The 70,860-nt window shown below is 54.4% G+C and overlaps 2 protein-coding genes across 2 annotated transcripts; both read left to right on the top strand.

The window, feature by feature from the left end:
• The first annotated feature begins 11,864 nt into the window (after nucleotides 1–11,864).
• LOC112589130 (uncharacterized) lies at nucleotides 11,865–16,284 on the top strand. Its single transcript, XM_025301247.1, has 4 exons — nucleotides 11,865–11,956; nucleotides 12,200–12,350; nucleotides 12,482–12,974; nucleotides 16,214–16,284. Exons 1-4 carry the CDS (start codon nucleotides 11,865–11,867, stop codon nucleotides 16,282–16,284), a joined length of 807 nt encoding a protein of 268 aa, XP_025157032.1.
• Nucleotides 16,285–37,776: 21,492 nt separating this feature from the next.
• Nucleotides 37,777–40,028, top strand: LOC112589131 (uncharacterized). Its single transcript, XM_025301252.1, has 4 exons — nucleotides 37,777–37,958; nucleotides 38,091–39,255; nucleotides 39,487–39,695; nucleotides 39,917–40,028. The coding sequence occupies exons 1-4, from the start codon at nucleotides 37,777–37,779 to the stop codon at nucleotides 40,026–40,028; spliced, it is 1,668 nt and encodes a 555-aa protein (XP_025157037.1).
• The last annotated feature ends 30,832 nt before the right edge of the window (nucleotides 40,029–70,860 follow it).

Here is a 70,860-nt window from a genome sequence, read left to right on the forward strand (position 1 = left end):
ATTAATAGAAAAAGAGTGAAAACAAATAAAGAAAATTAATAACTGTTATAAATGAAATTAATTAAGGTTAATAAAGGTTAATAAGGGTTAATAAAAGTTAATAGAGGTTAATAGAAATATTCCCCCCTCCCTCACACGAAGGGGGCTAAGCCCCCCTTTCACGGAGGAGAGAGCGGGTCCCAACCCAACGTCATGTGTATATGCGGGGGTAGGGAATTTGTATTCCCTCCCCTGCACTGTTAAATACATATGGGGGACCTGCTCTCACGAAAGGGTAGTGGGAATGGGAGTTACCGGAGGGATCTCCCATTTCAAGGCGATGCAGGGCGGGATGGGTGGGATTCAAACCCCCCCGCTCTGCCCAAGAGAAAGAGTTCCCGAGGGAGTGAGACGGGCCTACATCAAGGACCGTCTCCATAAATTCCTCGGGAGGGGGATGAGGTGTCCGGGCGGGGGCCCGGCCCTCATTTCGACCCCTTTGGGTGGGAGGTGGCGTGCCGGTGGGGTGGTTCCCCAACGCGCCACAGTTAATTAGATGAAGGGGCACCACGTAAGATGGGGCACCGTGGCAGAGTGCGTCCCCCCACATGCCCACGCAGACGGGGGGGCGCGCTCTTAAAGGTCAGGGTTAGGAAACCAGTGGAGGTTTAGTGGGTAAACCCCCCGGACGATTAGTACCGGGGGGGAGTCCCACATAACCCGTCACTCCCCCGGGGTGGCGGGTATGCGTAACGCATTACTCCACTTAAAAAAAAAAAAGTTAATAGAAATCCCTCTCTGGGTGTCGCCTTGTCGTGGCGAGGGGGCTTGACGGTCGGGGATCCTTCCCCGGGTCATCTGGACTTTGGTCGCTCGGATGTTCCGGTGAGGGTGACCCGGCTGGACTAAGTACACCCATAGATGATGGATGGCCCGATGAGCTGTGGGGCTGTCCACTTAGCTGGAGATCTCGATCTCCGGTGAAGAGGACTCCCTAGCGAGGGCCATCCATCATAGGACGCTCTCGGAGGGAACAACATCCGTCGGCGGGCGGAGGTGGGATGGGAGCCTGTCCCCTGGGTTCAGGGGCGGGCTCTGTGGGGGGTGTGGAGGTCCCTCTCTTGGGGCCAAGTCCGTGTTGTAAAGTGAGTCCTCCGAAAGAAGTGAAGTGAAACCGTAGTGCGGACGCTCGGGAGCGCTAGAGGGTACAGTGGTTAAAACAGGGTTATGGAGATCTCCTGGCTGCGGTATAGTACACGGGCCCGGGCCGGCTCAACCAGCCTGACCTAGCTGCCCGACCATGTCGCGAAAATCCCGATGATGTAGTGCCGATTGGTGATCGGATGGGAACATGCAGCATCTAACAGGAGGCACCGCCGGGGCCACTGGCAATCTCTGGGCAGCTGCAGGCTTCGGTGGAACGACACTTCGGAAGGTGGACTCGCACCCGGCACGGGCGACTTTTTCTCTCCCGCTTTCTTCTTCCGTTTCATACTACCCTTCTTCTGTTCTTTCTTCTTTTTTCTCTTCTTTTATTCTTTCTCTTTCTCTCCCCTACATACACACATACACACACATACACGTACACATACACACGTGCGCACGATGGACGGCCCGATGAGCTGGGGTGGCCACTCTGCTAGAGATCTTGGTATCTGGCGGAGGGGACACCCCAGTGAGGGCTATTCATCGTGCGCATCCCACCACACACACACGCGCACGAACATACACATGTACACACACACGCACATACATGCACGCACACATACAGGTACACATACACATACACACTCACACATACACACACACATACAGAGTCACTCTGACTCTGACGTACCTGAAGACGAGCTTAGGGAGAGAAGGACAAAATGGAGAAAGTAACTAAAGGAAAAACTGGTGAGAAAATCTCCTCACTTTTGGGCCTTCCCAGCCCATTACCTTCCCAGGGGTCTAATAGAGACCCTATTGCACCGGGAAGATTTTTAGGCGCCGGCTCGCAGGACCCTGAGGGGTCCCTAGCACGCGAGACTGTGCACAGGGGGGAAGGGGTAGACACCGGCCCGCAGGATCCTACGGGGACCCTAGCACGCGAGGCCGAGTGTATGGGGGGAGACCTGGACCTGTCTCCTCTAAGAGGAGAAGGTCCCGGGTCAGAAAGGAGGAAGATGAGGGGGAGACAGCGGAGGAAGACGACCACCAGTCTTTGCGCTCACGTTGCTCCTCCGTGAGTATGTACCAAGACGCCTGGATGCTCGAAGACCTGGAGGATAATGGGCCGAGGGAGAAGGAGGAGGGAGATGACGAGGCAGATACCATCATTGTCGCGGACTCCCCGCAAGAGATGACAATGTCGACGATAGAGCGACGGCCTCGTGGTAGACCACCCACCACTGGCGAGTACATAGGTGTGGGAAAAGACTGGGAGAAGAAGAGGCTGATGAAAGCCAGAATGAAGGAGGCGGAAAGACGGAGTAAGGAGAGAGAGGGAATGGAGGACAACAATCGTTTTGAAACCTTCTTTGATGGGAGCAAAGGCCCCAACAGCTCCTCCTCTTCCTCTAAAGCGGGCTCAGAAAGGGAGAAGAGATCCCTAGATAGGGAATCCAAGATGGACCCGACGAGGAGAAGTACTCAGGACTTGGTTGAGGACGTCAACAGGTCGATGGACAGTGTTCTGGGTGTTGCCAAGAAATCGGGCAATTTGAAGGGAGGGTTTATTAGAACCCTCAAGGACGCGGCGACGATGACGGTGGAAGACGTGGAGGAGCTGCAGCGCCGCGTGGAAGTAAAGGGCGACCTGGCTGGGCTCCTGATTGAGAACGCGAAGTCGTCAGAATGCGGACCTCCAACGAGAGGTCGTGGAGCTGAGGGAGATGGTGGAAGCCCTCAAAGAAACGGTGGAGGTCCTGAGGAACGGTATGACCACTTCTACACCACGACATATGTCGCCGGTGAGGATGGAACAACGGGACCCGACCGTCACATGCGCCGATGTGACGACGGAGGTGAGGATGGAGGTGGAGAGGATCCAGGAGGGTCTCCGCCTCCCGTCAGCGGAGAGGAAAAGGAGGAGGGAAACGGACGATTCGGGGGAGCAGCCGTTCGCTGTCCCGAGGAACCCCCCACCAAAGAAGAGAGCTGGCGGGAGGGGGAAAGGGAGTGCACTCATAGCTCCAAATGTGAGCGAACTCATCGCTCCAGCTGCGAGTGTCCCTTCCCTCATGGATCTGGCCAAAGAGAATAGGGAGAAAAAGGGAGCAACGGTTAGTGCACTCGACATTTGGGGAAGAATCGAGGTGTTCATCGATGGAAAGCTCGAGGCAATCCGGAAGGAGCTCAAACCCCAGCAAGGGAAGACCCTGGGCCCCAAAGTTGTAAGGGTGGAGAACATAGCTCCACCTGGATCAAAGAGGGGGGTAGTTAACACTTCCCTCCTAAAGCAGAAGGCAGAGGAGGCACAGGTGGCGATGAAGCCGCCTGTGGCTCCAAAGAGAAAAAGAAAGAAAGATAAGGGAGGGGACGCCAAGGCCACGATGGAGGAGCCTCTGAAGAATCCCCTCCCCAACGCCAAAGAAGCCAAGAAGCCTCCGTCAGCCCCCTGCGGAAGGGGGGAACGTGGGTGGAGGTAGTGGGACGGAGGGCAAGAAGGGAGGTAGCCAGAAAAGCCCCCCCGGCTCCCCCTCCCAAAGTCAGTAAGGCCAAGAGGAGGACGGCCCAAAAGGGGGACAATTAGCGGAGCAGTAGACCCGCCTCCCCCGTGCCCCGCCGGCGTCAAAGATTACGCTGACAGTGCCGGCGGGATGCGAGTGGACACTGGAGCGGGCCATGACGAAACTCAGGGCCGAGATTGATCTCTTGGCCTTGGGGATAAGCGGCCTCCGCCCCAAAAGGGCGGTAACCGGGGCTCTCATCTTAGAGGTCCCTGGGGAAGGAGGGGCTGAGAGGGCCCAAAAACTGGTCCCTCTCATGGAGGCCGCATTAGCGGGATCAGGTGTGAGGGTCGCCAGGCCCGTGAGGCGCGCGGAGTTGCGCGTCACGGGTCTGGTGGAAGCCACCACCAAGGAGGAGGTGATAGAGACCCTGGCGAGGGCCGGGGGGTGCCCGGGGGGGGGAAATACGAGTCGGGGAAATCCGGCGCCCCCCCACTGGGCTCTCCACGGCCTGGGCCCAGGTCCCATTGGCGGCGGCGAGGAGGATCGCTGCCGTCTCGGAGGAGGGAGCTGTGTGTGGGGTGGGTGATAGTGCGAGCCGACATGCTCGCCACCCGCCCCTACAGTGTTACCGCTGCCTGGAGATCGGGCATCCCAGGCAGCGGTGCCAAAGCGCGGTGGACCGGAGCGACCGCTGTTATCGCTGCGGTCAGCCCGGCCACCGCGCGGTTACGTGCACGGCCTCCCCAAAATGTCCGCTGTGTGTGGACTTGGGGAGGCCGGCAAACCATCGGTTAGGGGCGCAGAGCTGCGCCCCAGCGCCGAGAAAGAGAAGGGCGGGTGGGCCCAAGGATGGGGCCCAGCCAAAGAAACCCCCCGCCAAAGCCAGAAGCTCTGGCGGGGGAAAAGAGGTCCCGACGGGGATCCATTCAAGCGGAGAAGGGGGGGAGGCCCCCATAAACCCAAGGCTCAATGATGGCGGCATTGACCGCCACCGCTGAGCTAAAGATAGTGCAGGTCAACCTCAACCACTGCGCGGGGGCGCAGGACCTTTTGGCCCAAAACCTCGCGCGGTGGAGGGTTGGCCTGGTGGTCGCCGCGGAGCCGTACTGCGTACCCAAAAATGGGGTGCGTAGCAGGTGCGGCGCCGCGGCGATCTTCGCGAGGAACATGACGCCCAGCCTCACGTTCAACCGCGTGGCGGCTGGGCGGCGGTAAAGTGGGGGGAGCTTACCGTGGTGAGCTGCTATGTCAGCCCAAAGCTGAGACGGGCCGCGTTCGAGGGATACCTGGGGGCCCTGGGCAGCTTTATAGATCGGAGCTTGCGCCGGGACCCCAGGATCCTAGTCCTCGGGGATTTTAATGCCAGATTGGCAAGGTGGAGTGACCCCGGGGGCAACGTGCGCGGCCCGATACTGATGAGCTGGGCGGAGGGCCTGGGGCTTCGTCTATTAAACGATGGCTCCGGGCCCACGTGCGTGCGGTCGCAGGGGACATCATATGTGGATGTCGTTCGCATCCCCTGCGGTCGCCGACACGGTGATCGGATGGGGGATCCTGGACGAGGAGACGCTGTCCGACCACCGGTATATCCGGTTGGTGGTCTCCTCGCCCGGGGGCGGGATCCGGCGCCGTGCCCGCCCAGAGGGCAGCTCGCCGCGATGGGCGCTTCGGCGCCTAGACCGAGATGCGCTTGGGGCGGCTGTCGTGGCGGTAGCTTGGTCCCAGAATATAGAGGGACCATGTCGGGACGTGGAGGAGGAAGCGAAATGGCTCCGGAGTGTCATGGCCGACATCTCGGATGCGGGGATGCCCCGGACGGGACGCGCTCCTCCGCGTCGGTCGGTGTACTGGTGGAGCCCGGAAATAGACAGTCTCCGGGCTAGGTGCAACACGGTACGCAGCCGGTACGCTGACGCCCGCCGCAAACAAAGTGGCGGGTCCGACACCGCGGCGACGGCGGCACTTGGTGAGGCTTATCGCGTGGCGCGACGAGGCCTCACCAAGGCCATAGAGGGGGCCAAGGCGAAGGCCTGGGCTGAGCTCCTGGCGACATTAGATGCTGATCCATGGGGGCGTCCATATAAAATGGTGCGGAATAAACTCCGCACCTGGACGCCCCCAGTTACGGAAATGCTCGACCCCCAATTTCTGGGGGGCGTGATTAATACCCTTTTCCCGGTGGTTCCGGGAGAGGGGACTCGCCCTCCGGAATCGTCGGACCTGACTGATTGGTCCGACGAACTGGGGGTCACGGAGGAGGAGCTCAGCCGTGCTGTGGATCGGACGGGGCTAAGGGACACAGCCCCGGGCCCCGATGGGATCCACGGCAGGGTCTGGGTCTTGGCCCGAAGCGCACTCGGTTGTCGGCTCAGGCGGCTCTTTGATGCCTGCTTGAGCCGAGGTAAGTTCCCCCGGCAGTGGAAGGAGGCCCTTTTGATCCTCCTCCGCAAGGAGGGGCAGCCCGCGGATCAGCCTTCCGCGTATAGGCCGATCTGCCTGCTCGACGAGGTGGGCAAACTCCTGGAGAGAGTTATTGCCAAGCGCTTCGTCGAGCATCTGTCCCGTGTTGGCCCTGATTTGGCGGAGAAACAATTCGGGTTCCGCGAGGGGCGGTCCGCGGTTGATGCGGTCAACCGTGTCCCTCGTGGAGGGAAGGGTCTCCCGGGGGGGGGTGTGGCATTGGTGATATCGTTTGATATCGCCAATGCGTTCAACACACTCCCCTGGGAGCGGATAAGGGAGGCGCTCCAGTATCACGGAGTGCCTCTCTATCTCCGCCGAATAATCGGGGATTATCTGCGGGACAGGTGGATTACATATCCAGGTAGAGACGGCGTTATACACCGGCGGAGGGTGTATTGCGGGGTTCCACAGGGCTCAGTACTCGGGCCTATATTGTGGAACCTCGGATACGATTCGATCTTGCGGGCCGCCATGCCCCCGGGCACGAGCGTCGTCTGCTACGCAGACGACACATTGCTCGTTGCCTCGGGGGCCAAGTGGCAGGACGCATTTGTCAATACGGAGGTGGCGGCGGACAGACTAGTGGCACGGATTCGCGCCCTGGGTCTGCGGGTGGATCTTGGCAAAACCGAGGCGCTATGGTTTCATGCGCCTCGGTGCCGGCCCCCGCCGACCCACGTTATGATTGGTGAGACGCCGACCAGGATGGGGACCGAGCTAAAGTACCTGGGTCTCTTCCTGGACGGCAACTGGTGCTTCAAAGGGCATCTCGATCGCATGGCCCCCCGAATTACCGGGGCATCGCGTGCCTTGGGCCGCATGCACCCGAATATAGGGGGGGCCCGGAGAAGTTAAGCGCCGCCTATATGCCGGGATGTCCAGTCCATGGCCCTGTACGGGGCCCCCGTGTGGGCGCGCGACCTTGACGGGCCGCCTCGGGGCAGGAGGAGTGTCCTCCTGCAGATGGGGCGGCTTATGTGTCAAAGGGTTGCGCGCGCATACCGGACCACCGCGGCGATGGTGGCGCACGTCCTTGCCGGGGACCCATCATTTGATCTCCAGGCGGAGATGTACGATGATACATATCATCGTGCAAAGAAAATCCGCCTGGGGGGGGGACCCCGGAAGACAGGGAAAAAGCGGTCGAGAAAATGAGGCACCAGGCTCGGCGATCAATGCTGAAAAGATTGAAGCAGCAGCTGGCGAGGTTCGACCAGCCGATCGTCGGGGCCATCCGTCAACACTTCGAGGAGTGGATGGATGGCTGCCGTAGGCGTCTTACCTTTCGGATGGTGCAGGTGCTCACCGGACATGGGTGCTTCGGTGGGTACCTGCACCGAATTGGGCGTGAATCTGTGCCAAAGTGCCAGTGGTGTGATGTGGCCCGCGATACAGCCACACACACCCTGGAGGAGTGCCCCGCGTTTGCGGGACAACGATAGGCCCTCCGGGCCGGCCTCGGCGGGTGGGATCTCTCGCTGCCGACAATAATAGGGAAAGTTGTCGGCAGCGAGGAGAAGTGGCAGGCCCTCTCCGAATTCTGCGAGGAGGTAATATCGCGGAAGAAGGAGGCGGAATGCCAAAAAGAATGGGATGGTGATCCCACCCATGGGCCGAGGCGGCCCGGAAGAAAAGGCCGGAGAGAGACGGCTCCCCTGTCTACGTCGTCGTCGTCGTCGTCCTCAGAGGAGGGGGATGGCGGCGGGGATGCGGGTGGGGGTACCCCCCCAAGAAGAGGTCCGCTGCCACTGCGCGCATGTCGGGGGCGAAGAGCCCCCGACAGATGACAAATGCGGGGGGGAGGGGGAGAATAGTGACTGAGCTATCCATCCCCGATCTCCCCCCCAAGGCCTGGAAGGGAGGTAGAGGTGGGGGGGGCAATATGCCCTCCCTCATAGGACAGGGTTAGGGGGAGGGGGTGCCCCCTTCCCTCACACGAAGGGGGCTAAGCCCCCTTTCACGGAGGAGAGAGCGGGTCCCAACCCAACGTCATGTGTATATGCGGGGGGAGGGAATTTGTATTCCCTCCCCTGCACTGTTAAATACATATGGGGGACCTGCTCTCACGAAAGGGTAGTGGGAAGGGGAGGTACCGGAGGGATCTCCCATTTCAAGGCGATGCAGGGCGGGATGGGGGGATCCAAACCGCCCCCCTCTGCCCAAGAGAAGGAGTTCCCGAGGGAGCGAGACGGGCCTACATCAAGGACCGTCTCCATAAATTCCTCGGGGAGGGGGGTGAGGTGTCCGGGCGGGGGCCCGGCCCTCATTTCGACCCCTTTGGGTGGGAGGTGGCGTGCCGGTGGGGTGGTTCCCCAACGCGCCACAGTTAATTAGATGAAGGGGCACCACGTAAGGTGGGGCACCGAGGCAGAGTGCGTTCCCCCCACATGCCCACGCAGACGGGGGGGGCGCGCTCTTAAAGGTCAGGGTTAGGAAACCAGTGGAGGTTTAGTGGGTAAACCCCCCGGACGATTAGTACCGGGGGGGAGTCCCACATAACCCGTCACTCCCCCCGGGGTGGCGGGTATGCGTAACGCATTACTCCACTTAAAAAAAAAAAAAAAAAAAAAAAAAAAGTTTAATAGAAATATAGGCGGCTACCACAAATACATGGCGGAAGCCAGGCGCCGCATCATACCAAAGGACCTCGGGATCATGGGACCCCTGAGGATCCGTAAGGCCCTGAGCGATGATGGTGGAGGTGCCTGGCCTCAAAGCCGGATCTTCGGAAGCTGGCGGCGGAAAAGAGCCCCGATTTTCGGATCCAAAGGCCGGAGAAGGTTGCAGCGGTGCGATTCCTCGGCCTGGACCCGACAATCGGGGCCGAAGTGGTAGTGGCCGCGGTAGCCCATGCTGGGGGATGCTCCCCCGCGGAGATATCCGCGGGAGAGATTAACATCTCCCAGCGGGGCATAGGGGCACTGGTGGTCCGTTGGCGGTGGCGGCGAAGGTCACTGCCGCGGAGCGGGTCCCGTTGGGGTGGACCCGCGCCGGGATGACGGCGCTGCCGCTTCGCGCACAGCTTTGTTTTCGCTGCCTCGAGCGAGAACATGTGCGCGAGCGCTGCACAAGCGCCGTCGACCGCTGCGGTAGCCCTGGCCACCGCATCAAGGGCTGCAAGGCGGCCGCAAGGTGCCCGGTCTGTGCCGAATTGGGACGGCCCTCCGGCCACAAAGTAGGAGGGCCGGCATGTAAACCCCCCCCACAAGAGCAAGAGGAGGGGTAGAAAGAGTAAGGAGGAGGAGGAACATTCCGAGAAGGGAGGGGCTGAAGCGGAAGATGCCCGAACCCCCGCGGAGGTCCCCCTGGACAGGCTGTTGCAGATGGGGGTGTCAGTCCTGGCACCCCTCCAACGGGGAATGCAGAGGGGGGTGCCCCCCTGGACACCCCCCACGAGGGATTCACCCAAGGTGGAAGCTCCAAGGGACCGCGGAGAAGAAGATGAGGTGGCCTCCACGGTAATAATGTCCCAGGAGTGCGGGACAGAGCACGCGTGGAACTCCTCGTCTAACGGCGGAGAAGGGAAAATGGAGATTACGTCCTTGGGGTGGAAGAAGAGGGCTGGGACGGAGACACCGGAGAGGAGTGCTTCCGACGCGGACCCGGCCCCCAAAAAGAGGAGCAGGGTAAGCAGGGCGACCTCAGAGGACGAGGGGCCTCCAACAACTTTAGACGGGGAGTCGGTGGGTGTGTCCCCCCCGACTCTCCAAGTAGACACCCCCCGTACCCCCGAGGGGACGGGCGGGTAAAGGTAGGGACCTCCCCAGCCTCTGCGCATTTAGAGGCACCCGCATGTGAAGCCACCGAAGTTGAGGCCAACACCCCCTCGGGGGAGACTGAGACGGCCCCGCCGTCTGACGTCTCCCAGGAGGGGGTGGAAGTAGATAGCCCGGAGGAGGCGGAGGAGGCTTAGCCTTCATGCCCCTCCGGGTACTACAGGCCAACCTCGGCACCGGTCACCGGGCTCAGAACCTGTTCTGGAACAGGATCTTGGAGCTCGGTGCCAGGCTGAGGGTGGCGACTGAGCCGCACTACGTGCCATGCACCAGGAAGTGCTGGTTCGGCAGTAGGGACGGTTCGGTTGCCACGGTGGCAAACCCCGCGGCGGCCCCCCCCTCTGTGTAATCAGTGCAAGGGGGTCCTCGTTTGTGGCGGTTGACTGTGGGCCCATCAGGGTGACTGGAGTGTATCTCCACCACCGTAAGAACAAGAAAGGTCTGGGAGACCTCGCCCGTGTTATGAGGGTCCTAGACGGGATCGGGGAAATGGTGCGAAGGTGCCGTCCCCGACCCGTCGTGATTGCCGGGGACTTCAACGCCCACTCTGAAGGGTGGGGGTGTAGTCCCCGGCAAAGGGACCCTCGGGGCGAGGCTCTCATAGACTGGGCAGTGAGGCTTGACCTCTCGTTGATAAACGAGGGGTCCGTCAGCACCTGTGCGGCTGAAGGGGGAGTCGGTCATTGACTTGACATGGGCGGCCCCTTCGGCCGCCCGGTTATTCCGGGAGTGGAAGGTGGAAGTGGAGGGCGAAACACTGTCGGACCACCGATACATAATGTGGGCCCTCCGCCTCCCCGGACCTCCACAGGTGCTGGCCCCCAATTGCCTCGGGGAGGGGGACTTTCTCCTCCCCAGAAGATGAGCCCTCAGTCGACTAGACGCGGATAGGTTCAGGGCGGCCGTTCTCGTGGCCACCTGGCACTTTGACAAGAAGCCAGGTGAGTGGGCCCTCAGCCCCCAAAGGGGGGCTGAGGAACTAGTGGGGATAGTGGCGCCTGCCTGCGACGCCGCTATGCCCCAAGCCCACCCTCGCCGTCGCCGGGTAGCGTATTGGTGGACGGAGGAGGTCTCGGAGCTCCGAGACTCCTCCGTCAGTGCCAGACGGCACCTGTACCGTACCCGGCGAAGAGGCGAGGACATCACGGGAGCGGCGGAGGCCTACCGGCTGGCCCGGAAGGCCCTCCGAGTCGCCATCGCCGAGTCAACGCGAATAGCCTGGGAGCAAATGACGAGCATTCTGGACGACGACCCGCTCCCCTGGGGGCGCCCGCATAAAAGAGTTATGGGCAAGGCCCGCTCTTGGGTGCCCCCGCCAACGGAGTCGTTGGACAACCGGGCCCTCGAAGGGCTCCTCGACAACCTCTTCCCGAGGGTGGAAGGGGGCCCACACAGAATCCCCGCTCCCGATCTGGGGGAGGGGGACTGGGACGAGGGTCTGGCTGTGTAACCGGACGAGCTCGTCAAGGCCAGGAGAAAGCTCGGGGCCAAGGGTAAAGCCCCTGGCCCCGACGGGATTCCTGGCCGGGCCTGGGTTCTCGCGCTCGGCGAAGAGAGCCTATCTACCGCCATACGCGGGGTTTTCAGCGGGTGCCTAAAGGAGGGAGTGTTCCCCCCAGCGTGGAGAAGGACCAAGTTGGTCCTCCTCCCGAAGGATAGCAAGACACCCGGGAGTGCGCCGACCTACAGGCCGATTTGCCTGCTGGACGAGGCGGGCAAGATGCTGGAGCGCATCATTGCCGACCGCCTCGTCCAACACACGTCCTCGAAGGGGCCGGATCTCCACGACCGTCAATACGGCTTCAGGTCCGGGAGGTCTACGCTGGATGCCGTCCAGTACCTCCGGGACCTGACCGCGACGGTCGTGGAGAGGGGAGGCGGGGTGTTGTTGGCGGTATCTCTGGACATAAAGAACGCCTTCAACACCCTGCCCTGACCGGAGGTGACGCGGGCCCTCGAGTATCACGGGGTGCCCGCCTACCTCCGGCGCATGATGGACACCTACTTCGAGGGCAGAAACCTCGCCTTCAATCGAGAAGGCGGGGTTCAAGGTCGGCGCGCAATGGAACGCGGTGTTCCGCAGGGGTCGGTACTCGGCCCTCTGCTATGGAACATCGCGTTCGACTGGGTGCTGCGAACTCCTGTCCCCCCCCCGGCTGCCACGTCGTCTGCTATGCAGACGACATCTTAGTAGCGGCGGGGGAGGAGCTTGGGGAAGGCTCGTCTCCGCGCGAAGGCTGCAGTGGCATCGGTGGTGGGAACCATCGAGGGCCTGGGACTAAAGGTGGCGCCCCAAAAGACTGAAGCCGTGCTTTTTCACGATGGCAGTCGGGGGGCGCCGCCTGAGACCCAGGTCCTAGTCGATGGCATCCGCATTCGCGTCGGGCCAACGATCAAGTATCTCGGCCTGACGTTGGACGGCCGCTGGGACTTCGGCCCGCACTTTAGGGACCGTGCCCCCAGGGACCTGGCCGCCAGGGTGCGCAATGCGGCAGTGGCGGCAGCCAGCCTGCAGCGCAACCTTGGGGCCCAGGATGGAGGGCTCGCCGCCTATATACGATGGCCGTGCTGTCGATCGCATTATACGGGGCGCCAATATGGGTGCCCCAGCTCAACGTCTGCCGAGAGGGCCAAAAGAGGCTGAGGCAGACGTTGAGGCCAATGATGGTCAAGATGACGAGATCGTACAGCACGGTCTCGTATATGGCGGCGACCACCCTGGCTGGCTTCCCTCCCGTGGAGCTCATTGCGGAGGAACGCAGAATCCTCTATTGGAGGATCAAGGAGCTCCACGAGGGGGAGGGGCTAAGAGCCGGGGACGTGCGGGCCTTGAAGTCTCAAGCTGTGGCCCGTACCCACACAATGTGGGCGGACAAATTGTCCGACCCACGGAGGTACGGGCCCGAAACAGCGGAGGCCGTCCGCCCCTGCCTGCCGGAGTTTGCAGGCAGGAGGGGATGCGGATTGTCCTTCCATCAGGTGCAGATACTCACTGGCCATGGGTGTATTGGCAAGTATCTGCACCGGATAGGGAAGGAGCCCACCACCAGATGCCACTACTGCCATGTGCTGATGGACACGGCGCTTCATATCCTGGCCGATTGTACGGCCTGGGAGGGAGGCGCCGTGTCCTGGCCGGGGCATTGGGGTGGCGCGACGGGGCGATCTCGCTCCCGCGGTCGCGGCCATGTATGGAAGCGAGGAGGGACGGGAAGCGGCGGCCTCCTTCTGCAGGGACGTAATGTCCAAGAAGAAGGCCGCCGAGAGGGAGCGCCGACCACACCAAACCCGTCGTCGCCGGCGACGACGGGGTGGCCGGCGACCTAGGGGGGGGCATAGACAGCGGGTCCGGGGGGACACCGGCCGAGGAGGAGGAGGGAACCTCGACTGGCGGGGATTCGAACCCTCCTCCTCGGCCGCCCCGGGCCCGACTCCGTCGGCGAGGAGGATCCGGCTCTTTCTCCACATAGTGGTGGAAGATGGATCCCTCTGCCACGGAAAGGTTAGGTTAGGGGAGAGTGGTGCCCGTTTTGGGGACGGCCCACTCCCACAAAAAACCCCACCTCCCCGACTAGGGGAGGGAGGTATGGGGTGAGGGCGGATGCCCCCTCACCCCATAGGTGAAAACAGAAGGCCAATCGGTCGGTCCCAGACCGACCGGGACCGTGCCCTATTCCCTTTGTGGAACAAGGCGCGGTAAATGATGGCAAGGGGCTCGACAATCAAGCCCTGGGTTCGGAGGGGTTGGGGAGGGAATATAGGAATAGTTCCCCTGACTCCCCCCTCCTCGGTCCGACAGGTAGGCATCCCGCAGGAGTTTTAGTCAGTAAGAGTCTGACATAACCCCCGGCCCCCCCCAAAGGGCCGGGGATATCCATGATGGATTTCCCCTGCGTAACCAAAAAGAAAGGTTAATAGAAATATCTCCCCCGTGGGTGTCACCTTTTTTTCTTTTTTTTAGGTAACGCAGAGGAAATCCATCATGGATACACCCGCCCCTTGGAGGGGTTATGTCGGACTTCTACCGACTAAAACCCCTGCGGGGTGCCTACCGCTCGGACCGTGGTGGGGAAGTCAGGAGTCTTCCCCGTGGACGCCACCTCGCCGTAGTGGGGGAGCTTGCGGGTCCCAGTGATGTACAGGGCTGTACCGGCAGGGCTTTCGGCCCCTGACAGTTTCTACCATGCCGGGGTGGCCTATATGGAGGGACCTTACTAAGAGCGTCCATAATACTCCTGGATGGACAGCTGCCTCCAGGTTTTATCCAGGGACTGGAGGACCGTACTTGTACGATCCAAAGGTCCCTACAGTGCGGACAGAGCGGGCTCGTTAGCCTGGTGAAGGCAGCCGGTCTAGGGGAAGGAAAACCCCGAAGACAAACCCGTGTGTGTGGGGGCAGATAAAACCCTTACAATTATGAAGTATGTCTAATAAGGTGGAAAAGCCCCCAGTACTCGCAACTGGGGAACGGCGGGAGGGGGAGTATTCGTCCTGGCACCCCCCCGTCGTCATCATACGATGAATTAGGTGGTGTGTGCCAGGCAGGCACACCAACAGAATTGGCAGCCGCCCGAAGGGAGGTGCTGGAGGACAGGCTGAGTCCGAGTACGAATCGGTTTGACTCGTGCCCCGGTTTTGCCTCCGGCACCTAAGAAGAGGAAGAGGAAAACGAAAACGTCCGCTTGCCAATTATGGAGGAATAGGGATGTTTACTTCCCTCCGATCGGGGACAGCAATGTCCCACGGTCGGAGAGGAGTGAACTCCCCTGTATGCGCGGGGCTGTGACCGAACATCTGTCCGCCTTGCAGATATGGGAGCGGCACTTCCCGGGGGAGGAGTTTCCTCCGATCGAGGACGAAGAGTCCTCGGTCGGGGGAGCTCCACTCCGGAACGCGCGCGAGGGAAATGCCGAAAGCGAGGGAGTGCACCGGCAGTATTGGGGGATTGCGGGAGTGCGGAGACCCACGGCTGGCGGCCACTAACCTGGCCACCGAGACTCTCGGGAGTATGGATCATCTCCGGGCGCTTCGGGTAGAGCCGGGGTAAAAGACAGTACAGGGCTATAAAGGGAAACCCTTTGCATCCCTAAATGATTATACCCATACCTGTCTCGAAAATATAGAGTGGGTATTGGAGGATTACCAGAGGATGGCGAGGAAGGGTGGTCCGGACGAGCTCTCGCTCCCGCACCTGGTGCGAGCCATGTACGGGAGCGAGAGAGCATGGGACGCGGCAGCCTCCTCCTGCGGGGAGGTAATCTCCCAGAAGGAGGACGCCGAATGGAGGCGCCGGCCTGGCAAACGCCGTCGCAGAGGACGGCGGGGCCGGCGCTCCCCTGGGGGGTATTAACAGCGGGCCCGAGGTGGCATCGGACGAGGAGAGGCCGCTGGCCTACACGGGCCGGCGGCTCCCTTGGCCACCTTGGGCCAGGCTCCGCCACTTGGAGGGAGCGAGGAGGATTCCTCCTGCCGCTCCCCCGAGTAATCGGAAAAGGGGGAAAAGAGGAGGTGGGGAACCCAATTGGGGTCGGGCCCACCTCCCCAAAAATCCCCCTCTCCCTTTAGGAAGGGGGGATAAGGAGGAAGGGTGGGTGTCCCCTTCCTCCAAGGTGACACCAGAAGGCCAACCGGCGGGGTTACCCGCCGGGGACTGCGCCCCTCTCACTAATTCCCCGAAAGAGGAAGGGGTTGCGGTACAAGAAGGCGAGGGGCTCTTGGATTAGAGTCCTGGCGTCGGGGGGTTGGGGAGGGAATGCGGGACCAGATCCCCTAACTCCCCTTCTCACGGTCCGACAGGTAGACATCCCGCAGGGGTTTTAGCCGGTAAGAGTCCGAAATAACCCCCACCCCTCCCCAAGGGGGCGGGGGTATTCATGATGGATTTCCTCTGCGTGAACAAAAGGAAAAAATGGTGGTCCGGATGGACGCCTCGGGGCCCTGGAGATACAAGTCCGGGGCTTCAAAGCGGAAATCGCCCGCATAGGACGGATGCTGGAGAGGGTTCTTCCCTCTCGGTGCCCGCAGCTGCGGGCGGCATAACCGCCCTCTCTCACCCTCCTCCGCGGAAGCCGGCGCCCGCAGTGGAGGGACGCGACGGCTAGACAATCGTGTCCTGCCGAAGGGGTAAAGGGAAGGAGGACGGGGTCAAACCTAAACCTCCTATCCCCAAGGGGGGTTGCGGAAAAGGGAGCCGCACCTCCTCCCAAGGGTGGGAAGGCCAAGGAGGGAGGGGATCCTTCCGAAGGAAGGAACCCCCCCTACCCAAAAGGCCTCAGTTAAGGAACTCCCCGCGCAATCCCGTAATTACTGTGACTGTCTTGACGGGTGGTTCAATAACCGAAGTGATGGCGAAAGCCAGGCAACAGATCGACCTAAAGGAGGTCGGCCTGGAGCCTAGCCAGTTTTTAGGTTAAACGCGCCAGAAATGGGGGGGGGTCCTACTGGAGGTCCCTGGAAAGGACGGCAAGGAGAAAGCTGATCGCCTTGCCAGGGACCTCCAGGACGTTTTGTGCGGGGAGGCGTTGGTCGCAAAGCCGGCGAGGCGGGCTGAGCTCCACCTCGTCGGCCTGGATGACTCCGTCCTGGGACACCCCGACTATGGTGAGGGCTGCGATATTAAAATATTCGGGTTGCCCTCCGGATGGTCTCCAGACGGGTGAAATTAGGAGGTCGTCCGGAAGGCTGGGTGCGATCTGGGTCAAGTGCCCACTGGCACCGGTCCAGAAGTTGATAGCAGCCGGGGGGCTGCCCATAGGGTGGTAATGGGCCAAAGTTAGGATTTTGGAGGAACGGCCCCTCCAATGTTTCCGGTGCCTACGGTATGGCCATATGGCGATGTCCTGCCAGTCCAACGAAGGATTGGGGGCCACTGCTTTCGCTGCGGTGGGACCGGACATGTGGCACAGAGGTGCACCGCGGAAGTGCGGTGCCCCTTGTACCACAAGGAAGGTAGAGATGCGGGTCACCGAGTGGGTGGCCGTAAATGTAAGGCGGTCCCTCCGACTGCCCAAAGAAGTGGAGTCCCCCCGCGTCGCACTAAGCGAAACAGGGGGAGCAAGGCGGCGCGTAGTCGTGCCGGAACTGGAGGGGGGTGTAGTCCCTTCGCGGTCTTGGCCCGTCGACGGGGCCGCCGCCCAGTACAAGGGACATCAGTTCCGTCAATGGCAAAGGCCAAGGAGGTAGGGAAAGGGGTGCCGGAAGCTGAGATAGCTCAGCCTCCAGCGCTCACGGATCACGTAGGCCCGGCAGTGACGGGAGCGACAGCAGTTCCAGCAGCACCGGACCCACCTTCGGCGGTTAGACCGAAGGGGGTCTCCGAGGCGGAGACCATGGAGGTCGAGGCTTCGACTGCCCTTCTGGTTGAGGCCGGTGGGAGGCGTGGGGGGTTAGAGCGAGGTGTAGCTCTCCCCGGACACTCCCTCACCCCAGGCAGAGGCTCCCCCACCGGGGCTCATCGGCCAGGAAGGAGAGGGGAGTAATCCGACCCTTTAGGGGAACACTCACCCGCGCCAGGAGGAATAGTCCTTTTTTTTGTTTTTTGTTCACGCAGGGAAATCTATCATGGGTACCCCTGCCCCCCCAAGGGGGCAGGGGTTATGTCGGACTTTTACCGACTAAAACCCCTGCGGGATGTCTACCTGTCGGACCGTTGTGAAGGGAGTTAGGGGAACTGCTCCCGCATTCCCTCCCCAACACCCCGGCCCCAGGGCTCTAAACTCAGAGCCCCTCGCCTCTTTGTACCGCACCCCCCTTTCCCCGTTCGGGGAACTAGTGAGAGGGGCGCTGTCCCCGGCGGGTTACCCCGTCGGTTGGCCTTCTGGTGTCTCCTAGGAGGAAGAGGACATCCACCCTTCCTCCTTATCCCCCCCTTCCCTGAAAGTTCAGGGAGAGGGGGGAAATTGGGGAAGTGGGCCCAGCCTCAACTGGGTTGTCCACCTCCCCTTGTCCCTTCCTACCCGATCACTCAGGGGAGTAGGAGCTAGTCTCCTCACTGTCCCCCTAGTGACGGAGCCTGGCCCGAGGTGGCCGAGGGAGGCGCCAACCCGTTTAGGTCAGCGGCCTCTCCTCGGCCGATTCCGCATCGGGCCCGCTACGAATCCCACCCCCCAGGGAACGTCCGCCCCGCCGTCCTGTGCGACGACGTTTACCAGGCCGGCGTCCCCATTCGGCGGCCTCCTGGGAGATCACCTCCCGACTGAAGGAGGCCGCCATGTCCCACGCTTCCTCGCTCCCGCACATAGCCTTGACTAGGTGCGGGAGCGAGAGCTCTCTCTCTCGGCAATCCTCCGCCCCGAGCTGGACACGGCACTGCTCATCCCATGCTGCACAGGCAGCCAGGGTATGCAGCGAGGTATCCTCTTACTCGGGGCAGTGGTGGCACCGAGTGGTGGGCTCCTTCCTTATCCGGTACAGGTATCTCCCGAAGCAACCATTTTTTTTGTTAACCCTGGTGAAACCCCTTATGGGTACCCACGATACCTGGGGGGAGGGGCCGTGTGTTATGTCGGACTCGCAGCGACTAAAACACCAGGGGGGTGCCTGCCTTCGGGGGTAGCGATAGGCGGCCGTAGAAACAAGTCCCCTATTCCTTCTACTAAACCGCCACCCCCGTTAGCTCCGCTCGCGGAGCCCAAGACCTCTCCCGAAGCAACCCGCTGCCCTGTCAATACCTGCACCAGGTGGAAGGATAGGCCACCTCGGACAGACAGGGGCGGATAGCCTCGGCCGTTGCGAGACCGGGCCCTCGGGGGTCGGCCAAGACACTTTCCGACCACTCCAGGGTCCGGTCTCTAGCCTGGGTCATAAGGGCCTTCAGGTCCCTGGCCGTCAGCTCTCCCCCCTCGCGGAGCTCCTGCACCCGCCAGTAGAAGATACGCCTCTCCTCGGCTAGAAGCTCCACAGGGGGGAGCCGGCCAGGGTGTCGCCGCCACATATGACACTGTGCGGAACCCTCGAATCGCCCTGATCATGAGAGGCCTTAGGACCTGTCTCATTAAGCGCTTGGACGCAGAGCTGGCCAGCAACTGAGGCGCTCAGTTGGGCGCCCCGTACAGGGTGATCGAGAGAACCGCATCGACAGGCGGCGAGCCTGCCATCCTGGGCCCCATTGGGCGCGCATCAGCCTGACTATAGCCAATCCGGCTTTGCGCACCCTGGGGGCCAATTGCCTGAAATGAAGCCCAAATGCCCATCGGCTTTCCAACGTCAGGCCGAGATATTTCATCGTCGGCTCGACGCGGACGTGGACGCCATCTACCAGGACCTGAGTCTCCGGCGGCGCCCCTCGACTGCCGTCGTGAAAAAACACGGCTTCAGTCTTAAGGGGCGCCACTTTGAGACCCAGGTCTCCGATGGTTTCCACCACTGATGCCACTGCCACCGCACTGCCACTCCGCACGGAGGCGGGCTTCCCCAAGTTCTCCCCTTCGGCCACCCGCGTGTCATCCGCTTAGCAGACGACGTGGCAGCCGTCGGGGAGCGGAGTGCGAAGGATTCGGTCGAACCCGATGTCCCACAGCAGGGGGCCGAGCACCGACTCCTATGGAACATCGCGCTCCATAGCGTGCTCCAGCCTTGAATCCCGCCCTCTTTAGTGAAGGCAAGATCTTTGTCCCCGATGTAGGCGGACATCAACCGCCGGAGATAGGCGGGCACCCCGAAATGCTCAAGGGCCCGTCCTATCTTCGGCCAGGGCAGGGTGTTGAAGGTGTTTGATACGTCTGGCGACATCGCCAGCAACATCCCGCCCCTTATCTCCACGACCGCCCGGGTCAGGAGCCACTGGATTGCATCCAGCGTGGATCGTCCGGGCCTGAACCCGTACTGGCGGTCGTGGAGTTCCAGCCCACTCGAGGACATGTGCTGGACGAGGCGGTCGGCAATGATGCACTCCAGCATCTTGCCCGCCTCGTCCAGCAGGCAAATCGGCCTGTAAGCTGACGCACTACCGGGATCCTTGCCCTCCTTCGGGAGGAGGACCAATTTGGCCCTCCTCCACTCTGGGGGGAATACCCCCTCATTGAGGCATCCTGTGAAGACCCTGCACATGGCTGTGGACAGGTTTCCTTCGGCCAACGCGAGAGCCCAGGCGCGACCCGTAATCGCATCGGGCCAAGGGCTTTGCCCTTGCCTCCGAGCTTTCTCCGGGCCCTGGCGAGCTCCTCTGGAGTGACCTTCAGGCTCTCGTCTCAGTCTCCCTCCCTCATTTCTGGGGAAGGGATCACGGGAGGGCCCCCTTCCGCCCTCGGAAAGAGGGCGTCCAGGAGCCCATCGAGGGCCCGGGGATCCATCTCCGTCTACATGGGCGCCCAAGGACGAATCTTCCCCATCGTCCTCTTGTACGGGCGACCCCATGAAGGTATGTGGGGATCCCAATGGGACCCCCCCAAACCCCCCTAGGTGTGGAACCGAGGGGGACCCTACTGCACCTGCCTCCCGGGGGCAGGTCTTCCCTCCCCGGAGCTCCCTCCATCTCTGCATCATGATATCAGAGGTGGGGATCTCACCTCAGTTCGGGGCTATTCCCTCCTAGCGCAGGTGGGGGTTCCCTTGGAAGGAGTAGCCCACCCCCTCGCTCCTGCCTGGCGCATGGGTCCCAGTGCGGGGGCCTCTAACACCCCAAGGCCACTACCGCACCGGCAGATCCCATGGGCTTGGGGTGAGGGAATGTGCAGGGAGAGCTCCTCGCTCTCTACTCCGCCCACGCCTTCCACCCCATCTCCGGTAGGAGGAAAGCCGAGGGCTCGACCTCCATCGCTGCTACAGCCTCGGAGACACCCTCCCACCTAACCGTCGGAGGTGGGTCCGGCTCTCGCGGAGCGGCCGTCGCTCCTGCTCCATCCGGACCTGCACCTTTCTTGGGAGGGGCAGGAGACTGGTTAAGCCTGAGCTTCCCCCCTCCCCATTCCTACCTCTTTGGTCCCTACTGGGACAGCCGCTGGGACTGTTGCCCCTAGCGTTTTCGGCGACGCCGTGGGCGGGCCGAGAATGCACGGGCACACTGTCCTGGCCCGCATCCCCGGCTCCCCAACGCGCCGCCTTTTTGCTCCTCCGCAGTATCCGGCGGGGGGGACCCCCCTCTCGGTGCTGTCCGGGGGACCGCCTTACATTTCCGCACACCCATACAGTGGGCGGAATCCCTACCCTCGTATTGGCAGAGGGTGCACCTCACTTCCGAAGTGCCACGTGGTCGGCCCCTCCGCAGCGGAAGCAGCGGCCCCTCAGCCCTACTTCGGACTGGCAGGCCGCTGCCATGTGTCCGTATCTGAGACACTTGAAGCATTGGACGGGCCGTTCCTCCAATACCCTAATCCCCGCCCTGAACCACCCCACTGGCAGTCCCCCGGCCGCTACGAGCTTCTGGGCCGGTGCCAACGGGCACCGGACCCAGATCGCGCCCAGCCCTCCGGATGACCTCCTGACTTCTCCCGTCTGGAGGTCATCTGGAGGGCAACCCGTGTAATATGAAATCGTGGCCCTCACTATAAGAGGGGTTACCGAGTCATCCAGGCCAACGAGGCAGAGCTCCGTCCGCCTCGTCTGCCTGGCGACCACGACCATCCCACACAATGCATCTTGGAGGTCCCTCGCCAGGCGATCGGTTTTCGCCTTGCCGTCGTGGCCAGGGACCTCCAAAATCACCCCCATTCCTGGCACGTATAATTTGAAACTGGCCAGGCTGCAGGCCGACCTATTGGAGGTCGACCTGCTGCCTGGCTTGTGCCATCATGTCCTTTATCGAACCCCTCCGGCAACGCGGTAACAGTAACCATCGGGTTGCGCGGAGGGTTCCGAACTTGTGGCCCTTTGGGTGGGAGGGTCCCATCTTCGGGACCCCTCCCTCCCTGGTCTTCCCACCTTTGGGGGGCGGTGCGACCTTCTTTGCCGCACCGCCTCCCTTTTTAGGGTCAGGTTTGGACTTCTCTTCTGCGGATGGTCGTTACCTTGTCGTGGTGCAGAAGCTTGACAGCCACAATAATCCAACGGGATGGACTCGACTTGGAATCTGAGGATTCCAAGTTCGAGGTTGAACCGAGGAGAGTGGCTACTAAGAGCGACCAATACATGTTTTGAGATGGGCAGCTGCCTCTTGAAGCACTAAGGGACTGGAGGGATGCTCTCGAGAGGCACGAAGGACCCTGCAGCGCGGGCGTTTGGGCTCGTTAGTCTCGCCTTTGGGAGGCAACCAAACAGGGGAAGGACACCCATAAAAACCCCTGGCGATGAGGGCCCGTTAGCCTTTTTTCCAGGCACCCAACGAGGGGACGGAAAACCAATTGTAAAAACCCAGGTATCGGACTCGTTAGTCTGAGAGGTTTCCAGACAACTCGACGAGGGGAAGGAAAACCCACTGCAAAAACCCGGGATAGTAGGCTCGTCAGCCTTGAGCAACCTATTCCGGAGATTGGAAACTCCGTTATCAAACCCGGGCGAGGGCTCGAGAGCTTGACTTTGTGGGCAAGCAACCTATGTGAAGGGGAGGAAGAACCCCAATACCAAACCCGGGCATCGGGATCGTTAGTCTGGGAGGTTGCCAGACAATCCGATGAGGGGAAGGAAAACCCATTGTAAAAACCCGGGTTAGTGGACTCGTTAGCCTTGCGCAACCTATTCCGGAGATTGGCAACTCCGTTATCAAACCCGAGCGAGGGCTCGAGGGTTTGACTTAGTGGGCAAGCAACCTATTATTAGGGGAGGAAGAACCCCAATACCAAACACGGGTGTGCAACTCGTTAGCCTGAAGGCATCTGCACCGGAGAGAAAACTTTATACAAGCCGAGCGTTCGGGCTCCTGAGTCTTGCGGTCCAGACATCCGAAGCGGAGAGAAAACTCTGAACCAAACCGGGCGTTCGGGCTCGTGAGTCTGGCAGTCCAGTCGTCTGAACTAGAGGGAAGGAAGAACCCTGACTAATAAACCCGGGCGTTCGGCTCGTTAGCTTCAGGGCATCAGCACCGGAGAGAAAACTCCGCACAAACCGGGCGTTCGGGCTCGTGAGTCTGGCGGTCCAGACATCCGAAACGGAGAGAGAACTCCGAACCAAACCGGGCGTTCAGGCTTGCGAGCCTGGCGGTCCAGGCACCTGAACTAGAGGGAAGGAAGAACCTGACTAATAAACCCGCGTGATCGGGCCCGTGAGTCTATTTTTCCAAGGCATCCGAACAAGGGGAAGGAAAACCCAATGTAAAAATCGAGGGACGGAAAACCCACGAAAACCCGGGTATCGGACTCGTTAGTTTGGGAGGTTGCTAAACAATCCGACGAGGGGAAGGACACCCACTGTAAAAACCCTGGCTAGTGGGCTCGTTAGCTTTGTGCAACCTATTCCGGAGATTGGAAACTCCGATATCAAACCCGGGCGAGAGCTTGAGAACTTGACTTCGTGGGCAAGCAATCTATTATTAGAGGAGAAAGAACCCCAATGCTAAATCCGGGTGATCGGGCTCGTTAGACTGATGGTGCCAGCCAACCGAATCAGGGGAAGGATACCCAATGTAAAAACCCGGGCGTACGGGCTCGTCAGCCTTTGGGCAACTGCAACAGAGAGCAAATCTGAAAATAACCGGGTGTTCGGGCTCGTGAGTCTGGCAGTCCAGGCAGCCGATACTAGGGGAGGAAGAACCCCGAATAATAAACCCGGGCGATTGGGCCTGTTAGTCTGTCGAACAGACACCAAACGAGAGGAAGGACAACCCAAAGTAAAAACCCGGGAGTTTGGGTTCGTTAGCAGCATGGCGACCAAACCGGAGAGGCAACTTCGTGAACAAACCGGTCGGGTGCTCGGACTCGTGAGACTGGTTTCGCAGTCCACCGAGGAGGAAGGAAGAACCTCAAAGAACAAACCCGGGGTGTCGGCCTCGTCAGCCTAGTGAGGCAGCCGATTATATGAAGTCCACAAGGCAGAACTCGTGTGGTCTAATTCCTCTATACGAGTGCTGAACGGCAACACCTGGCGGAGTGCGTTGCGGACCCCGTGGGTCCTGGTTCTGTCGTTGGGGGGGCCTTTTGTGTGCCGAGGGGTGGAGGATAGTCGGCAACGGTGGGCTTGCACTCACTGATCCGTTAGGCCGAAGTTCCGCGGCGCCTAGGGGACTCGCTCGGCGGCGGGAGCGGGGGTGCTCTCGGAGGACGGGACGGGCTTCTCCTGGGTGTAGGATGGCTCGCCATCTAGAATGAATGTATGTGTGGGGGGTGGGGTACGGAGGGGGCTGGGGACGGCGCTGATTCTCGATGGGTTGGGGCAGTGGCGGTGGTGGACGGGGCCACTTTCGCCACAGTGCCGGAGAGGATATGTGCGTCGAATGAACTAGCTTAGGTCGCCTCCGAAGGAGGGTTTTTCTGGGTGCCGTGTGGGTATTCCTTGAGGAAACTTGGGGGATGTACTCATCGGCGTCCCAGTCTCACCCTCAGCGAGAGGTGCTGGTCGGCTGTTACGGGCGTACGGGTCGTGGAGGTACCGCCACCGTTAGAGGCGGTGCTGCGGCGCTTGCCGCGTGGGCTGGTCGGGCGGGCGTCGGACTGCTGACCCTCCCGGGTCTTGGCAGTCTGATGCCTGTTGTCCAGCCCGGGTGGAGTGGCGGGGTAGCATCGATGGTGGTGATGAAGCCTCTCGGTTGCACTACTGCAGGACTGGGAGACTCTCGTAGCTGGTCGTCCCTGTGCCTTGACCGGTCCTGTAAAGAGTGTATACGGATACACGATATCGCGACCCGAAGCGGTACGGCTGGCGCATGCCGAAAGGCATGACATTTCCGGTGCCGGGATTGTCTGCGGGATGGATGAGTTTCACCACCCACCATTCAGCGTACGACCAACGGTACAACACCCGGTGTCCGGGAAATCTGGATCACACAGTCGGGGGTTATCCGTCCGAAAGGGAGTACCTTGGTGTTCGGCGGCTGGAGGTATTCGGCAACGGGGAAACCGCAGGTGGTGGGCGACCTGATCCGTCAGGCAAAAGCCGTCGAGCATTGGGGCCCCTTCCGGAAGGGATGGCCGTCGATTGTGTCAGGTTGCTGGTCATTGTGTGGGGAATGGGACCAAAATAGTGTCCCCTTTTTTCCCCACAGTGGGCGTCACCTTGACGTGGTGGCCTTGCGTACCCTGATGATGTACAGAGCTGTGCTGGCGCGGGCTTCGGCCCCTGGCAGGTTCTACCATGCCGGAGTGGTCTGTACAGAGGATCCAGACTAAGAGCGTTCATAACACTCCTGGATGGGCAGCTGCCTCCAGGTTTTAACAGGGCCTGGAAGGTCTTATTCGTGGGGCCCAAAGGACCTTATAGCGCGGGCAAAACGGGCTCGTGAGCCGGGTGAAGGCAACCGTTTTAGGGGAAGGAAAACCCTGATTGCAAACCCGTACTTGTCAGGACGTACAACCTGACACAATTGCGATGGGCCAGGGTGCTTCGGCACTCTGGTACAGGGGACTCAGACAACCCCGGCAGACCCTAGCCTACCACACCGTAACCCTAGCTCAGGTCTCTGGGGCCGGGGGTCTCGCCTTAATTGGCCGTACCGCGAGGCGGGTCCTCTATAAAATACCACGTAATCCTACGGTTGAGGCATGCCACGCTTATGGGATGAATGGCAGGTGCGTGACCTGTCGCTAGTGGTTCCTCACCTTGGGCACTTGGCGAACCCAAGGGACACGCTAGCCTTACCCCGGGTAATGCGGGGGCTCTACCCGGGGTCGACGCCCACTTCCCGCCGTTCTCGTGGGACCAAAATGAGACCTCATAATAAAACAAAAAAATTCTTCTCCGAGTCTTCGGACTCAGAGTCCCGTACAGGCGGGTGTAGCAGCCCGCCTAAGAGCTCACCACCTGTTTCGGCAGGTGATTTTTTGAAAGAGGATGAAAGAAGAGCAAGGATGGGCAGAGATCTGCCGGCGGGTGCCATCTCTCATCCCCCTGGGGAGAGAGAACCAATGGACCTCGGAGGAGTAGCCTCCGAGGGGACATCTACTGTGAGAAGCCCATCCCGCTCAACGGTTACGGATGACAGTAACCGGGATTACCGCCCTCACCGGAGTGTTAGTAAGTTGAGCTCTCCGCGGAGGGTTACGAGAACGGCTACCCTACGAGGGACAGACATGTCCCTGGCGTCTGGGGTCCCCGTGGGCCAGGGGACGCCAGTACCAGGGGCCAGCAAGCCTGGCCCCCTCTGCGCGAAAAGAGGCAGAGGGAGTCTGCACGCAGAATAACCGAGGGGGCACTTGGGGCCAACGCCGAGGGGACTGAGAAGGGGGAAGGGGCGTCGGGGACGAGGGTCGCTGGCCCGGTAGTCGTCACCGACAGATTAGTGGCAGACGACACGTTAGTGGTGGCCGAAGGGGGGAACTGGGAGGAGGCCCGCTTCCGCGCGGAGGTGGCAGTCGCATCGGTGACCATCGAAGACCTGGGTCTCAAGGTGGCGCCCCAGAAGACTCAGGCTGTGTTTTTTCACGGCCGGCGTCGGGCATCGCCGGAGACCCGGGTCCTAGCCGATGGCGTCCACGTCCGCGTCGGGCCGACGATGAAATATCTCGGCCTGATGTTGGATAGCCGGTGGTCATTCGGCCCACACTTCAGGCTGCTGCTCCCAAGGTGCGCAAAACCGGCCTGGCCGTGTCCAGGCTGATGCGCGCCCAGGGGTGCCCAGGATGGCAGACTCGCCGCCTGTATGTCGGTGCGGTTCTCTCGATCGCCTTGTACGGGGCGCCTATATCGGCCCCTCAGCTACTAGTCACCGCGGTGGGCAAGAGGCAGCTGAGGCAGGCCCTCAGGCCCCTAATGATCAGGGCGATTCGGGGTTTCCGCACCATGTCATACATGGCGGCGACCACCCTGGCCGGCTCCCCCCTGTGGAGCTCCTCGCCGAGGAGAGGAGGATCCTCTACTGGCGAGTGAAGGTGCTCCGCGAGGGGGGAGAGCTGACGGCCAGGAGCCTGAAGGGCCTGATGACCTAGGCCAGAGACCGCACCCGGGAGCGGTGGGAAGGCTTGTTAGCCGACCCCCGAGGGTCCGGTCTCGCAACGGCCGAGGCTGTCCGCCCCTGTCTGTCGGAAATGACAGACGGGAGGGGGCGTGTAATGTCCTTCCACCTGATGCAGGTATTGACCGGGCATGGATGCTTCAGGAGATAACTGCACCGGATAAGGGAGCCCACCGCTCGGTGCCACCACTGCCCCGAGCAAGAGGACACGGCGCTGAACACCCTAGCCGCCTGCGCAGCATGGGAGGAGCAGCGCCGGGTCCTACTCGGGGTGGTGGACTGCCAAGGCGGGGAGCTCTCGCTCCCGCACCTGGTGCGAGCCACGTGCGGGAGCAAGAGAGCGTGGGACGCGGCGGCCTCCTTCTGCGGTGAGGTAATCTCGCGGAAGGAGGCCGCCGAGTGGAAGCGCCGGCCTGGCAAACGCAGTCGGAGAGGACGGCGGGGCCGGCGCTCCCCCGGGGGAGGGGGAATCGGAAGCGGGCCCGAGGTGGCATCGGACGAGGGGTGGGCGCCTCCCGCGGCCACCTCGGGCCAGGCTCCGTCATTCAGAGGGGAGCGGGGAGGGCAACTCCCGCTCCTCTGCATGATTGGATAGGGGAAAGGGGGAGGTGGGGAACTCGATTGGGGTCGGGCCCACCTCCCCAAAATCCCTTCCTCTCCCTTAAGGAAGAGGGGGAATAAGGAGGAAGGGTGGATGTCCCCTTTCTCCAAGGTGACACTAGAAGGCCAACCGGCGGGGATACCCGCCGGGAACCGCACCTCTCCCACTAATTCCCCGAGAGGGGAAGGGGGTGCGGTACAAGAAGGCAAGGGGCTCTTGGAATAGAGTCCTGGGGCCAGGGGGTTGTGGAGGGAATGCGGGAGCATTTCCCCTAACTCCCCTCCTCATGGTCCGATAGGTAGACATCCCGCAGGTATTTTAGTCGGTAAGAGTCCGACATAACCCCCGCCCCTCCCCAAGGGGGCGGGGGTATCCATAATGGATTTCCCCTGCGTGAACAAAAAAAGTGTTTAGGTTTCTGCCCCGCCCCTTTCCCTTTACCCTTACGGGTGGACACGATAGTCCACCTGTTGCGCCCCTCCCCGTCGGCCGTCGACTGCCGTGGAGGGGGACAAGAAAGGGAGGTCCCGCTGCCCGCAGCTGCGAGCACCGGAGAGGGGAGAACCCTCTCCAGTAACCGCCCTTTGCTGGCGATTTCCGCCTTGAAGCCCCGGACCTGAACCTCCAGAGCCCCAAGGCGTCCGTCCGGACCTCCCTCTCTCGCCATCTCCCCGTAATTTTCGAATGCCACCTCGATCTCCTTGAGGCAGCGCCCAGCCATGTCATTAGACATGCGAGGGGGTTCCCCGTGTAGCCCCCCGCAGTCTTCCTACACGGTTCAACCAGGCGCTCACGGAGGTACTTCACTCCATCAATCGCCTCCGCGGCCTAAGTCTGTTCCAGTCGTGAGGTCCTCCTTACGGGCGGAAGCCCCCTACTGCTGGCGTCTACGCCCCATCTCGACTGCTCCCTCCCGCGCGTTACTGAGAGGAGCACCCCCGGCCGTAGGGACGGGGGACTGGGGACTTCCTTGCCTCAGACCGTAGGGAACTTCTCCCCCGGGAACAGTCGACGCCACGTCTGCGTGGCGGACATAGAGTCCGTACCACGCGCACAGGGAGGTGCACCCCCCTCCCGAGAGACATCCCCGAGAGGAGGGAAGTGCACCTCCCTGTCCCCCCATAATTGGGAAGCAGAGGCTTCCGCCGTCCGCTCCCTCTTTTTGGCGCTCTTGGGACCGACGAAGGTCGAGGGCAAGTCCAACCGACCTACCCTCGGCCCCAGCTGATCCTCAAGAACCTTCCTGCGGGCGGTAGCATGTTCCGACGACGCGCCCGCCTGGCACGCGCCGCCCAGCCCGCAGGTCGATGACGACGGGAGGGTGCCGGGACGATACGCCCCCATCTGCCAGTCCCCGGCTCCGAATACTGGGGCGTTATGCTCCTCATCTTCCATACTCCATAAATGCAGGGGTTTTACGTGACCCTGCATCATGGGTGCAATTTCGGGGTTTTCCTTCCCCTAGACCGGTTGCCTTCACCAGGCTAACGAGCCCGCTCTGCCCGCGCTGTAGGGTCCTTTGGGCCTCACGAATGAGACCTTCCAGACGCTGGTTAAAACCTGAAGGCAGCTGCCCATCCAGGAGTATTATGGACGCTCTTAGTCTGGCCCCTCCGTACAGACCACTCCGGCATGGTAGAACCTGCCAGGGGTCGAAATCCCCGCCGGCACAGCTCTGTACATCATCGGGACACGCAAGCTCACCCACCACGGCAAGGTGGCGTCCACGGGGGAGAAAAAAGGGGACACTTTTTTGGTCCCCTCTCCCACACGATGACCAGTAACCTGGCACAATTGACGGCGATCCCTTCCGAGAGGGTCCCAGTACTCGACAGCTTTTGCCTGACAGAGCAGGTCGCATGCCACCTGCGTGTTCTCCGTTGCCGACTATCTCCAGCCGCCAAATACCAAGGTACCCCCTCCCGGATGGACCACTCCCGATTATGTGCCCCAGGCTTCCCGGACACCAGGTGTTGTACCATTGATCGCATGATGGATGGTAGGTGGTGGACCTCATCCATCCCGCATGCTACCCCGGCACCGTAAATGTCATGCCTTTAGGCATGTGCCAGCCGAACTGCTTCCGAATGCGATATCGTGTGTCCGTATACTCCCTTTACAGGACCGGTCGATGCGCAGGAACGACCAGCTGCGGGAGTCTTCCAGTCCTGCAGTAGTGCATACGTGAGGCCTCATCACCGTCACCGATGCCACGCTACCACTCCCCTCGGGGTTGACCAACCAGGCACCAGCCCGCCGGGTCAGCGGTCCGGCGCCCGCTCGGTCGCCCCTTGGGGTAGGCCGCCACGGCAACGTTTCCAACGGTTGCATGCCTCCACGACCCATACACCCGTAACAGCCGGCCGGCTCCATTTCCATGAGGGTGAGACTAGGACACCGATGAATGCATCCCCCAAGTTTCCTCAAGGAATGCCCACCCGGCACCCAGAAAACCCTTCTTCAGAGGCGACCTAAGCTGGTTCATTCGACACACATGTCCTCTCCGGTACTGAGACGGGGACGGCCCCATCTGTCACCGCCGCAGCCCCACTCCTTCGAGGATCTGTACCGTCGCCAGCCCCCTCTGGACCCTTCCCCCCACACACACACATTCATTCTGGATGGCAAAGCCATTCTATACCCAAGAGGAGCCCGTCCCGTTCCTCGGGAGCACCCCTGTTCCCACCACCGAGCGAACCCCCCGGCCCCCAAGAGCATTGGCCTAACGGATCAGGGGGTGCACGACAGTGCTCGCTCCCCGTTGCTGACTATCCGCCGCCCCCAGAGACCTAGAAGGCTCAACACGACGACGAGACCAGGACCCGCAGGGTCCGCAACGCACTCCGCCAGGTATTGCCGTTCAGCAGCACTCGTATAGAGGAATTAGACCACACGAGTTCTGCCTTGTGGACTTCATACAATCGGCTGCCTCACTAGGCTGACGAGGCCGACACCCCGGGTTTGTTCTTTGAGGTTCTTCCTTCCTCCTCGGTGGACTGCGAAACCAGTCTCACGAGTCCGAGCATCCGACTGGTTTGTTCACGAAGTTGCCTCTCCGGTTTGGCCGCCTCGAGGCTTGGCGAGTCCCAAACACCGCCCCGGAACTAACGAGTCCAAACACCCGACCGGTTTTAATCGGAGATCTCCTCTCCGGTTTGGTTGCAATGCTGCTAACAAGCCCAAACTCCCGGGTTCTTACTTTGGGTTTTCCTTCCCCTCGTTTGGTGTCTGTTGAACAGACAATCAGACCCAATCGCCCGGGTTTATTATTCGGAGTTCTTCCTTCCCTAGTATCGGCTGCCTGGACTGCCAGACTCACGAGTCCGAACGCCCGGTTGTTGTCAGATTCGCTCTTTATTGCAGTCGCCTGAAGGCTAGCGAGCCCGCACGCCCGGGTTTTTACATTGGGTTTTCTTCCTCTGGTTCGGCTGGCTGGCACCACCAGCCTAACGAGCGCGATCACCCGGTTGTAGCATTTAGGTTATTCCACCACTAATAATAGATTGCTTGCCCATGAAGTCAAGCTCTCGAGCTTTCGCCCGGGTTTAATATCGGAGTTTCCGTTCTCCGGAATAGGTTGCACTAGGCTAACGAGTCCACCAGCCCGGGTTTTTACAGTGGGTGTCCTTCCCCGCGTCGGGTTGTTTGGCAACCTCCAAACTAACGAGTCCGATACGCCCGGTTTGGTTCAGAGTTTTCTCTCCGTTTCGGATGTCTGGACCGCCAGACTCACGAGCCCGAACGCCCGGTTTATGCGAAGTTTTCTCTCTGGTGCAGATGCTTTCAGGCTAACGAGTTGCACACCCGGGTTTGGTATTGGGGTTCTTCCTCCCCTAATAATAGGTTGCTTGCCCACGAAGTCAAGCCTTCGAGCCCTCGCCTGGATTTGTTAACGGAGTTGCCAATCTCCGGAATATGTTGCACAAGGCTAACGAGCCCACTAACCCGGGTTTTTACAATGGGTTTTCCTTCCCCTCGTCGGATTGTCTGGCAACCTCCCAGACTAACGAGACCGATGCCCGGGTTTGGTATTGGTGTTCTTCCTCCCCTACACGTAGGTTGCTTGCCCACAAAGTCAAGCTCTCGAGCGCTCGCCCAGGTTTGATAACGGAGTTTCCAATCTGCGGAATAGGTTGCTCAAGGCTGACGGGCCCACTAGACCGGGTTTTTGCAATAGGTTTTCCTTCCCCTCGTCGAGTTGTCTGGAAACCTCCCATACTAACGGGTCCGATACCCGGATTTAGCATTGGGGTTATTCCTCCCCTAATAATTGATTGCTTGCCCATGAAGTCAAGCTCTCAAGCCCTCGCCTGGGTTTGATAACGGAGTTTCCAATCTTCGGAAGGTTGCTCAAGGCTGACGGGCCCACTAGCCCGGGTTTTTGCAGTGAGTTATCCTTCCCATCGTCGGGTTGTCTGGAAACCTCTCAGACTAACGAGTCCGATACCTGGGTTTTTACAATGGATTTTCCGTCCCCTCCTTGGGTGCCTGGAAAATAGGCTAACGGGCCCTCGTCGCCACGAGTTTTTATGAGTGTCCTTCCCCTGTTTGGTTGCCTCCCAATGGCGAGGCTAACAAGCCCAAACGCCCGCGCTGCAGGGTCCTTCGTGCCTCTCGAGAGCATCCCTCCAGTCCTTTAATGCTTCAAGAGGCAACTGCCCATCTCGAAGCGTGTATTGGTCGCTCTTAGTAGCCACTCTCCTCGGTTCATCCTCGAACTTGGACTCCTGAGATTCCAAGTCGAGTCCATCCCTTTGGATCATTGTGGCCATCAAGCTTCTGCACCACGACAAGGTAGCGACCATCCGCAGAAGTAAAGGTTTGTGGGGGTCCCAGTAGGACCCCCCCAAACCCCCCTCGGTGAGGAACCGAGGGGGGACCTACGGCACCTGCCCCCCGGGGCAGGTCTTCCCTCCCCAGGGTTCCCTTCGCCTCCGTATCAAGACAACGGTGGCAGGGGTCACACCCTGGAGAGGGGCTATCCCTCCTGGTGCGGTCGTGCGTGTTCCCACAAGGGGTCGGCCTACCCCTGACTGCTCCTATCTGGCCCATGGGTCCCGGTGGGGGGGCCGCCAGTGGCCACTACCCCACCGGCAGGTCACATGGGACTGGGATGGGGGAGTGTGCGGGGAGAGCTACACCACGCTCTCTACGTCGCCCACTCTTCCCATCCCTCCTCCGCCAGGAGGGTGGCCGAAGCCTCGACCTCCATTGTTTCCACTTCGAAGACCCCCTTCGACTTGTCAGCCGAGGGAGGGTCCGGCACTACGGGAGTGGCCGCTGCTTCCACGTTATCCAGTCCTACTTGATCTATGAAACGATTCAGCCTCCGCCACCCCCCTCACTACCTTACCGGCCTTATCCGGGCCATTGACCGGGGCCGAAGCCCCTTCGAAACCTTTAGCGGCGACACCGCCGGTAGGCTAGGGCTGTACGCAATCCCCAGCCCCCCCCACGTGCCGCCTTTTTCTTCCGCCTCTTTCGACGCGAGACACCCCCTCTCTTTTGGCAGTCCGGGGGACTACCTTACATGCGGTATCACCTATGCGGTGGCCCGCATTCCTCCCCTCATATTGGCACAGGGGACACCGCATTACCTCGGTGCACCCCTGTGTCACGTGACCGGCCCCTCCACATCTAAAACAGCGTCCTGTCAGTCCATTGTCGGACTGGTAGGACGCTGTTATAGCCCTGATCCGGGGTGCGACCCCTATCGCTGAGGACATGATGCAGCGATGAAGGGAGCTGTCTTCCGGGGGGCAGGTGCTGTAGTGGCCCCCTCGGTTCCTCAGAGAGAGGGGGGTCTGGGGAGTCCCGTTAGGGACCTCCACATACCTTCTCCCCCATGGACGCCACCTTGCCGTGGTGGGGGAGTTTGCGGGTTCTGGTGACGTACAGGGCTGTACCGGGGGGGGTTTCGACCCGTGGCAGGTTCTACCATGCCGGGGTGGCCTGTACTGAAGGACCTTATTAAGAGCGTCCATTCCTGGTTGGGCAGCTGCATCCAAGCGATATTTAGGGACTGGAGGGTCGTACATTTACGTCCCAAAGGTCCTTACAGCGCGAGTAGAGCGGGCTCGTCAGCCTTGTGTAGGCAGCCGGTCTAGGGGAAGGAAAACCCCGAATTCAAACTCGAGTGGGTCGGGCTCGTAATAATCCGACATTGGATGTATTCAAATGTGTCAACAAGGAATATTGATTCCCTAGGTCTCAGTACTAGGGGCCGGCGTGTTGGAAGGGATATCGTCCCAGTCCTCCCCACGTCGTTATCCGACGATGGGCTAACCCTGGGGTGCACCGCGGGCTTTAGGGTGGAAGGGACTACTGCGGAGCATCTTGGCTGGGACATGGTCCCGATCTCCGTCATGTCGTCAACCGACGGCGGGTCGTCAGAGGGGAAGAAACTCTCCTACCGGAGCAGGAACAGTGGAGCTATATCTTCCTTCTCTCCTGCCTCCGATAAGGAGGACTATAGATGGTCTCCAACATCTGCCGCTTGCGGCAAGGAAGGCCGTTCCTACCGGGGAGCCAACGTGACGAGCCTGCGTGATAGGATGACCAGGCGGCTATCCAGCGCGGGAACGGCTACCATCAGCCGGAAGGGTGGCCTCCACCGGGAGGCTCGCCGCGTGAGCCCTTGCGGAAAAGAGGAGCGGCCACGCGACGAGGAAAAAGGGCTCCTGTCCAAGGACGGGAAGCACCCCCTCGGCCGCGAGGGAGATGGGATGAGCCCTCGGGAAGAAGCAGGGCGGCTATCCACCGAGGGAGAGTCAGAGGCCTGGGGATCCGAGACAGGGCCTACGACCAAGACGCTCAGCGCGACGCGACCCGGCCCCCTTTGTAGTAAGAAAGGGGCCACGCAGGCGAAGGGTGGTTGCGCGTATGCGAATGTGCGGGGAAAGACAACTCCCGGGAAGCCAGTTATAGCGTCGGACTTAATCCTGTTTCAGGCGTCCAGAATCTGTGATCCGAAAACCGGGAAATTCCTTCGTACAGGAACCGCGGCAATTGTCAACGGGGAGGGTGAGACCAGCACAGTGCTGGGAAAAGGGAAGAAAGAGGGAACTAGCGGTGGCTCCACCTCGTCTATCGGGAAGGAAGTGGAGGAGCTCGCAAAGGTAAAGATCCGGCCGAGGGACTCCAGGGGGAGAAAGCCCACCACCGGGGGCGGAGTTGGCCTCCGTCAAAAGAAAGAGACGGAGGCAATCAGAAGGAAGGTGGTGGAGGAACGAGACTTGTTGAGGGAGGCTGAGGACCTCCTCGGCAGGGGAACGATTCGCACTATGAGCTACAAACGCCCTGCCGAGGAGGTCTTTAAGGACCCTCCTAACAGGGCATTATTGAGAGAGGCTAGGTCGGCAGAGCTGGCTTCGAAGGTTGGCCGCGTACTCGGCGCGGTTCGGCTGATGGCCCGTAGGTCCGGCACGTTAAAAGGGATCTTTGTAGCGCTCCTGAACCACGCCGTAGATACCTCCGAGGCGATCCTATCGACCCTTCTAGCGAGGTTCGCAGCGTACGACGGAGGGGAGGATGACGCCTCTGTAGCCTGGGAGGAAATGGCGGCGATGAGGGAAGAACTCCATGGAATAAGGATGCGGAATAGGGAGCTGGAAGAGGAGCTTAGCGCAGCCAGGGCGGCTGTAAGTGAGAGTCCCACTCCCGCTTCTCCAAACACAAATGGAAGAAGAACTTTCGCCCAGGTAGTATCAGGTAGCGGCCACTCGAATACGGAGTACGAGAGGAAGGGAGCACCTAACCGTAAGAAGGCCAGGAGATTAACAAAAAGAAAAGTGGTGAAAGCCGCCATTCAGGAGGATGCAAGCTCCACAGAGGATATGGAAGTGGAAGAAGGTAATATTAGAGTCTACAACGGTAATTTAGACCTTTTCAGTAGAGAAGAGACCACTGCCCCTATGCAGAAGGTCTATAGACCCGGAGGTACTGGGGCAGAAGATGGAGCTTGATGACTTTCTGGCAATAAGCAGTTTGGATGCTAGTACCAGAGAGTTGTATAATCAACTGTCAGGGGGAATAGAGGCATTTGTGGATGCGAAGGCGAGCCTCCTGCGAGCGATACATACAAGTGTCTATCGCAGGAGCTCGATCGGCTCACGTCGCAGAGGGGGAATATAATGAAGGGCACGTCAGGGGGCGCGGCCCCGGAGCCAGTGGTGCGGGCTGGGCCCCCCGACCCTGCCCCACTCCCGAGGGAGAAGGCATTAGCCAACCCGGTCGGTGGTGGGGGGAGGAGGTTGAAAGGTCTGCATCCAGTGCCTCTAGGACTAAGACCCAGAAGAGGAAAGACCGAAAGAAAAAACAAGCAGAAGAGGAAGCAGGCGGCATTCATCAGAGGCGTGGAGACGGCTGCGCTGAACTCGGGGAGACGGGGACTAAACACCCTCCAGGAGGAAGGTGTCATGACGTATGCGCAGGCGACTGCTCGTGCGAGGGATGAGAAGAGGTTGGAGGGACCCGAGAAGAGGCCCACCAACAGATCCCAGTCCATCAAGGAGTCGGAGGGACAATGCACGACGGTGAGGAGCCGGAAGGAGAAGGAGAGTATGAAGAAGGAAGGAAGGAGAGGAGCTTCTCCTCCCGTCAGTCCTCCTCCCCAGTCCATCTCCAGGAAGAAAAAGGAGGGGACTGAGGTCGTCGAGGTCGGCCGCCATCACCTTCACGTGCCCTGACGGAGAATATGGCCAGTATGGCCTCATGGCAGAGGCGAGGCGCCGAATCAAGCCGGCGGACCTGGGGATTCCGAGATCTCTTAAGGTCCGCCGGGCCTTCACGGGGGCCTTGCTTGTAGAGATGCCTGGTCTCAACGCCGGGCCACCAGCAGACCGGCTTGCGGAGGAGCTCCGCAAGCTGGCGGCTGAGAAAGGCCCCGAGTACCGGGTCCAGAGACCGGTGAGGACCGCGACGCTGTGGCTCACCGGCCCGGACCTGACGATCGGGATCTAGGAGATGACGGTGGCTGTATCCTTCGCTGGGGGGAGGGGTGCTCGCCCGCAGAGGGGTCTGTGGGCGAGCTCCTGGTACCCCAGCGAGGGATGGCGACGGTCGTGGTGCGGTGTCCGCAGGCGGCGGCCTCTAAGGTCGCTACTACGGAGCGGATCCAGTTAGGCTGGACCCACGCCGGGGTGGTGGTGCTGCTCGCTTGCACGACGCTTTGCTACAGGTATCTGGAGCGAGGGTACGTGCGCCAGCGGTGCAGAAACACCGCCGACCACAGCGATACCTGTTATCGCTGCGGTACCCCCTGTCACCGCACCAAGGACTGTGAGGCGGCCTCAGCGAAATGTGCGGTATGTACCGAGAAGGGGGGCCCGGCCGACTACAAAGTTGGTGGGCCGGCCTGCAAACCTCCGACGAATCGGGGGAGGAGGGGGAAGAGGAATGTCGAGGAAGGCAGGGCTGAAGAGGGGGCAGGGGCCCCTCCCCCACCATCCGAGAGAACCCCCCGCAAAGACGGGGGAGGTCGAAACGGCTTCCCCCCAAAGAGGGACTTGGAAGGGGAAAAGAGACGATCCCCCACATCCAACCCCATGGAGTTGGAATGGCCAGGGGAGATTGTAACCGAGGCCATGGTCCACTGGAACCCGGAGCAGGCGGAGCCGCTCCAGCAGAGCACGGCCAGGAAGAGAGGGGCGGACACCGCTGAGCCAGAGGATCCGGAGAAAGGAGACACCGGATCGCTGGAGGCGGAGAAGATGAGGAGAGTGGTGCCAAAGAACCCACTCCCAACTGTCCTAGAAGAAGGGGAGTCGGAGGCTGCGCCCCCTCCGGCTCCCGATATGGTGGACCCCTCCTCATACTCCCCAGAGGAGGGGGACACTGAAGTAGGGATTCCCTGCACCTCCGCGGAGAAAGCCGACGATGAGGCGACAGGTGTTGAAGCCATCACGGCCGAAACCCCCCCAGATGGAGCCGGTACGACACTCCTGTCGCCTGAGGTTCCCTCTGAGGGGGTAGAGATAAGAAGCCCGGAGGAGGAGCTGAAAGCCTAGCTTTCACGCCCCTTCTTCGGATCCTATAGGCTAATCCTGGCCCCGGCCGACGAGCCTAGGATCTCCTAGTCCACGGACTGCGCGAACTGGGGCCGGGCTAGGGGTGGTCGCCGAGCCGTCCTGGATCCCAGTATCCATTCTGACTGGTTCAGGAGCCAGGACGGCTGGGTGGCCGTGGTGGCACACCCCGCCACGGGGTCCCCCTCTGCAAATGTAGGAAGAAGGGGACCTCGTACGTGGCGGTTGACTGGAGGCCTGTTACTATAGTGCGGTACATCTGCACCCCCGCAGAAACGAGGCCGGTCTCGGCGATTTGCCCTACATAATGGGGATCCTTGACGAGGTCGAGGACGTGGTGCGGCAGTGCCACCCCCGACCTATTGTAGTTGCCGGGGACTTCAATGCCCACTGTACGGAGTGGGGTTGCCGTCACCGGCAGGGGGATCCCCGGAGGGGCGACGCCGTGATCGGTTGGGCGGCGGGACTCGGCCTCCTGTTGATGAACAGGTGTTCGGCCAGCACCTGTGTGTAGCCGAGTGGGGAGTCGGTCGTTGATCTGACCTGGGCCTCTCCTTCGGCCGCCCGGATGTTCCGGGAGTGGGCGGTGGTAACCGAGGGCGAAAACTTGTCTGACCACAGATATGTTCTCTGGGCCCTCGGTCCCCGAGCCCCTCCGCAGGTGCTGGACTGCCGCCCTAGGGGGGAACCAGGATTCCCCCCACCGAGATGGGCCCTCAGTCAACTCGATGCGGATATGTTCCGGGCGGCCGCCCTCGCAGCCACTTGGCACCTTGATGAGAGGGCAGGTGAGTGGGAAACTAGCCCCCTGGAAGGGGCTAGGAAACTGGTGGGCATCGTAACGTCAGTCTGCGACGTTGCGATACCCCGATTCCACCCCCGTCGGCGCCGGGCTGCTTACTGGTGGACGGCGCACATCGCTGAATTGCGAAAGGCTGCCGTCCGAGTTAGACGGGAGTCTACCTGGGCCCGGCGACACGACGAGGAAGCTGTGAGGGAGAGGGAGGGCTATCTCCAGGCGAGAGAAGCCCTTAAGGCTGCCATGGTCGAGGCTAAAAAGGGAGCCTGGGAGCAACTGGTGAACTCCCTGGATGAAGACCCGTGGGGGTGCCCGTACAAGCGGACGGTCGGAAGGATCCGTCCGTGGGCGCCGCCGCCGACGGAGTCGATGGACCCCCAGGACCTTGAAGAGCTCCTAAACACCCTCTTTCCGAGGGTGGAGATGTGCCCCCCTCGGATCCCAATCCCCGAGGAGGAGGACTGGGACGAGGACTTGGGGGTCAATCCAGAGGAGTTCGCCAGAGCCAGGAAGAAGCTGGGGGCCAAGGACAAGGCCCCTGGTCCCGACGGCATTTCTGGCCGCGCCTGGGCTCTCGCCCTCGGCGAAGGGAGCATGCCCGCAGCCATGAGGGGTATGATCAACGGTTGTCTCAAGGAGGGGGTCTTTCCCCAGGAGTGGAGGAGGGCGAAGTTGGTCCTCCTCCCGAAGGCGAGCGAGACGCCTGACGGACCGCCGGCCTACAGGCCGATTTGCCTGCTGGACGAGGCGGGCAAGATGATGGAGCGCATCGTTGCGGACCGCCTCGTGCAGCATATGTCCTCAGAGGGGCCGGACCTCCACGACAGGCAATACGGGTTTAGGCCCGGACGGTCAACACTGGACGCCGTCCAGTACGTCCGGGACCTGACCCACACCGTCGTGGAGGAGAGGGGTTGTCGGCGTATCCTTAGATATCACCAATACCTTCAACACCCTGCCCTGGCCGGAGATTGGGCGGATGCTCGAGTACCATCGAGTGCCTACCTATCTCCGGCGCATCCTGGAGGCCTATTTCGGGGACAGGGACCTCGCCTATTCGGGTCAGGGCGGGGTCCAGGGCCAACGGTTAATGGAACTCGGTGTGCCGCAGGGGTCCATTTTGGGCCCCCTGCTATGGGACATCGCGTTCGATAGGGTCTTGCGAATGCCCCTCCCCCCGGCTGCCATGTCATCTGTTATGCGGGTGTTTTATCACAGTATTGCCACGAGTTTGTGTCGTCAGACGAATTGGATCTTATGTGGCGAGCACCTCAGGGTGTTAGTCGCACTCAGCAACACCGGTCGCGCTGGATTTGGCAGCCGTCGGGGCGCAGTGCGCGTTATGAATCTACTTCACAAGTCAAGTCGAGGAAAGAAAGTATTGCCTCGCCCATCACTTGTAATCCACTTGTAATCTATGACGAAATGTGAGATACACGAAATACGATTTCCCGGCGTGATTGGTCGCAATGTCGACCTAGCGTCGAGAAAATACTTGAAATGCACGAAACAATGGTACATACGAAATAATGGATCACAAGCGAAGAGGTATCAGAAAGAATACACGGGTAGCCAAATGCCTCGTCATCTGATTAGTGACGCAAAAGGGATAAACTAGATTTATACCCATCATTCCTATCTAATTTAGAGAAAGAGTAAACTTCGAACACTGGCACAAGTTGCAAATCAATGGCTCAAAAACAATGGCTCAAAGCAAACACTTCATAGTTGAAGATGTTATAAGGCAACCGCAGAACTAAGCTATATAGCATCCAAGGAAGAAAGACAGGAAGGTGGGGTCTGGTCTGCAAGAGCTTACCTGCTCGTAGCCGGACACCCTACCAGTTGTCTCTAGGCATGCGTACACATGGAAGAGGGAATTAAAGTTCGTGGCTTGAACAGTTTGGTGTGCCCCTATCTAAGGGGTGCCATCTACATCTTTCTCGGAAGGCCGCAGCCAGCTTCTGTGTGTGCGTAAGAGACAACTGAAGGGCGCGAGAGCCAAGGAAGCGGAGAATAGCCCACAACCTAGCTCGAGCGCCATGGAAAGTGCCGTTTCACGATGGCCCCCATTGAGGTACTTAACGATATCTGCCTTCCATACCATACGAAATTCGTGTATAATTATAAATCAAATATAGCTAATATATAACAAGAGGAGGATATATAATCAGGAGGATGGTGGCTCCACCACCTCCCCCCCAAACTGCACCTCCCCCTCCACCACCAATACAACCGAGAAGGGCCCAGAAACCACGCCAAGATGCCCATTAGACACCGAAGCGGAAAGGGACAATGCGGCGGCGACCCGATAGGAAAGGGGCAACGGCGACGGCAGTGGCGCCGGTACCTCCTGCCCCAACAGTAGTAGGAAGAACGAGGAGGGGGATTACATCCACCCCCAGCTGCCAGCCGGCCCCAAGGACAGGGGTCGGATGAAGATAAGGGGGGGAGAGAGTGCGGCGATGAAATCGCCAACAGTCCCCCCTCTCTCTCTCCCACCATATAAACCCATTGAAGATGGGCATTACGAGAGGGATCTCTGACTCCCCCCAGCCTCTGTAAAGAGCTGGGAGTGCCCGACTGCTAGGACACCTAATTATTCACCCCCTAACTGCCGGGCAGGAGGGTGGGGAGCTGAGCGTGGACTCCCAGTACCCCAGTCAGCCCTCCAAACATAGGGCGGTCGGCTGAGGAGGTGGATCAGCCGATCGCACAACATTACTTTGGCGGCGTCCCGCTTGGCTGGGAACAGTTATTGAAGCGCAGTTTTTCTGGCTGGCGGCTTCCCCCTTCCCAGCCAGAGAGGCAGGGTGTGAGGAGTGGAAGGGGAGCAGTGGTTGAAGAGGAGCTTCAGCTCGTTTCCCCCTCCCCCCCTTTCGAGGGAAAAACGGTGATGGTCGCACATCTGGACTCAGGGCCCCGACAGCAGTTACGTAGGCTCCGGGGCTCCGATCCAAGTCCCTTCGCAGCGCCACCCGGGGAGGTTTTAGCCGGTAGGAGTCCGGCATAATCCTGGCCTTTTTTTTGTTCACGCAGGGGAAATCCATCATGGATACCCCCGTCCCCGACGAAGGTTATGTCGGACTCATACCGACTAAAACCCCTGCGACATGTCTACCTGTCGGACCGTGAGGAGGGGAGTTAGGGGAACTGCTCCCGCATTCCCTCCCCAACCCCCGGCCCCAGGGCTCTAGTTCAAGAGCCTCTCGCCTTCTTGTACCGCACCCCTCCCTTCCCCTCTCAGGGAATTAGTGGGAGGGGTGCGGTCCCCGGCGGGTATCCCCGCCGGTTGGCCTTCTGGAGAAAGGGGACATCCACCCTTCCTTCTTATCCCCCCTTTTCCTTAAGAGAAGAGAGGGGATATTTGGGGAGGTGGGCCCGACCCCAAACGGGTTCCCCACCTCCCCTTTCCCCCTGTCCGTTCGCTCAGAGGAGCGGGTTGAGTCCTCCCCGCTCCCCCCCGAGCGACGGAGCCTGGCCCGAGGTGGTCGAGGAAGGCGTCGGCCCGTGTGAGCCTCCGCCCTCTCCTCTTCCGACTCCACCTCGGGCCCGCTTCCGACTCGCCCTCCCCCGGGGGAGCGCCGGCCCCGCCGTCCTCTCCGACGGCGTTTGCCGGGCAGGCGCCTTCACTCGGCGGCCTCCTTCCGGGAGATCACCTCCCCGCAGAAGGAGGCTGCCGCGTCCCACGCTTCTCGCTCCCGCACATAGCTCGCACCAGGTGCGGGAGCGAGAGCTCCCCGTCTTGGCAGTCCACCGCCCCGAGCAGGATCCGGCGCTGCTCCTCCCATTCTGTGCAGGCGACTAGGGTTTACAGCGCCGTGTCCTCTTGCTCGGGGCAGTGGTGGCACCGAGCGGTGGGCTCCTTCCTTATCCGACGCAAGTATCTTCCAAAACATCCATGCCCGATCAATACCTGCACCAGGTGGAAGGACATTCCAAGCCCCTTCCTGTCTGTCATTTCCGACAGACAGGGGCGGACAGCCTCGGCCGTTGCGAGACCGGACCCTCGGGGGCCGGCTAATAAGCCTTCCCATCTCTCCCGGGTCCGGTCTCTGGCCTGGGTCATGAGGCCCTTCAGGCCCCTGGCCGTCAGCTCTCCCCCTCGCGGATCTCCTTCACTCGCCAGTAGAGAATCCTTCTCTCCTCGGCGAGGAGCTTCACAGCGGGGGAGCCGGACAGGGTGGTCGCCGCCATGTACGACACGGTGCGGAACCCCCGAATCGCCCTGATCATTAGGGGCCTGAGGGCCTGCCTCAGCTACCTCTTGGCCGCCGCAGTGGCCAGCAACTGAGGGGCCCATATAGGCGCCCCGTACAGGGCGATCGAGACAACCGCACCGACAGGCGGCTAGCCTGCCATCCTGGGTCCCCTCTGGGCGCGCATCAACCTAGCTACAGCTAAGCCGGCTTTGCGCACCCTGGGGGCGAGCAGCCTGAAGTGTGGGCCGAATGACCACCGGCAGTCCAACGTCAGGCCGAGATACTTCATCGTCGGCCCGACGCGGATGTGGACGCCATCGACTTGGACCTGGGTCTCCGGCGACGCCTCTCGACTGCCGTCGTGAAAAAACACGGTTTCAGTCTTGAGGGGCGCCACCTTAAGACCCAGGTCTCCGATGGTTCCTACCACCGATGCCACTGCCACCTCCGTGCGGAAGAGGGCCTCCCCCAGTTCTCCCCTTCGGCCACAACTAGCGCGTCATCTGCGTAGCAGATGACGTGGCAGCCGTCGGAGAGCGGAGTACGAAGAACCCGGTCGAAGCTGATGTCCAATAGCAGGGGGCCGAGCACCGACCCCTGCGGGACACCGCGCTCCATAGTGCGCCTGCCTTGAACCCAGCCTTCTTTGCTGAAGGCGAGGTCTCTGTCCCCGAAGTAGGCGGACATTATCCGCCGGAGATAGGCGGGCACCTCGTAGTGCTCGATGGCCCGTCCTATCTCCGGCCAGGGCAGGGTGTTGAAGGCATTTGATGTGTCTAACGACACAGCCAGCAACACCCCGCCCCTTATCTCCACGACCGCCCGGGTCAGGTCCCGGACCCACTGAATTGCATCCAGTGTAGATCGTCCGGGCCTGAAGCCGTATTGGCGGTCGTGGAGATCCAGCCCACTCGAGGACATGTGCTGGACGAGGCGGTCGGCAATGATGCGCTCCAGCATCTTGCCCGCCTCGTCCAGCAGGCAAGTCGACATGTAGGCTGACGCACTACCGGGCTCTTTGCCCTCCTTCGGGAGGAGGGCCAACTTGGCCCTCCTCCACTCTGGGGGGAAGACCCCCTCCCTTAGGCACCTGGTCATGACCCTGCACATGGCCGTGGACAGGTCCATCTCAGCCAGCGCGAGAGCCCAGGCGCGTCCCGGAATCGCGTCGGGGCTTCGCCGTTGACCCCGAACTTTCTCCGGGTCTTGGCAAGCTCCTCTGGAGTGACCTCCAGGCCCTCGTCCGAGTCTTCCTCCCCCATCTTTGGGGGAGCGATCACCGGAGGGCCCCCTTCCGCCCTTGGAAAAAGGGCGTCCAGGAACCTATCGAGGGCCTGGGGGTCTAACGTTTCCGTTTGCGGGGGCGCCCAAGGACGGATCTTTCCCATCATCCTTTTGTATGGGCGCCCCCACGGATCGTCGTCCAGGGAGCCTACCAATTGCTCCCAGGCTTCGCGCTTGGCCTTCTTGATGGCCGCTTTGAGGACTACCCTGGCTGCAAAGTAGTCCTCTTTTGCCCTTGCGGCATCCCCGTCTCGTCGCCGGGCACGCGTATACGCTCTTCTGGCGCGGTCGGAGGCACCGCGGAGTGCCGCGATGTCCTCGGACCACCAATCGCTGCCCGGGGCTGACGGGGGTGGGAACGGGGCATCGCGGCGTCGCATGCCGACGCCACTATCCCCGTTATCTCTGCGGCCCCTTCCTGGGGGCCGGGGTCCCACTCACCTGGCTCTATATGCCAGGTGGCCTGGCGATGTGGAACCTGTCCACATCGAGTCGACTGAGGGCTCATCTTTTTGGGAGAGGATAAGTCCTCTCCCCGGGGCGGCGAGCCGGCACCTGTCTCGGTTTGGGGAGGCGGAGGGCCCAGACTATATATCTATGGTCAGATAGCGTCTCGCCCTCCGCCTCCACCCTCCATTCCGAAATCGTTCTTGCAGCCGAGAGGGAGGCCCAGGTCAAGTCATTGACCGATGAACCCCCTCCCGGCCTCACGGAGGTGCCGGTGGACCCACTGTTTACTAACAGAAGGCCCAATCCCGCCGCCCAGCCGATGACCGCCTCGCCCCTGGGATGCCGCTGCCGGGAACTGCAACCCCACTCCTCGGATTAGGCGTTGAAATCCCCGGCAATCACGACAGATCGGGGATGGCACTTGCGTATCAAATCCCCGACCCTGTCTAGGATCCCTTTTATGCGGGCGGGGCTGCCAAGTCCGGCTTTGTTTCTGTGGTGGGGCAGATACACCCCCACCACAGTCACGGGTCCCTAATCGACCGCCACGTACGAGGACCCCTTTTTCCTTAAAACACAGGGAGGGGTCCCCGCTGCAGGGTCAACCATCATGGCCACCGAGCCGTCCGGGCTGCCGAACCAGCATTCGCTGCTGATCGGCATCCAGTTCGGCTCGGTGGCCAACCCCAGCCCGGCGCCCAGTTCCCGGATCCTGTGTACCCACAGGTCCTGGGCCAGGGCGCCGCGGCCGAGGTTTGCCTGTAGCACCCGGAGTGGCGTGAAGGCTAAGCCTTACACGCCTCCTCCTGGCTGTCTACTTTCACCCCCTCTTGGGAGATCTCCGGCGGCTGGACCGCTTCGGTCTCCCCAGAGGGGGTTTCGGCATCTTAGTGGCTACGACCTGTGCCTCTTCGTGCACGGAGGGCGACTGCCTCACGGGTGTCCCTGCCTGTTCGTCTGCCTCTTCTGGGGGGTATGAGGGGGAATCATCCACAATCAGAAAGGGAACAAGTGGTGAATCACCCTCTGCCTCCCCTCCACCTAGGGTGGTTAGGGGAGAGTTTTCCGACTGCACCCGCCTTACCTTTTTATTATCCCCCGATGATCCGTTAGTCCCCTCCTTCCTTCGCTCGTCCCCCCTCCTCTTTCTCTGGGGCAGCTCGACCTCCATCAGGACCGGCGTCAACGCTCGGTCGGGAATCCCCCAGGACGCCAAGGAGGAGTCCTTCTCCTCCTGGTCTCCCGAAAAGTTTCTCTCTTCCCTCGTTGTGGAGAAGGCCGGGCTGGCCTTCTCCGGCTGCTTGAGTTCCTCCTGGGGGGGGGGTCGGGCATCCCACTCTTCCTTTCCCTCAACCACGACGGCAGCTTCCCTTTCCCCCGCGTTTTTGCCCCCCTCCCTCTCCTGTTGGAGGGCTTGCAGGCAGGTCCTCCGATCTTATGATCGGAAGGCCTGCCCACCTCGGCGCAGACCGGGCAGCGAGCCGCCCCTGGCATCCCTTGACGCGGTGGCCGGGGTTACCGCAGCGGTAGCAAAGCCCACTGCGGTCGATGGCGCTATCGCACCGCTCGCGCACATGCCCCCGTTCCAGGCACCGGTAGCATAACTTGGTGCGAGCGGGCAGCGCCACCACCCTGGCGCGAGTCCACCCAACTTGGACTCGCTCCGCGGCGACTGCCTTCGCGGCTGCCGCCAGCGGACACCGCATCACCGCTGTGCCGGTTCCCCACCGGGAGACACTTTCATCGCCGGAGGAAACCTCCTGCATGCATCCCCCGGCGAGGACTACCGCGGCCGCCACCTCATCGGCCCCGGTTGTCGCATCTAGGCCGGTCAATCGCAGCACTGCGATCTTGACCGGCCTTCGGATGCGAAAACCAGGGCCTTTCTCCGCCGATAGGTTGCGGAGCTCCTCCGCAAGCCGGTCGGCGGCTGCCCCCGCGATAAGGCCAGGCATCTCCACCAGCATATCCCTGTTAAGGGTCTGAGTCACCCTCAGGGACCCTGGGATGCCCAGGTCAGCTGGTTTTATGCGGCGCTTGGTCTCAACCATGAATTCCCGATACCGATCGGGGGGGGGGCAGGTGATGGTGACGGCCGCGCTCTTTGGCGGCTTCGGCTTACCCGGTCTCGCCATCTTCCTCTCCTTCTTTGCCCCAGCTTGTTTGGCAGGGGGTAAGGAAGAGGGGTGGGCGCCTTACTCCCCCTCCCTCCTCTCCCTCCTCCCCAAGACCTGGGACCAAGTCTCCTCCTTACCCTTTCCTGCCTGAAGTGCGAATCTTAATCCTTCCTCTATCCCTAGTCCCTCCTTCTTCGCTGGAATTCCCGGGGTCTGCATTCCTTTCTTTTGTGCTATCTCCCTCTCCCTGTCTTTCAGGAATCTAACCCTCGCCTTTTTCCTTTTCTTCTTCTCCCTGGCTTTCTCCCTCTTCCTTGCTCCTTGCTCCGCTGTAGCTCGGTGCACCTGGGCCTGACTTCCTTTTCCACTGCGGCTCTCCTCCTTTACCTCTTCCCTCCCTTTGTGGATCTGGGCAGTTGCTTCTGCAGGGGTCCCCGTCCCCCCTGCTACCCGGCTCCCATCCCATCCCCAGACGAGGTGAGGTTTCTGGTCTGTCAGCCTCCTCACCCCGCCCGGGGATGTCCGGGCCGCGTCAGCCATTGAGGCGTACAGCTCCACCCGCATCTTGCCCTGCTCTGGTCTCCACGCCGGAGAGGGAGTCTCCTCCGAGAGTCTGTCATCGTAGACAGGACATTTCCCCGTATGAGCCTCCCTCTCTCTTACCTCTCCCCTGAAGGAGGAAGAGGAGGAGGAGGCAATTCTCGCCACTCTCCTCTTCCTCTTTTTCTTCCTTCTTTTCTCCTCCTGCCCCTCCTCCTCCGCCGATGTGGAAGTTCCCCCGCTCACCACTTCAGCGTATGTCCTCCTTGCTGGCTCCGGATGGGGGGGGGGCTGAGTACGGGCCTCTCGGGCCCTGCTCTCCTGAAGCTCCTGTTGGAGCTTCATGTTCTCCGCTCTTAGTGTCCTTATACTTCCCCTCAGATCCTCCAATTCCTTGGTCACCTCCAGTCTCGCTGCTCCTTCGCCTTCTTGCGCCGCTACCCTGACGATCAAGGTCGACATAGCCGCATGCGTGGTGACCGTGGCTCTGTTCAACAGGCTGGTAAACGTGCCCTTGAGTGCATTCGAGCGCTTTGTCACCAACCTGACCGCACTCAGGGCACGTCTCACCTCGTCTGCAAGCTCTGCCGACCCCGCCCCTCTGAGGGGCCCCACTGAGGATCTGTCTTTAAACACTTCCTCAGCGGGGCGTTTATCCGCCAGGGTGTGGCAGATAACCCTTTCAAGGAGGCTCCATGCCTCCCTCTTCAGTTTCTTGAGGCGCTCCTCCTTCCTCTCCTTTACCTCCCTTTCCTTTCTCTCCTTCATGCCGACCCCTAGGCCCGTAGTAGCTGGTATTCCCCTTTTCTTCTTCTCGGGTACCAGAGCTGGTACCGGTCCCTCCACCATCTCCACCGCCGTAGAGGATTCCCCACTAGTGGACGGCCTCCCCCTCTTTTTCCCCGTGGCCGCTGGTGGTTGCAGCAGGGTCCTTTCCTCCGTTTTGCGGATCCGGTACCTAAACCCTTGGGAGAGGAGGATGTCAGTGACTACTACCGGACCAGCGACCCTTGTCCCCGACACCTCCTCCCCCTTACCGATCCTCCCATCGTTGGCCCCTAGTGCCCCCTTGATTTTTATGGGGGCAGACTCCCTCTGCCTCTTCTTTTCGCAGAGAGGGCCGGGCTTGGTGACCCCTGGTACTAGAGTCCCCTAACCCACGGGGACACCAGACCCCAGGGACATGTCTGTCCCTCGTAGGGTGGCCGCTCTCGTCATCCTACGCGGAGAGCTCACCTTACCAGCCCTCCGGTGATAACCCTGGCCCTGCCACGAAGGTCAGGATATCCATGATGGACTTCCTCCTCGTAAAAAAAAGGGGAGCGAAGCCCGGCCCCAATCGGTCCTCGCTCCCCTTCTCCATACTATCACCAGCGCCAGGAGTGGGCGAGAGAGCTTACCTCTCTCCCACCCAGCCCCATCGGTACATCGAAGGCGGGCCCGAGGCGGCCGAAGAGGCGGCCTCCGACGAGCCGGTGGCCTCTTCTCCTCGGCCGGCGTCACCTCGGGCCCGCTTCCCACCCCTGGGGAGCGCCGCCCCCTCCGTCGCTTTCTGTGACGGAAGAGGCGGCGCTCCAACTCGGCGGCTTCCTTGCGGGACATGACGTCCCGAGAAAAGGAGGCCGCCGCTCCCAAAACCTCCTCGCTCTCTCACATTGCTTTAAGCAAGTGCGGGAGCTTGAGGGCCCCCTCTTGGCACACTACTGCCCGAGCGAGGACACGGCGTTGAGGAGCCCAAGCCTGGCACACGGCCACGGTGTGCTCCACTATATCCTGCGGCTCCGGGCTGTGGGGACAGCCCGTGGTGGGCTCCCTTCCAATCCAGTGCAGGTACCGACCGAAGCACCCGTGCCCGGTCAGCACCTGCACCATATGGAAGGTGAGCCCGCATCCCCGCCTATTTACCATTTCTGGCAGACAGGGGTGGACGGCATCAACCGTTCAGATCCCGAATCCTTTGGGATCAGCCAATATGGCTGACCACCGTTCCAGGACTCGGGATCTGGTCTGGGATTCCAAGGCCCTCAGATTCCTGGCCGATGGGCCTTCCCCCTCCTCGCGGAGCTCCTTCACCCTCCAATAGAGGATGTGCCTTGATTCGGCAAGGAGCTCCACAGGGGCAGTCGGTCAGGGCCGTCGCCGCCCTATACAAAATGATGCGGTACCGCCGAATCGCCCTCACGACCACCGACCGCATCGTCTGTTGCAGGCGACTCTTGTTGCGGCCGGTGGCAATAAGTCGGGGCGCCCATATGGGCGCCCCGTAGAGGGCGATCGAGAGCACCACGCCGATATAGAGGCGGTGAGCGTGCCATCCAGGGCCCCCCTGAGTCCTCATCAGGTTGGCCAATGTCAGGCCTGCTTTACAGACCCGGGGGGCCAGGCTCCTGAGATGGGCCTCGAAATTCCAGCGGCCGTCCAACGTCAGGCCCAGATATTTGATCGTGGGCCCAACGCGGACGCAAACTCCATCCACCAGGACACAGGATTCCGGTGGTGTTCTTCAACAGGGACCATGAAAATACATGGCTTCCGTCTTCTGGAGCGCCACTTTCAGTCCCAGGTCCTTGGTGCCCACCATGGACTTCAGCGCCACCTCCGCTTGGAGGCGAGCTTCCCCCCAACCTCTCCCGCCGGCTACCACTAACGTGTCATTTGCATAGCATATAAGATGGCAGCCAGCCGGGAGGGGAGAGCGAAGCACCCAGTCGGACGTGATGTTCTACAGCAGGGGACCGAGAACCGACCTCTGCGGAACATCACGCTCCATGGCGCGCCGACCTTGGACCCCGCCTCTCTCCGAGTAGGCGAGGTCCCTGCTCTCGAAGTAGGCCGATAGGATGCGCCGGAGATAGACGGGCACCCCATGATACTCGAGCGCCCGTCCAATCTCCGGCCAGGGCAGGGTATAGAATGCATTAGTGATGTCCAACGACACCGTCATCAACACCTCGCCCTCCTGCTCCACGACCCTACGGGTTAGGACCCGGACGTGCTGGATGGCATCCAGCGTTGATCGTCCGGGCCTGAACCCGTATTGATTGTCGTGGAGGTTCGGCCCCTCTGAAGACAGTGGCTGACCGGCATGGTCTTGACCAGACGTCGCAGAGCGAGTGGGAGGAGAATATCATCCCTGGAGACATTGTACGCCGGTGCTCCGGCAGCCAAAAGGGAACGGACTGCTCCCTCGCCCGCTCCAGTCTGATCATTATGGTCGAAGGGGTGCTCCGGACCGCTCGGAGGTTTCCGAGGTCGGTGTCGGGGCACCTTTGCACGTCCTATAAGAGGACCCCACTCTCGGAGGAATTGCACGTCGATGCTCCGGCAGCAAAAAAGAGTGGACCTCTTCCTCTCATCCAACCCGGCCACGGCCGGGTTAATAGAGAATCCCACACCTGGGTCTGCACACCATGAGGGCTAACCATATTGTATCTGGGGAGTGGAGGTGTGTCTCAGGCCGCTCTGACTTATTCCGAGATCAGGGTCGAGGCACCTTAGGACGAAGAGGGGAAAGGGCCCCACCTTCGGAGGTATTGTATGCCGGTGCTCCGGCAGCCAATGAAGGTGGGTGGACCTTCCCGCTTTTCCTCATACGTTCGACCTCGGCCGGGCGAAAGGAGGAACCCACACCCGGGTCTGTACACTATGGAGTCTAACCTTCCCATGGTACTCGGGGGGTGGAAGGGTGTTTCGGGCCGCTCGGACGTATTCCGAGGCCGGGGCCGGAACCCATGTGTGCTGTGCCCGAGGGAATACGATCGCATCGCCCTAAGGCGGACCTTCGGGCGGCTAGAGCATGCTGGCTGCCATGGGTAAGGCGCTCCCGGTGCGACACCGGTAAGCTACCTCCTTCCATGGGATCCCCCGCATGGTGGCGCTCCGTACGGTGCCCGTATTGTCGGAGATACGAGACCCCCGAAAGCGGTCTGGTCACCAGAAATGGTGGTCAGGGCGCGTGTAGGGGGCGGGAGGCCTATGCCGGCGATGTTTATTCCGCCGGCCCGTGTCACATATCGCTCCTCTGGGGAAACTCGGAGGCTCCTCCCTTGCCGGGGGGATGCCACGCCCAGGTGACGGAGCCGTACAGAGTTGAGGGTTGCAAACCAAAAATGACGACCTCGCATACACAAAATAAACGATATAAGGAAAATATAAAAATGGATCTGAATGACAACTATATTATGAACCCGGCAAGTTGTATGGAGAAGAGCGAGCTGGAGACCCTCTCCAGCTCCTATACGGAGAAAACGGAAGATACAACCCCCGCCAAGAAGCAACCTGGCACTAGTGGGATGGTTAAGAGGGATGAGCCCAGCAGATCATCCCGTAACGTGGCAATAAGAGGAACGAGCACTCGCGCTACAAGGTGGGATGCCAACAGGAGAAATAATGATTCTCCATCGAGAATCAGGTCGAGGACACCTAATAGAAAGGCGGAGTCCACATCCAACTCAACTTCGCCCGAGAGACCGGTGTCACCTCCCAAACCGCCGAGATGGTTTATCCCCATGAAATCTGATGGGGAAACCGACGAAGAGGCCTTTGCAGCCATGGCCGTACGTGGAAGGGGAAGGCCCAAAACGACGGAGGAGTATGATTTAGAAAAGGTGTTTATGGCAAGAAAGGAGGCTCTTCAAACTAAGATGAAAGAAGAGAAGATGAAGAAAGAGAACATATGGAGGATGCCCCGACCAACGACCTGGCTGCATCGGTAATAGATGCAGCCAAAAAGGTACTGTGGATTGCTATTAGGTCCGGAAATATCAAGGGGATTTACATTAAAGTCCTGAGAGACGTGGCAGCTGCTATTACGGTAGGAGCTACCCTACTTAGCAAAAGGGTAGCGGAGGAAGGAGGGGAGAATACGGAAATTCTAGACGAGGTGCGAAGTGAAAACCAAAGACTTCGCACCTCCCATGAAGAAATGAAGAAGGAAATAGAGGAGTTAAAGGACTCCCTTCGCAAAATCAAGGACGAGGAGGTGAGGGTACGAGAATCTGAGAGGCACAAATCTCCCCCCATTAGTGATATTGAAATGGAACAAGAACTATTGACAGGGGTCATTGAGATACAAAAGGAGCTTATAAAAACGGAGCTTATAAAAACGGGTCTCAAAGAACCACGCCTCAAAGGAGAAAAAAAGAGGTCGTCAGAGCCGGGAAGGAACGAATTAAGACCGGACTAATAATAAAGGAGGACGTCCTGATCAAGTAAAGGATCAGGATAGAAAAGCCACCAGTACCGGAGGAAACGTAGGATGAGGTCCTCGAAAGAAAAGTGGCGGTAATAGTGGCCAACGTGATGAATGCATTGGCGTCACAGCAACCACCACAACAACCACAACGACAAAAAAGTGGCGATCAGAGGGGCGCCTCATCTCCGCAGGTGGAGCAACCGAAGCCGCAGAAAGAAAAGAAAGAGAAAATGAAGGAGACTAAAAAAGAAGCAAGCGTTATACTGCCTGAAAAACAAAGGGAAAAACGAAAATCCCAACCTCCTTCCTCTGGGAGAGAAAGAGAGGAATCCCCCACTCTTGCAACCAAGGAACCAGAGAGGACGAATACCACCATACCGGAGGAGAGCTAGGCCAGGGTGGTGGGCCGCAAAGAAAAGAGGAGAGAAAAGATAAAGATGGCTGCGAAAGCTCAAGACCAGACCCAGAAACATGGGAATAAAACAGAAAAAGGCAGAAGAAGGGAAGCCAAGAAAAAAGCGGAGGCTCAGGGTCCCCAATAGAGCGGCAGTAGGAATAACAGCCGAAAATGGGAAGTATAAGAAACTATTAGGTGTACAAATGAATAATCCAAATTATTTTAAGCAGTTATGAAATCAATTTCAAATTGAATAGATTTTCCCGCTCTTTTGTGATTATGCAATGTTGACATATATAGTTGACATAGCTAATAAAAAGATCATATAGTTTGGCGAATGGCTCAACATAACCTTCAAAAGTATTCAGTTCAGTACAGTCGAAAATGGCAACAGATAAGGTGCATATCCGACACATTCTTTACGAATTCCAACAAGGAAGAAATGCTGCAAGAGCGTGCGAATCGATTTGTTCCTTTCTCGGCGAAAGTGTTGTATCATACGATGCGCGCGCATTATGGTTTAATCGGTTTAAAAGCGGTAATTTCAGTCTAATCGACAAACAACGCCCTGGAGACCCTCCGAAGTGCGATAATGATGATTTGGAACAACTGCTCGCTGAGAATTCGGCATAAACACAAAAACAGCTTGCAGAACAGTTGGGAGTAACACAACAAATGATTTCCAAACGCCTACATGAGATGGGAATGATCCAGAAAGAAGAAAAATAGGTTTCGCATAAACTCACTGAAACCAACAAAAATCAACGAGTGGCAGCGTGTCTTTCTCTTCTCAATAAGCAGCATCGAAAGTCTTTCTTGTGGAAAATCATTACGAGCGATAAGAAATTGATACTCTATGACAATCCGAAACGCAGAAAGTAAGGGGTAAATCCAGGCGAATCATCAAAATCGGTCGCAAAACCCAATCGCTTCGGAAAGAAGGTTCTTCTCTGCATTTGGTATGATATCAAAAGCGTGCTTTATTATGAGTTTTTGGAACTGGGTGAAACAGTTACTGCGGACTGCTACCAACGTCAATTAATCTGCCTGAGTCAAGAATTGGAAGGAAAACGCCCGTATACTGGCAAAGGAAAACGTCCAGTGAATTGTTGCATGACAACGCCAGGCCATATATTGCTTCCAATACAAAAGACATCATAATGAGTCTTGGCTGTGACGTCTTGCAGCACCCGGCGTATTCACCAGACATTGCTCCATCCGATTATCACTTGTTCCAGTCGATGCAACACGCCTTGTCCGATATGCACTTCCAATCAGTGGATGAGATTCGAGAATGGCTGGACGACTTTATCGTGTCCAAAGACGTAACATTGTAACGAGGCGCAAATGCACCTCGTTACTACCGGCCCGACCGACCACCTATCGGGCCGAAGAACGGCGCTTTGCGCCACCCTAATCAATCGAGATTACCGATCGCGCACCGTTCCTCGCGCTGCCGCTATCGCGCACCGCGGCGATCATGCGCTGCCGCTAGCGCGCGCGGCCGCGATCATGCGCCGTCGCCGTGCCTCGCGTTGATAGACGCGCCGCTCGATCGCCGCCGTATCAAGCGCAGACGACTATAAAACGGCGGCGATCGAGCTCCTGAACACCAGACCGATCCGTACCGCCGATTCGATATAGACGCTTGTATGTCGAAAGAGAGAATATCCGGACCGTTTCACTCTGCTTTCCGCTTTCCGACTACCTGACCGGCGACTAAGCAAACGGGATTGTGCGTCCGCGGTCTCGATTCTTGGCCGTCTCCCGTCTTCCTGGGCTCGTGCGTGCGCGTGCTCAGTCGAGCGTACTCGGCAATCTCTAGCCTTTACCCGCCGCCTTGAATTAGGGGTTCGTCCGTCGGCGATCTCCGCTGAGCGTACTCAGCCTTTAGGCGATCCGTCTAGCCACCAAGAACCCGGTACGGTGCGTCCGCCGTCTCCGCTGAGTGTCCGCAGCACTTGGTCGCTGTCCTCCGCGAACGTAGGGAAAAGGGAAGGTGTGTACGCCTTCTTCGTCGAGAGTCCTCGGCCCTAACGGACGAAATAATTTCGCGTATTCCGCGACTTGCGTGCGTGCGTTCGACCGAGAGTCGAAATCTCCGGTCCGGCGACCATCTATACAGTCTGTCCCAGATACGATGAGACTGGTTTCATCAAAGTTCTTAGCACAGCGATATCTATGAGTGAATGATGGTAGGTTAATGTTCTACCCTTCATCTACTTAACTTCAAAATTTGAGCGAATTCGGTTGATATTTCACTGTGGTTTGACATTTTATGTAAAGTCACTTTGTGTACGTCGGTCGAAAAATCAACTTTTAAATTGGGTAAAAGTGGTGCAGAATCGTACGAAACGCTAAAAAATGTGTACGGGGATGAATGCATGTCCTGTGCACAGGTTTTCCGTTGGTTTGGCCGATTCCGTGACGGTCGTGAGAACCTTGCAGACGATGACCGAGCACCGCCGCCAAAAACCACTCGCAATGAAGAAAACATCGAGAAAGTCAAAGAAATTCTCCGAAGCGACCGCTGTGTGTCTGCCCAGATATTACCTGACAGTTCTACAACGATTGTGGGCCAGAATTCGACGAGTTCGACCAGAATATTGAGAGCCAGGCAGTTGGTTTTTGTTGCACGATAATGCACCATCGCACAAAGCCATCATAGTCCGTGAATTCTTGACCAAAAAAGGCATCATTGTTATCGATCATCCACCGTATTCATCTGATTTGGCTTCGTGCGACTTCTGGCTATTTCTCAAACTGAAATTGGCGATGAAAGGAAATCGTTTCGATACCATCCCAGTCATCCAAAAGATTTCGACCGCCATACCAAAGGCCATTCCAGCCGATGAGTATAAAAAATGTTTCGAGAAATTTGTTGAACGTTTCCAGCGCTATATTGACTCAGAAGGAGACTATTTTGAATAAACAAGAATAAAAAATCAAAATAATAAACGCTTTGTATTTTTTTAGACCAGTTTCATTGGATCTGGGACAGACTGTGTATACGCGAGCGACTGCGAGCCGAGTATTGGGCGATAATTGTCCGAGACGTCCAGCGTCGCGAAGCGAGACCGATCACCGCGCCGTTACCGTCTACACGCGTTGCGCAATAGGCCCCGCCGTATACGCGGGGCTTATCCGTCTGTATACGCGCGTGTACCGCACACCGCACCACACCGTACCGTACCGACGCGCCTAATAGACGCGACCCGCGACAACGCCTTCGGGGCCGAGCTCTTGTATATAAGTAAGAATAGAATAAATCTAAGTTATTTATATTTCCACTCTCAAGTGTCTCATTGCTTTACTCCTCCTCGAACCCGGACTCCGACGAGCCTTATCCGCGCACGACGTAGCTACGACCGAACCGCGGAGTTCGGCTGTTACAACATTTTTTCGAGATGGAATTCATCAGCTGCCTGAAAGATGGCTTAAAGTTATAGAAAGCAACAGCGAATACTTTGATTGAACAATTTAATTTACTTTCTTTTAAAATAAACCTTGAATGTAGCTGAGAAAAATTGGATTATTCATTTGTACACCTAATACTAACTGAGGCGACAGTCAAGATAGATATTGAAGAACTGGGATCTCAAAGATTAAAACAAGTATGGGGATAACGGGAGCATTAACCTTGGAGATTCCTGGGGAAAATGGACGAGAGCAGGCAGACATACTCGCGGACAAGCTACAGGAAGTAATGGAGGAAAGGGCCAGAATCAGCCGCCCCCAAAAATGGGGGGAACTAAGACTGAGAGGCCTTGAGCCATCTACGACAGAAGAGGAGGTCGTAGAGAAGATGGCTAAAACCGGAGGGTATGAGACCAAAAGCATCAAGACAGGGAAAATAAGGGCAACACCGACTGGATCCTGATCCTTATGGGTTCAGTATCCCTTGACCGCAGCAAAATGTACAGCGGAAGAGGGGTCATTGCCTTAAGCTCGAACCAGGTAAAGGTAGAGATACTGAAAGCGAGGCCCCTCCAGTGTTATAGATGTCTGGAGAGGGGCCACGTGTAAACAAAGTGCAGTAGTGAAGTAGATAGGAGCAAAAATTGCTACAGGTGCGGAGAGGAAGGACACCTGGCCAGGGAATGTGAATCCCGGGCCACGTATCAAATATGCGCGATCGGAGGAGAGCCGGCCGACCACCGTATGGGGGGACCGGCCTGTAATTCCCCCAAAAAAAGGAAAAAGGAAGGGGCGGAAGGCGACAGAGGGCGAACAGCCGAAAGCAGCAGCAGCAGCAGAGGGGAGTGGCTCATTGGCGCACAGTACAATTGGACACGTTATAATTGCACACTGTGCTATTAGACACATGAAGTTGCGTATCATTCGATTGGACACGTTACATTTGCACACCGTTTATTTGGGCACATATTTTTTGCGCACCGTTGAATTGGGCATTGTTGCTTTTGGACACAATATACAATTGTGCATAATTTTAAACATACACGCATGTATGTAGAAGACATTCGGAATTTAGAAAAATTAATTAACTTCATTTTGTAAATAAATGTCAGTTTTACAGTTTACATACGCATAATTCGTTTGCACACAGTTACGTTTACGCACATATCAATTGCGCACATTTCGTTTGCATATAGTTCGTTTGCGCATAGTTCGTTTACGCACAGCTTATTTGCGCACAGCTCGTTTGCGCACAGTTCGTTTGCAAAGAGTTAATTTGCGCACATATGAATTGCACACATTTCGTTTGCATACAGTTCGTTTGCGCACAGTTCGTTTACGTACAGTTTATTTGCGCACAGTTAGTTTACTCACAGTTCGTTTGCACACAGTTCGTTTGCGCACAGTTCGTTTGTGCACAGTCCGTTTACGCACAGTTCGTTTGCGCACAGTTCATTTGCACACAGTTTGTTTGCGCACAGTTCGTTTGCGCACAGTTCATTTGCGCATAGTTCGTTTGCGCACGATTCAATTGCACACAATTTATTTGCGCACAGTTAGTTTGCACACAGTTCGTTTGCGCACAGTTCATTTGCACACAGTTCATTTGCGCACAGTTCGTTTACGCACGGTTCAATTATACACAGTTTATTTGCGTACAGTTAGTTTGCGCATAGTTCGTTTGCGCAAAATATAAAGCGGAAATGCTAGTCTATGAAATATTCATGATTTTATAGAAAGAAGAAGCTGAATTATAAATATATTTCTTAACTTTTATGTTGTGTGTACTATTTGTAAATACTTAATAATTATATCATATCATTCCATATCTGTGCCTTGCACACAGTTATTATGATAGATTTCCTAATCTCTCGCAATATCACAGTGTTTCGATTTGTTTTATTGTTGAAAAATCAAACTTGACTGCATTTCCTTTAAATTTTTCTCTCCAGACGAAATATCGGTAAATATAAAGTTAAATTAAATGTCATTTTTGAAACTAATTCCGCAACAAAATTCTTTGAGTTTTAAAATCAATAAATATATTACATAAATTTAGTAAATATTATATTTAAATATTTCATAATAAGAATACAATTTAGTGCAGTTTAATTTACATTTTTAATTCTAAGATTAATAGTCTTCCTTTCTTATTTTTAGTGATAATTTTTAGAATTCCATTTCTGTTATAGATATCTTTAAATACAAAGATGTAGCAACGGAAAGGTCAATGGGAATCCAAAAAACAAGATAGTAATGCGTAGAAAATTATGATTTATTAAATGAAGAGCGCAAACATGTCAACCACTGAATGTGGTCTTTCTCAGTGCGTGTACTAGATACAAATTAGAGAAAGTAGAGAAAAACTTTATACCAAATACCCTATATATATATATATATATTTGGTACAAAGTGTGTGTATATATCCTGTATGTACGTATATGTATTATAAGAAAAACTTAGATTTATATCTTTGGTATTATATATCTCTTGTATGCAAAGTAAAGAACCTATACAAACTTACAATGTTCCTTCAGGAACTGTATCTTTTACAGATATTTTAAAAAACTCATTCAAATAATCATTAAAAAATCATTCAAATAATCAAAATGAAATAAAATAAAAAAAGTCTTTCGCGCTGAACTATCTTACAGCTAACTTTTAGAAATTTGAAACAAAATCTGCATTTGTTGGATTGACATAATATAACAACAAATTCACATTATAACATATATACTTTTTGTCTCTTTTTTTTAGAATATTTCGCAGTCTTTCGCGCTGAACTATCTTACAGCTAACTTTTATGTTGTTTAGAAATTTGAAACAAAATCTGCATTTGTTGGATTGACATAATATAACAACAAATTCACATTATAACATACATACTTTTCGTCTCTTTTTTTAGAATATTTCGCAGAAACAACTACATATATATAATAACATGTATATAATTTAAACTCATTTAGATACTATCACCGCCACATAATTGCTTATAAAGACGAAACTGAATTATATAATTGCACAAATGTTACAATAAAAAGGGTAATAATATAAAATATGCTTTTTTATTCTGAAAATTATCAGATTTCAGCTTGCTGTTAGAATCTTCCTTAAAGCAGCAGTTTCTTACAGCTTTCTAACTTTAAGATATTTGTCATAAGTAGTATTGCATACAAGACATCGATTATGTTCCAAACGTTCGATGCATTCAATGCAACAGGCAAGGTGATCACAGGGTACAAAAATGTGCGTTCTATCATTGGCAAAACACAGCATGCAAATGTCTTCGGAATGCATTTCTCTTGATATATTTTGACTGTTTTGAAGATTCCAATTTACAACGTGGAATGGAAGTTCGTCAGAGGCATTATTGTCATCTGAATACGAATAACCATAATCGTCATCCGGCACCTCATACATCAATGCAACACCTATGAAAAGGAAAAGAAAATAAAATGTATAATAGTAATTATATATCTCTGTGCGAAACAAATTAACTTTGACTCTATATTTTACAGTAGTTGCGTACTGCTAAACAGTAATAAGATTACCGTGCACATCGCTGAGTTTATTTTCTGAAGTAGGAATATTAAGTGCTGTTTCAGATGTCTTATTTTGTTCTGTTGGAACCGTTTTAGAAGTTATGATGTAACTATCATTAAATTTAGGTTCTGAATTCTTGTCTGAGAAAAAGTGTTACTTCTATTTCGCTTCATGTAATATAAGATACGTCTCAACATACAGCGTGAGTGAAAAATATGGACCCTTAAAAATCTCAAAAGATATAAATTTTACAGAAAAGTGTTTCGAACAAAAGTTTATAAGGCTCAAAACGATATATTTATTGATTTTATCAGTTTGATCTTGAGTGGCGTTACTAAGGTCAGGTCGACAACTTACTTTTTTTTAAGAAACCCCCATTTTTTATAATATCATCTTTTTCTAACAATTAGTTTGAACAACTATCGTCTGAAACATTTTTTATTTGCCTATATAATTTTAGATATTGAAAGGAAACTTGATGAGTTTTTGAATAACTAACTTATGATATCTTACTAGCTATTTGTCGAAAGAAAAAATATTAGACTCTTTTACTTTATTTAATCTCAAGAAAATATTGTTACAATAGCGCCCTGACTTTTATTAACTTACTGACTTTTGGAAATTTCAAAATTACCAAATTAACAAAAATCAGGATACTATTGTTACAATGCATTCTTGAAACTAAATTGAGTAAAAAGCTCGTACCACTTTATCTTCCGACAAATAATTAGCGAGATATTATAAGTTAAATATTGAAAAAGACCGAGTTTTCCTTAAATATTTCAAAAAATATGAGGCAATTAAAAAAATGTTTTAGACGAAAGGTATTAAAATTAATTAATATAAAAAGATAATGTAATAAAAAACGGGGGTTTCTATTTAAAAAAAATAAGTTGACTTACAAGGGACATTCGGCAACGCGGAAATTCAAAAAAATCTGAAACTCTGCATAATTGTAGAGCAGATATACCTAATAACAAAACAATTTTTCGTTGGTGCCCAAAAACGGTTTTAAGGGTGGAAACAACCCCTTGAACAAAGTTGATTTTTGTCTTTCTAAGCGAATATTATCGAAACTATTAAAGATATGAAAAAATGTTTTAGACAAAAGTTTTATGGTTTTAAAAGTACTTTATTATGCTATATTTAGATTTTTTAAAAATGTAAAATTGTGTATAAAATACCCCCCCTCCTTCTCTTTTTTCAAATTGTTAAAATCAATTGTCCAACCAAAATAAAGCTTATTTTATGACAAATTCAACCATATATAATAACATTATGTTTGGAAAAGGCAATATTGAAAAAAAAATTAAACATGCTCTTATATGTATGCTACGCGTACCAAACTTAAGGATTCGCTACTTGACGATGGCATTTCTTTCTTCCTCAAATCTTCCTCATAATTGCAAACTGCAAAAGATAAGGAAGGAAGAAAATAGAAAATCTAAAAAAGCAATAAAGTTGATGTTAAGAAGTAAGTTGAAGAAGAACAGCATGATAAGGAGAACGCAGAGAGAGTGTATATAACCCTAATATAGATAATCTTTTAAATTCAATTGTAAAGAACAAATAAGGAAATGAATGATATGAAGAAGAAAGGAGAACACACACGGATTTAATAATGAAAAATATAATTTATAAATTTATTCAGTGTATATTTGTGTGTGTGTTTTGCTTCATTCAGTAGGTTTTATTAATTAAGTAGTCGATATAGATATTCGAGTGAAAGATATCTTATATTTTGGTATGGATTATAATATTAGGTGCGCAACTAAGTTCTCGCTGTTTTTTTTGATGAAAATGCAACTTTATTGTGAAAAAATGGTTACAAATGAATCATTCAAAATATTGCCCATCGCTAGCGACAACTTTTTCCCATCTTTCTGGCAGAGCTCGAATACCGTCACGGTAGAAGTGTTCGTCTTTTGAGGCTATCCACGAATCAAGCCATTTTGAGATGTCTTCATATGAGCGGAACTGCTGATTAGCCAGACCATGTGCCATCGAACGGAACAAGTAATAATCGGACGGCGCAATATCTGGGGAATATGGCGGGTGGGGTAGGATTTCCCATTTGAGCGTTTCTAAGTAGGTTTTAACGGGTTTGGCAACGTGAGGCCGAGCGTTGTCATACTGTAGAATCACTTTTTCGAGCCTCTGCTCGTATTGTGGCCGCTTTTCGCGCAGTGCTCGGCTCAATCGCATCAATTGAGTTCGATACTGTTCCCCAGTGATGGTTTCGTTCGGTTTCAACAGCTCATAATAAATAACACCGCCCTGGTCCTACCAAATACACAGCAAAACCTTCGCAGCGTGAATATTCGGCCGAGCCGATGACGTAGAAGCATGACCGGGCAGTCCCCATGATTTTGTTCCCTTTGGGTTGCTGTAATGAATCCATTTTTCATCACCCGTAACGATGCGATGAAGAAAACCCTTCCTTTTTTGCCGCTGGAGCAGTTGTTCACAGGCGAAAAAACGACGCTCAACGTCTCTTGGCTTCAAATCATAAGGAACCCAAGTTCCTTGTTTTTGAATCATTCCCAACGCATGCAATCGCTTGGAAATGGCTTGGCGGGTAACTCCTAACGCTGAAGCAAGCTCTTTTTGCGTTTGGCACGGATCCTCATTGAGCAATGCCTCCAATTCAGCGTCTTCGAAGGTTTTTGGCCTTCCTTCACGCGAACGGTCGTCAACATCGAAATCACCGTCTTTGAAGCGACGGAACCAATCACGGCTCGTTGTTTCACTTAGAGCAGCATCTCCGTAAACTTTTTGGAGTTCTCGATGCGCTTCAGCCGCCGTTTTTTTCGAATGAAAGAAGAAAAGCAACACTTCCCGCAAATGACGATTATTTGGCACAAAATCAGATATTTTCACACAACCAAAAGTATATGACGCAAAAACAAAATCACTAATGTGTCAAAGCGGTTTGTTTACCATATGTCTAAGCTTAGTTCATGACGTTTTGGTTATGTCACAATCGACCAGCACTTACTACTGGAGCCATCTCTTGGAAAACAGCGGGAACTTAGTTGCGCACCTAATATATACAAATTTTACAGGAATTGAGGACAGTAAAATATTATTTATTCTATATAATTATTACAATAATGATATTGCTCAAAGAAATGTTCAAAACAAAAATATTGCTTGCACCATGCACAACGTATAAAAGCCATTTTACCACAAATGCTACATTTTGGTATACGTTTTTCTACTTTAAAATAACAATAATCGATTGGATTATGAAATTTTTCAGGCCGTGTTGATAAATAACCACTTTTATACCAGCTATATCTAAATAAATTTCGAAATCTTGGAGAAGACAGTTGATTGTGTGTTAAAGATTGCAATTTTATTATGTTATTACGTAAATGTAAATTTATGTCATAATTATTTATAATAACACTATCAGAAAAGCTTCGAACAAAATTTTTCCAGATTCTGAAACCAAAAACATCTAATGGCTGTATAAAAGCAGTTGTTTTTTTTGGTATTGTTAGAATATTTATATGTTTGTCTTTTGGTACAAGTTCTTCCAATTGGTTCGGGCAATGTCCTGTCCATGAATCAAGCAGTAGTATACTTTTTTCTCCAGTGTTTGGTAGATACACTTCTTGGAACCAATTTTTTAAATGTTCAGTTGTCAATTTCCCTGATTTTGAAGCCGCAATGTAAATATTCACTGGTCTAAAAAGAGTTTGTTCTACTTGTGGTCCAAAAACACCAGTAGATTCTTTTAATACTATATACAAAGGCGAAAGGAGATGTCCATCTGCAGATATAATAGGCATAATGGTGTAGCTATGAGTCATAGCAGATAAAGATTGGATAGTAGCTCCAACTGTCTTCACTCCTACATTAGCTAATGTTCTTCCTGCATGTATTTCTAAATTAAAGCCACTTTCGTCCGCATTATAAGTTGATTCAGCACCGATTACATTAATATGTGGCTTTACTGTATTTACAAATTCCTCAGCGTTTTGACGTATAGTTAGATCAGTTAAATGAGAAGACCGTGTTTTAAATGCAGTTATTTTACGTGATGTAATACGATGTGCCTTTTTAAAATTCCATATCCACCAATTTCCTGCTTTAAATGAAGAAAAATCCACTTGTTCCTTTGCTTCTAGTGCCCATTTTCGCAGATTTATATCATGAATAATAAGTCCTCTATTAACAGCTTCTTGGAATTTTATAAGAACATATTCAGCAATAACTACAAGTTTGTCTGTATTTGAACCCCCACGCATTACATGTTCTTGCCATCTGTGCAATTGTTGAATAGATTTTACCTAGAAGAAAACAAATCTCAATATTAAACAATTCGAATTCAAAAATAAAAGAAGTTATATACGAATTAAATGTTCACGAAACATCAAATTGTAAAACTTAAAATAAAAAACAACGCGACTCTAACTATATAATTTACAGCTTTGGTCATAAGTATGAAGCATCTCTAACTCATTGTATTTTCCTAGAAATCAATGCATATACTCATAGTAAATATATAATCTCTTTACAATAAATATTATATTAATATTTTATAATATAATGTGTATATTATATTTATGTATATTATATTTATATTATAATTTATATTATATTAATATTATATTATATTACAATAAATATTGTAAAATAAATATTATTTTCCACATATTCTTATATTATATTTTTTTATTATATTATTTTTCCATATACTCGTATACTATATTATGTTCTCCATATATTCATATAGTATGTTTTTGTTACACAATTTAAATAAATTTTTTGGGATGCTTTATACTTATAGTCAAAGCTGTATGTACAATGACCGACAATGATGCGTTCCGCGAGAGGGGAAATAGAGTTCTCTCTGTCGCGGAACGAATCACTGCCGGTCACTGTACACCGTAAAAGCCTCAAGTATTTTCCTATATATTATTCTTCTTATTTTTTAATTAAAGTTTACTTTTCTAAAACGATGTTGTACAGAAGTAAGAGATAAATGTCCTTTCTTTCCACTCTTCCAAAATTCGATTGCCTTTTTCTTATAATTTAAGTTTACATTTCCACCTTCATCATCCACAGTGCAAACTTCATTTCCATAATTATCTTCTTCAGCATCAATATCGTACACATCTACAAATTGTACGTCATGCGGTTCTGATGGATCGTCAAAATCAAGTCCCCACTCATGTTCGATCGTAATATCGTGATGTATAGCACTCTTTATTAAATCAGTAATTGTATCATGGAGTTCCACCTCTTGATGATTAACAGGAGTTATTGCAATATTTGTGAAATGAAATGTCGCAATTAACAAATTAATAACATTAGCTGGACTTATTACTGACATTATGATACAAATCTTAAGGATATTTTAATTAAACATTTCTCACAGCAATAATAATATACGTACTGCTTCAATAACTGCTTCAATAACACTGAAATGTATTCCAAAATGGACAGCTTTTATATGCAAATGAATGAAGATAACAAATGTCAATATAATGAACCTTGATTGCACTGTATTTGATAAAGAGTGCTATTTTGGTCGCACAGTCATAAAACTTGTGACAAGTGTTTTGCATGTTGCTATAATGTACACACACGTGCGCACGTACAAAAACACACATATACACACACACATATTTATTTATATTTACGCGTGTCGTTTAAATTAATGAAAAAGGTAGCCGCAATGTTGGCAAAATAAACGTCTATTACGTGAAATTTTATAATTTATAACATTTTTAAATATTAGTGACTGTATCCTTATCATGCTATTTTTCTCCTACTTACTTCTTAACATCAACTTTATTGCTTTTTCAGATTTTCTATTTTCTTCCTTCCTTATCTTTTACAGTTTGCAATTATGAGGAAGATTTGAGGAAGAAAGAAATGCCATCGTCAAGTAGCGAATCCTTAAGTTTGGTACGCGTAGCATACATATAAGAGCATGTTTAATTTTTTTTTCAATATTGCCTTTTCCAAACATAATGTTATTATATATGGTTGAATTTGTCATAAAATAAGCTTTATTTTGGTTGGACAATTGATTTTAACAATTTGAAAAAAGAGAAGGAGGGGAGGTATTTTATACACAATTTTACATTTTTAAAAAATCTAAATATAGCATAATAAAGTACTTTTAAAACCATAAAACTTTTGTCTAAAACATTTTTTCATATCTTTAATAGTTTCGATAATATTCGCTTAGAAAGACAAAAATCAACTTTGTTCAAGGGGTTGTTTCCACCCTTAAAACTGTTTTTGGGCACCAACGAAAAATTGTTTTGTTATTAGGTATATCTGCTCTACAATTATGCAGAGTTTCAGATTTTTTTGAATTTCCGCGTTGCCGAATGTCCCTTGTTAGATTTGACTTTAGTAACGCCACTCAAGCTCAAACTGATAAGATTAGTAAATACATCATTTTGAGCTTTATAACTGTTGTCTCTGAAACTTATATCTTTCGAGATTTTCAAGGGTTTCCATACTTTTCATTCGCCATACAGGGTGTTATAAAAGTCCCAGAAGAGCAAAATAACTCGAAAAATACGAGTCCTAGAAAAAATGCGAAGTACTGAGTTTTTATGATTTTTTCCTGGCTATCTGACGGTGACCTTGGATTTGACCTTGACAACGACCTTGAAGGTCATTTCAAGGTCAGGTTAATTTTTCTAAATGGGACCTCATACTTTTGACCCCAGAAATGAAAAGAGCGAAAAATTTTACGTTCGGATATGATGTTGAACACTGCCAAATTTGACCTCTGAAGGTCACATAAAGGTCTAAGCTTGTTTTAAGCTGAAAATACGAATATCTTCGAAAATGTACCTGCTAGGGAGCAATGTTACGCATAAGAATAAGAATGTAGAGGTCAACGAGGGAACCGAATCCGACGTCGGATTTTGCAAATTGAAGATGGCCGATTCAAGATAGCGGCTGATATTTAAGAATAACAAAAATTGGATCTCGTTTAAGGAGTTTTTGAAGTCGTTTCTGAAATCGAATCCGACGTTGGATTTTACAAATTCAACATGACCGATCCAAAATGCCGATATTGAGGAATTACCAACAATCGGAGTGTGACCTCGTACGTAACGTAAAATCTCACTCTTCACATTATGGGGGACGTAAAAGTGTGTTTCCAGCCTAAAAAAATTAATTGGCCATGATATGACTGTCACATAACCTTAAGAATAAGGTCAAGGTTGAAAACGACATATCCGAACGTAAAATTTTTCAATCTTGACACTTTTAGGTCAAAAGTATAGATTTTCAGTCCAAAAAATATTCGGTTTGACTTTAATAATAATCTTAACTCATGACCTTGAGAATAAGGCAATGTCACGGATGAATGTCCCTCGTTGATCTCTACATTCTTATTCTTATGGGTAACATTGCTCCCTAGCAGGTGCATTTTCGAAGATATTCGTATTTTCAGCATAAAACAAGCTTAGACCTTTATGTGACCTTCAGAGGTCAAATTTGGCAGTGTTCAAGGTCATATCCGAACGTAAAAATTTCCGCTCTTTTCATTTCTGAGGTCAAAAGTATGGGGTTCCATTAAGAAAATTGACCAGACCTTGAAATTACTTTCAAGGTCATTGTCAAGGTCAAATCCAAGGTTACCGTCAGATAGCCAGGAAAAAAATAATAAAAACCCAGAATTTCGCATTTTTTCTAGGACTCATATTTTTCGAGTTATTCTACTCTTCTGGGACATTTATAACACCCTGTATATAGACACACAGGCATTATTAAGGCTCCTCGATACTTAAGCATCAAGTCCGACTTAACAGTAGCAACGTTAGTTGTCATGAGAACTAATTAGCGTAAAAAGTGACTTTTGCATTGCTTATATTCTTTGCATTTAGAATAAAATATTCATATATACAGGGTGCGTACGGTATTTGAGGACAAATTGACATTAAAACTAATTTATTCATATTTTTTGCAAAATTTATTATAATTCCATGAAATTTTTACACGACGTTAATTGATTCCTAGACTATACAATTACTCAATAAAATCTCCATTAGCGGCAATAACGGACATAATCCGGGGTCGAAAACGTTTGCATTCCCGAATCAAATGCTCTTTGTTCATTTTGATCATTGTTGTTGTTATAGCATCCTTCAGTGATGAAATATGAGTATGAGTATGTTTATTGGTCTCCCACTCAACTACGCCCCATACGTAATAATCCAGGAGATTAAGGTCTGGCGAGCTAGGTGGTCATAAGTTTGGGGTAATGTGGTCATAAAATTTTCGGTCATCCAATCTGTCGTCATGGCTTTGTGTGAAGGAGCAGAGTCTTGCTGGAATATATATGGTCTTTCCCCACGTACACTATCAATCCAGGGTTTCACAACTGTTTCTAAAACCTCGATGTAGGCGGCAGCATTCACCCGAAGCTCCTGACGAAAGAAGTGGGGTGGGATAACATGTCCTTCGTTGCTCACAACTCCTAAAACCATGACAGTTGCTGGAAACTTCATGTGCATAACATGCGGAACCTCTGTAGGATATGAACATAACCACCTGTCATTTCTCTGATTGATTTTTTGGTCTTGGTCGAAATTTTTTTCATCAGAAAGAAACCACAACATGTTAGGAACTTCAGGGTACTTAAGCTTGTTCAAAAGACGTTTTCCTCGGATAAGTCTCTGTTCTCGAGTTTGTGCCGACATAAACTGTCCTCTGCGCATAACGTAGGACGTATAGCGGAGGTCTTCGTGGACAACTCGACGGATTTGGCTTTCAGAGACATTCAGGTCCCTCGCAATGGCCCTCATGGACCTTGGAGGGCTTTCGTCAACGATCTCTTGCACTTGTTGGACAAATTGTGTATTTCTAGTAGTGTCCGAACGTTCCTCATGTTTTTTGTATTTTGCAACAGTTTCTACATCGCCAGCTGATGCTTCCAATTCACGACGAACCTTATGTACAAATGATCGGGCGCAATTGAGAAAATTGGAGATTTCTAAATCGGTATGTTTCGCGCATATAGCGACGATAACTGCATGTCTCTTCATTTCTTGCGTTATTTTATAGTCCTCCATTGATGATCTGACAAGAAAAAAACAAACAAAATTGTTCTCCAGAAATTACATTCACATATATGAATGCCCTCAAATACCGTACGCACCCTGTACAATGTGTTTTCGACCACCCGTCCACCCAAAGTTTTTTTGAAATCGCGACATGGTAGGGAAAAATGTTTCAGACAAAAGTTGTATGACTTAAAGGAGAACGTAAAACAACTATATCAGTTTGTTTACAGATGGTGCCATTTTCCAGATATTCACTGATCATTATTCTTCTTAAATGGGAACTCCAATTTTTTATTATATCATTTTTCTACCAATTAATTTGAACAATTTTTGTCTGAATCATTTTTTTATTTGCCTAATATTTTTTTATATATTTATGGAAAACTTGGTAACTTTTTGAATATTTAACTTACAATATCTCGCTAACTATTTCTCGGAAGAAAAGATAGTACTAAACTTTTTTATCTCTATTCTATTCTATTTGGTCTTAAGAATATATTGTTATAATGCCGCCCTGACTTTTGTTAATTTAATGATTTTGGAATTTCCGAAAGTCAATAAGTTAATAAAAGTTAAGGCATTATTATAACAATATATTTTTTAGATCAAATAAAGTAAAAAAGTGTAATACTATTTTTTCTTCCGACAAACTGTTAGCGAGATATCATAAGTTAAATATTGAAAAAGTTACCAAGTTTCCATAAATGTCTAAAAAATATTAGACAAATAAAGAAATGTTTCAGACAAAAAAGTTATTTCTTTTTACACACTCTATCCAACGATACCCATGTTACCCTATGTTGCTATTTAAAATTTTCAAGTTGCCTCCAATTTCCGGTATTTCCAGAAGTTGCTCAAATATAGCAATATCACTATCAGAAACTTCAGATGAGCTTCTATAAGAAACATGTTTCTCGAATTTCCTAGCACCCTTTTTCAAAATAAAAGGGGTGGACGTGTGGTCGTAAACATATTGTATATAAGGAAGAGTTATAGCGGGAGCTGTGACCCGCAGCAAATAGAGAAGAAACAACGCACCGTCCCGGACTATGTTTCTATCGCCGCGGGAGATGAAGACATTGCCAGCCTACATTACCTGCAGCAAAATAAACATAGCCAGGAGCGATGTTGTCTCTTTTCCATTCACTACAGACCATAGCTGTCGCTATAGCTTCTTCTTATGCATTTTGCGTTTTAATTTGTCGGAATTCTAAAATTAATTAATCGAGAACTACACCGAATATCGAAAAATAATATAAGATCTTTTTGCTTATTTTAATCTTTTCTACGTTTACAAAAGCTGTTGTCCCTCAATTCTGACACACTCTGTATATTACAAGTGTGATCTATTGGTTCATATAGAAATATCCTTTTATTTTTATATAAAGGAGCAAAATTGTGCATTTTTTCGTCTGTGATGTCATTAATCCAAAATGACCGCAGAGATGTCGAGAAACCTTTATGATATAATTAATAAAAATTTTAACAATTCGCTTGAAAAAATGAAATTAATAACATTATCTATGTTTGCTTCTAAGTTATTCCTTTCCTCTCTTAGATAAGATAACGAACTTCTATTTTTACGTCGAGATCTACGTCTAGTAATACTTCTGTCTGAAATATAAAAAATTATTAAGTTTTTGAAAACATAAAATCACATTTTATTAAAAACATTCTAATTTGCTATTTGTTCTTTTACTATATTAAAAAGAAGATTGTTTCGTCTCTCTAAGAATAAAAAAGTCTTAATGAATTTAATATTTGCGGAATTCAAGAAAAATAAATAACCATTTATTTACTTTTCATGTGAATCTCGTAAGTACTTAGTCTTCCTTATTCTTTAAAATTCAATGGCTGAATAATCTTTTTATTTCCAATATATTTCTTATATTTACTTGATTGCATAGGTATGTTAAAGTCATCTGCAAAGAATGTCCAGTCTGCAACTTGTAGGGGACTTGATGTTTCATCTGAAACAAAGTGTAGTTATTATATACAGGGTGTCCCATTTTAAACGTCCACCCCAAATATCTCTTATTTTTTATTTTAGAGAAAAATGGTTCGGACACGTTTTGTATGGTTTCGAGGGGGCCACAAGATGATACCATTGATTTGACGTTGAAGAGTCATTTGAAGGTCACGTGAAGGTTACCTCAATTTTTTTAGATGGCATCCCCTATTTTTTATTACACACTCTTGTAGCTGACCTCAAGAGCTTCCCAAAACACTATAATCAAATGTTTTTTGATGAAGTACTTTTCGAGTTATAAAGCTCCAAATTTACAAAATTTTGATAAAAATACAAAATATTTCGTGAAACATTCACTTTCCGATAGTTTTATCTTACATGATCCAACCAGTAAGGCAAGATCCGAGCATGATCCAACCAGTCAAGGCA

This window comes from Harpegnathos saltator, unplaced genomic scaffold (genome assembly GCF_003227715.2).
Source record: "Harpegnathos saltator strain DR-91 unplaced genomic scaffold, Hsal_v8.6 scaffold112, whole genome shotgun sequence".
Classification (NCBI taxonomy): Eukaryota; Metazoa; Arthropoda; class Insecta; order Hymenoptera; family Formicidae; genus Harpegnathos; species Harpegnathos saltator.

What these genes read in the sequence shown, in the direction of transcription:
- LOC112589131 (XM_025301252.1), top strand. Translation starts at nt 37,777, where the DNA reads ATGGGGATCCTTGACGAGGTCGAGGACGTGGTGCGGCAGTGCCACCCC. An exon ending in GAGATTGGGCGGATGCTCGA is followed by an intron (nt 39,256 to 39,486) that starts GTACCATCGAGT and finishes GTTTTATCACAG; the next exon opens with TATTGCCACGAGTTTGTGTC. An exon ending in CTTGTAATCTATGACGAAAT is followed by an intron (nt 39,696 to 39,916) that starts GTGAGATACACG and finishes TATCTAATTTAG; the next exon opens with AGAAAGAGTAAACTTCGAAC.
- LOC112589130 (XM_025301247.1), top strand. Translation starts at nt 11,865, where the DNA reads ATGGACACCTACTTCGAGGGCAGAAACCTCGCCTTCAATCGAGAAGGC. An exon ending in CCAGGGACCTGGCCGCCAGG is followed by an intron (nt 12,351 to 12,481) that starts GTGCGCAATGCG and finishes TGGGTGCCCCAG; the next exon opens with CTCAACGTCTGCCGAGAGGG. An exon ending in GCTTCATATCCTGGCCGATT is followed by an intron (nt 12,975 to 16,213) that starts GTACGGCCTGGG and finishes CAATAACCGAAG; the next exon opens with TGATGGCGAAAGCCAGGCAA.